The 60,948-nt window shown below is 37.5% G+C and overlaps 3 protein-coding genes and 3 pseudogenes across 3 annotated transcripts; 2 read left to right on the top strand and 4 right to left on the bottom strand.

The window, feature by feature from the left end:
• Positions 1 to 6,667: 6,667 nt before the first annotated feature.
• On the bottom strand, positions 6,668 to 7,735 carry LOC116126981 (putative UDP-glucose glucosyltransferase). Its single transcript, XM_031412648.1, has 2 exons — positions 7,509 to 7,735; positions 6,668 to 7,034 (listed from the first exon to the last, which is right to left on the bottom strand). The coding sequence occupies exons 1-2, from the start codon at positions 7,733 to 7,735 to the stop codon at positions 6,668 to 6,670; spliced, it is 594 nt and encodes a 197-aa protein (XP_031268508.1).
• Positions 7,736 to 9,059: 1,324 nt separating this feature from the next.
• LOC116127033 lies at positions 9,060 to 10,779 on the bottom strand (annotated as a pseudogene).
• An 18,567-nt stretch (positions 10,780 to 29,346) lies between these two features.
• Positions 29,347 to 30,452, bottom strand: LOC116126980 (UDP-glycosyltransferase 83A1-like). The gene is made up of 2 exons (XM_031412646.1): positions 29,822 to 30,452; positions 29,347 to 29,714 (listed from the first exon to the last, which is right to left on the bottom strand). Exons 1-2 carry the CDS (start codon positions 30,333 to 30,335, stop codon positions 29,347 to 29,349), a joined length of 882 nt encoding a protein of 293 aa, XP_031268506.1. The 5' UTR covers positions 30,336 to 30,452.
• A 3,363-nt stretch (positions 30,453 to 33,815) lies between these two features.
• LOC116126979 lies at positions 33,816 to 34,737 on the bottom strand. Its single transcript, XM_031412645.1, has 2 exons — positions 34,237 to 34,737; positions 33,816 to 34,088 (listed from the first exon to the last, which is right to left on the bottom strand). The coding sequence occupies exons 1-2, from the start codon at positions 34,735 to 34,737 to the stop codon at positions 33,816 to 33,818; spliced, it is 774 nt and encodes a 257-aa protein (XP_031268505.1).
• A 106-nt stretch (positions 34,738 to 34,843) lies between these two features.
• LOC116126932 lies at positions 34,844 to 38,518 on the top strand (annotated as a pseudogene).
• Positions 38,519 to 58,136: 19,618 nt separating this feature from the next.
• Positions 58,137 to 60,948, top strand: part of LOC116126978 — a 6,614-nt pseudogene continuing 3,802 nt past the window's right edge.

Here is a 60,948-nt window from a genome sequence, read left to right as displayed (position 1 = left end):
AGTCGAATCATGGTGCTTGGCAGTTTTCAAGGTCCTTCAAATGTTATCATTGGCTCTAGTCAACAGACGCAGACTACTGATCTTTCTTCTCTAGAACATCAGTCATCGCAGCAAACAAGTTCTTCTATGCCTCAACAACACTACTATTAGTCTCAATCACGAAATTTTTCTCAGCCATCAGTTGTGAACACTAATGCACAATTTCCTTCAGCCTCTAATGCAGCAGTACCAAACACTCTGAATGTCGGGAATTTTCAAGCTTCTCAGGCTATGATTGCTAATCTACTACACTTGTGGATCCTAATTGGTACATTGACAGTGACGCCACCAATCATGTCACCTCAAATCTTCAGCGACTTAACATCATTCAGCCTTCAGGTCTAGATACATTGACTGTTGGAAATGGTAACACCTTACCTATAGTGCATATGGTTCATTAAATTGCGTACAACTGCTTCTTCAAAATTTTTGCTGTACAGACAAGTACTTCATGTGCCTGAAATTACCAAAAAATTGATTTGTGTATCTAAATTGCTTGAAGATAATTTGTTCTCATAGAATTTATTGATGACACTTATTTGATAAGGACAAGGATATGGGGAATCATTACTCAATGGAGTCTTAGAGGTGGCTTATTCAGCTGCAATTGTCAAGCCAACGTGTACCTGTTTTGTAGCATTTTGTATCTGTGGTCGTTTAGTAGTTTTGACGCTGTCAAAGCTTTTCCATGAAACCTGGCAAATAAAATGGATATTGGCACCAAAGTTGGACATCTAAAATATAAGGGTAATTTAATTTTATAGGGGTGTTTGGAAGATATGTCAAAATTTTAGGGATTAATGAAATTTTTTGAAATATTTTTTAAATAAATAAAAATTTTAGAGGCGAATTTAAACTTTTAGAAAAATTTTTATAAATATTAAAATTTAAGTAATAAATGTCACTTATAATAAAATTATGATTGATGTCATCTATCCAACTTGATTGGACGATTGACCCGTGCTCCATCCGAATTTTAAAACAATGATGATGGTTGACTATTCTTGCTCAATTCCCATTCATCATTCAATTCAAAGCAATGTACATGCCTTTTGCCAACAAAAGGCAGGTACATTGCTTTTAAAATCAATGAGTGTACCTCAGAAATCGCATGACACAATTAGTCAAGGTGACATTTCTCATCTTGGTGGGCTAACACAGATCTTTCGCAGCCACATGAATATGAGACATTAATTACAAAACTTAGGCACAAGTTCAATGTTCCTCCAAATTCCCATATTTTTCGTTGAAGAAGAGTCGATTTATATAATACTTCAAGTTGTTAGGATCAAATCAATGAATATATTGGCGCGGTAAATCCACCATCGTGGCTCACACCATGTGTCTCAAGAATGCATTGTCACCAAGCCACATTTCACCCTGGTAGAGAGTAATTCACTTGCAAGTTTATCAAATATTACTTCCTTAGTAAGCATCAATTTGTGCTGATAGTGAGGCTACATGTCACCTCATGGGGGAGTTACTTCATGTGCAAGACTCCCTAGGCCGATGTCCCTTTCTGTAAGGGTTACTTCACCAGTAAGTCCACTAAAGCAGCAGTATATAAAAGGGTCTCTCACCCTAAAGAAGATTATGAACAGTCTATTTTCTGGCTATAGAAATTGTCTCATTTGGTTGAGGATTGAGATTGCTTGAACTTTAAAAGCACACACAAAAAAAAAAAAAAAAAAAAAAAAAAAAAAACAATAAAAATAATGGATATAGGATTTGTACTTGATCTGAACCATTTAAAAATCTTCAGCTCTTTGTATATTTATCACTTAGCATTATCCAACACTAAATTATCAGTTTATTACCAACCCTTGCGTAAAATCCCATAGATTATGTATTTCTCATTGGTGCGAAAAAATCGCATCAACCGAATATATATCATTTATGTATGTATTAGTTTACTATCTTTTCAACCTAACATTAATTTTTATTTAAAAAAAAAATACTCATACATTAGATGTATCATATTATCCATATATCAAGTGGATGAATATCATATATTATATTTCTTATTTTGCTTTGTTAATTTTAACTATATATGATATATTGATAACAAGAAAATATTATTTATTAAATGTATCACATCGTATATGTATCAGGTTTATGAATAATGACATTAGTGTTTATTTCTCTTTTTAATTCTAACAACCAATAATATTTGTAAACTTTAAAATAATTGCATAACATAATTATTGGTTTGACAGATAAACAATGAGTGCATTCATTGCATTTACATTGTGCTTTCTCCTTTTGATAACAAATTATAGATTTGGATCATAATACCCTTACCATAACTTCTTTCTTTCTTCCTTATATCGTTGTTGATATAGAAATCTGCCCAACAGAGAATGCCGATTGACCCTTTCGGAACCAGAATAGATGTGTGGTGATTTAATGAAATCAGCAATGAACAAAAAGAAAGAATCATAAATAAGAACACAAGACAATTTTAAAGGTTCGGCAAGTAGAACTTGAGCTTATGTCCATGATTCTTCTTGCTTTTGGACTAAATAACAGTGTAATTCCTAGGAAAATTTGCTTAGAACAATCTTCAGCCCTTTGAAAACAAGTTATGATGAGTTTTATGGCAACCATTATGATGAGTAAGATAAGATCAAATACGTAGAATTAGGAAGTTGTATGATCCTCGCTACTTAGTTGGAGTCTACGTCAATCTGAATATCTTCCTTCCAAATTGAGCCATCTAAATATCTTCTCTCCTAATAGGGATATCCTCTCCCGGTTAACTACCCAACAATAGCCCCAGTTTTTGGAGTGCATAATCACGCTTCAAAAACTCATGTCTTGATCTGGATGGTTGTCGCATTATAGGCTGCAGTCTCGAACTGAAGAACTTGAATTATGCTTGCCGCGATTTAAGGATCAAGAGATCTTGAACACGTGATCTCAAGCAAATGAGCGAGCTTGTGAGATTAATTAGAGAGCATAAAGAGCTTAATCTAAAAGCATAGAGAGCTCGATCAAGAGCACAAGAAGCTCGATCTAAAAGTGTGAGGAGTTCGATTACAAAGCGCAGAGAGCTTGATCTAAAAGCATAGTTCGATCAGAAAGCATAGAGAGCTTGATCTGAGAGCATACTCGATCAGAAAATGTGGGGGAGTTGTTCTGAGAGCATAGCTCGATTAGAAAGCGTGGAGAGTTGATTTGAGAGCATAGCTCGATTAGAAAGGTGGAGAGCTTGATTTGAGAGCATAACTCGATTAAAAGCATGGAGAGCTTGATCTGAGAGCAAACTCGATTAGAAAGAGTGGAGAGCTTGATTTGAGGCATAGCTCGACAGAAAGCGTGGAGAACTGATTGAGAGCATAGCTCGATCAGAAATCATGAAGAGGTTGATCTGAGAGCATAACTCGATCAAAAAGAGTGGAGAGCTTGATCTGGAGCATTGCTCGTCAGAAAGGTGGAGGGCTTGATCGAGCATTGCTCAATCAGAAAGCGTGGAGGGCTTGATCTAAGAGCATTGCTCAATCAGAAAGCGTGGAGGCTTGATTTAGAGTATAGCTCGATCAAAAAGCGGAAGAGCTTGATTTGAGAGCATAGCTCGATCAGAAAGCGTGAAGAGCTTGATTTGAGGCATAGCTCGATCAGAAGCATGGAGAGCTTGATCTAAGAGCATAGCTCGATCAGAAAGCATGAAGAATGTTCTAAGGCATAGCTCGATCAGAAAGCATGAAGAGTTTGATAGAGCAATGTTCAATTAGAAGCATGGAGAGCTAGAGAGTTAGCTTGAGAGCTTGATAGGTGGGAGCTCGAGAGCTAGCTGAGAGCCGATAGCTTAGGAGCTAGAGAGCTTGAGAGGTAGAGGCTAGCTTGAGAGCTCGATAGCTTGGGAGCTAGAGAGCTTGACAGCTCGATAACTTAAGAGATAGAGAGCTAGCTTAAGAGTTGAGAGCTCTTTCTAATTGAGAGATCTGAGCGCACGATCCGAGCGATTTGGCCACGATCTGAAGCTAAAGATCATAGTGATCTAAGCACGTGATCTGAGGGATCTGACTCTGATAGTTCTGATTTGGAACATGCTTTAGTATTTTGATGATAACTTGAGTGAAAATCTCGGATTTGGATGATTCTAGACCATCGGAAAGCTAACTCAAAGAGCTACATTCTTGTGTTACCATTAGCCAGATTCAGACTTTATCCTACTCAGATTTTCACATTTGACGACGTGATTTAGATTAAGAAGCTGGGATTTGTGAAGAGTTGAGACTTGAGGAAAAAACATGGAGAGCTGCTATGAATCAAGCCTCCTACTAGCGCCAAAATGTTGATACAGAAATCTGCACCACTGAGAATTATGATTGACCCTGCTAGAACGGAATGGATGTGCGTTTATTTAATGAAAATCAACACGAACAAAAAAGAAAGAATCATAAATAAGAACACAAGACAATTTTAAAGTGGTTCGGCATAGAAGTTAGACATTACTTTTCAAAATTCAAGTAACTAAGTCTACGTCCACTGTTATCTCTACTTTTGAGAGCTTATAAAGAATCGTATAATTCTAGGAAAATTGTTAGAACAATTCCCAGCCCTTTGAAAACAAGTTATGATGAGTTTATAGCATCCAATTACATGATAGAGTTGAGATAAAAAATACATAGAATTATGAAGTTGCATGATCTTCCGATACTTAGTTTGAGTCTAAGTCAATCTGAATATCTTCCTTCCAAATTGAGTCATTCTAAATATCTTCTCCCTAATAGAGAATTATCATTCCGAATGACTGCACAATAATCGTATTAAATGGCTTAACTAAGCTCAAGAATAAAACTTATAATAAAACTAGATTTTTTATTCGTTTTGAAGTAATTAATGAGAAGAGCTAGAGAAGGAAGAGAAGAAAGAAGTTATGCTAACAGTATTATGTCCCAAAATCTTAAAACAGATCTTATCAACCAATGTAAAAACATCCCCTGATAGATATGCATGGAGCAAGTTCAAGGGTGACTAAAGGACGACACGGCAATGGAAATTAAATAGAGACGTATGAGAGATTGAGAGTTTAATTCTTCATACTTTTCCAAAAAGGGTCTTGAAAATCCAACTTGGATTTAACCTTCTTCAATCATTATGGTCTTATTCATGTGGATCCCAGTTTCAAAACCTAGTTTTCAAAGCTACTTTGAAATTGGGTTAATGATATAGCTATCCTATCAAATACGCATAAACCTAGCATAATCCACACTAATGTTAGGGAACAAGAATAATATAGCCAAAAAATTTGTGGATTTCAGTCTATGAATTTGGAAATTGTTTCCAACCAAAATGAGTAAATTAAAGATGGGGGGTCTTTGTTTGATCCGGAATTTATGAGCTTTACTTTACACTAAAATAGTAGATAACTTCGACAGCAAAACACGCAAAATAATGCAATTCCTAATCCTTGAAAGCAACAAAAGTACATGGTAATCTCTCGATCCATTTGCATAATTAAGTAGAATCTCTATATTGAAAGTTAACTCAAGCATTCTAATGTGCAAAAACAAAGAACACAGAGGTTTATTTTTTTTATTTGAGTATAAAAATCCAAGCTAGGCAAGCAGAAAATGATATATGCTAAAAAGAAAACAAGAAAATTCAACATACAAACTAAGTGATGAGAAGACACGACAGATATAACAAAATAGAAAGTGATTTTTCAAAGATTTGTCAATATTCAAAATGGGCTGCAGAAAAAAATTATTATATTTTTAATATCTGTTGAATGCTTAGTCTTGAAAGACTTCTTCTACTTTTTCTCTGCAGAGCATAAAAAAGTTATGGTATAATGAAAAATATATGCATAAAATAACACAAGAAAGCCTAAACTGTAGCACTACACGTAGCACAAGTTGTTCTGAAAGGAAGTGGGGTTATTAATCATACAGGCATTGGAAGCTGGGTTCTTCTGTTTTAACTATAAATGATGCTTCTTCAAAGACTTCCTCGTCCTTATTCTACTCATTTCACAGACACAGAGAGAGAGAGAGAGAGAGAGAGAGAGAGAGAGGCACCGTACTGTGGTTTTCCGGGAGAAAGAGATGGGAGAGAGACTTTTCTTCTTTCTAAAGTTTGAATAATTAAGTAGAATCAAGGAGAACAGTTGAAAAAGTTTACAAACCATTAAGATCGATTGATCCAAATCAAGTAAAAGGGAATGATGAGCTTATTCCTCGCAATGCAAAAGACTATTACAAATTAAAAAACAATGACTTTGATTCTTCGAATAAATGATAAAAGGAAATACACGATGGAATTAAAACCCTGGTTGTGATGGCAGAGATTTCTAACAATGATCCATCATTTTATTTTCCAACAATGATCCATCATCACTTGTGGCCAGTTCCTATGCCTTGATCCATTCAATGAATTTGTTCAAACACTTGTTCGACTGACCACCTTCTTTAACAGTTTCTATGGCAGTTTCTTGAGTGCTAAAGCTCTTTCTTTAAATTTTTCATCACCAACCACTTGATCTATTTACTTTTAATTTTTCTCTGTAATGATTCCACTTTCGTCTCTTTTAAACCGCAATCTACCTCCAAGATCACAAATGTAGCTCTCATCGATGACTGGTCAGCAAAGTATGGCCAACATAAGAAAGGAAGCCCATTGCTTAAACCTTCCAGGTTGAATTCCAACCGCAATGGCTAACGAAGCAGGCAATGGAAGGGTGACTTAAAACCTTCTGTGCGGCGCCCAACCCACCATTTTCCCACGGTTGGCTACCTTTCTTCAAACCCATCTGGGAAGGCTTCATTGGCACCATCAGTAATGTTGGCCAACAACCCACAGGAATGGCTTGTGGAGGTTCAAGTCCTAGTGCCAGCTTTGGAATTGGATTGTGTAATAATGTGAAGCTGCCAAATGCAACATAAATGACTGAGTTAGGCTGTTGTTGATCAAGCCATTCCAAGCATGCTGAGTCTCTTGCCAGAAGTATCCTGTTGAATTTCCTTGTCGGTTGCTCGCCAAAAGAGGTCCTATGGAAGCATATTTGGACCAAGTTGAATGCCCAGGTTCAAGCCATAGTGAGTTGCCAATAAGGGTATCTGCAAATTTCACAGCTTCTGTGGGCTCCTAAATAGTCAAAAGTATTTTTGGGCTACGCCGCCACCAATGTTTGCCCAAAAAAGTTTGTACTGTTGATTTCAGGTATGTTGGGTGAAACTGAATCATTTGTTTCTTGAACGGAGTCCCTGGAAACAAATTTACACAACAAAGAGGTGATTCAGTGACTTTTAACTTGCAAAAAGTTTACAGAGGAAGATGGAAAGGGTAGAAAACGAGTTAGGCGTGTTACCATTACTGTCAATTATCCATCATCAATCATCTTTGGATATGTAAAAGAAAGCCAGAGTAGCGACTGATGCAGGCCAAAAGGCAGCCTTCTTAATTTTCATCTTCTCTGCAACTTCAAGAGCAAATCCAACCGTCCCATCAGCAATCACACAAACAAGCTTATCTTCTTCACTCTGTTGATCTCTTCAATGAGCTCCTCCAGCTTCCCGGCCTCACTCGGCATTGCTGCACATAGCTTCCCTATATCATTTCTATCTCCCCGGCTTCCAATCCATCTGGAATCGACACCAGACGGATTCCATCCCCTATAGAATTTTCCGGTAATGCGTTGATGACCCGGTTGTGAGATGATCTGTGTTGACAAATGTGACTCTGAAGCCATGCTTAACTAAGCATAATGAAAGCTCCAGGAAAGGAATTACATGGCCTTGTGCAGGAAAAGGAATAACAAGAATATGTGGAGGACTCATTTTAGTTTTCAGTTTCCTATATGTTCCTATGAACACAATTTGCTTTGTTTTATAATGATCAGCGTGACTTCCCCGGAAATCTCGGTGATATAAAAATGGTTTATTAAGTCAAATCTCTTTCTTTAGGCAATTATTTCAAGTTGGAGATAAGCGAAAATTCATTTTCCAAAGTGATGGGCTAACAAAAATCTTTTTGATCATATGCCAAGTTGGCCATTAATTACTAGCCTACAACTTTAATTGACCATCATAATTAAACATATCTTCTTCCAAACTAGTGATAAAGAATTACGTGATATTCTATTATTTGTATATTTTGAACATATTTCATATATCATGTTGTTATAATAAATTATGGTTAATTATCATGTTACACACATAACATCTCTTTTTTTCATGAAATTCTTGCTTAATGATATTATTAAAGGAGAGAGTACAAAAACACTGCATATGAAAATTTCATTCAATAAGATTAAATAATCTGGAACTGAGAAAAGGAGTAGGGTGGAGAAATTGCACAAGAACCACCAGTCTATCAAATTACAAGAAGTTCCTCCATAATTTCTTAGAAAAATAAAAAATAAAAATCACAGAGATGATCAAGTTTTTTGCTACCATCACCCCGGTATGGATTATGCAAGGATTTTGAGGATCCCTCAAAGAGATCTAACAAGAATTCTGTAGATCATCAGCACTGTATTAATGTGTGCATATCCGATTCTTTGTCTACTCCAAAGTGCGGTAAGCTTGGATCACACTTTGAGATGTTGAAATTCGTAATCTTCTCGAAGCTGAGCGTTTGGGATGAGCCATGTTGTTTGGGTGTTTTGCTAGCAATCGGTCTTCTTATTCACGTTTTTGGAGCGGCACTTTTAGGCATATCAACAACAAATGCTATGAGATTTATGATGCACATGGAAGAGGTTATCTTGCCTCCTCTTATCTCCAAGATAAAAGGTTTCTTTAGTTGGTCACATTTGTTGTCCTCCTAAATCTGTTCTATTTTGTTATCCAAATCATTAGTTGTTTCAGATACTCTGGTCAAGCTGATGGAGTACGGAGAAGATGATGATGACCTGGAGGAAACCGGCGAAGAATCCCTTACCACTGACTCCTCATTCAGTCTCAACTCAAAGAAAGTAGCTGTTAGAAAACCATTTTGGCCTTTATGACATATTCAGGTGGTGGATTATAAGGAGAGTACAGAAATACTGCATATGAAAAATTTTACTCATTCATATAAGATTAAATATTTTGGAACTGAGAAAAAGAGTGGAGATACCAAGTGGAAAAATTGCACAAGAACAACTAGTCTATCAATTACAAAAAGTTATTCCTCTATAATTTCTTAGAGAAAAAAAAAATCACAAAGATTGATATAGTTATATCGCTCCTATCACCTCCGGTATGGATTATGCAAGAATTTTAAGGATCCCTCAAAGAGATCTAACAAGTAATTCTGTAGATCTTCAGGAGTGTATTTCAGGTGTCTGAGACCTATCTGATACATGTGTCTGAGACGATACATGTGTCTACCCAAAAAACAGCGGTAAGCATGAACCACTTTTTGGGATATTGACATTCGTAAATCTTCTCGAAGCTGAGCATTTGGGATGAGCCATGTTGTTTGGGTTTTGTAAACCTTATCAAATGCAAGATTGAAGTTCCTGAACTGCTCATTGAGTTGGGTTCTCGAAGCACCTCCCCAAATAGAATTCCCCTCCTCCTTAAATAAAGCGAGGATTGAGCTCCAAGTAGCTCTTTCATAGCCCATTGCATGCTGTTGAAATTTCCAGTTGTGCTTTCGAATCCAGCTATCACCAAAAATGGGCCTAAGTTTTGAATTCTCAACCTTTTGAGCCATGTAATGTATATTGTTCATCAAAAAGAAGTGCTGCAATGAAATATCCTTGTATAGACTTGATTTATCATGAAGTTTGGATTCTAGAACTGAAGCAACTGATCGATATCGGAGAGCCATTGGTGAAGAATTGCATGAAAAACCTTCACTTGTGTCCTCCTCTTCCATATCCGTACTCATGTTAGATGATTGTGAACTAGAATCCTCTTTATCATTGTTCTTCAAAAGCAAATTCAGGGTATTACGGTAGTCAGTTAGATTCCTGATGTAATTACACAATATTGGTCAAGGTGAATTCCTCCCTGCCAATGGGCTAGTGATTTGCATGAAGAAATGGCATTCTCAAATTCCAGAAATGTGATCTCACCGAATCCCAATCTCCTCAAAACCTCATGATACTTGATTCTAACGAAGAAAAAACTTCATCAAAGTACATTCCATGTATATTGGAAGAAGATTGCTGTACCTCATACATGTCAAGAAGGTAAAATAACTTTTCTGGCTGGTGGGGGCCAATAGACAGCTCACCAAAATTCAGAAGCTGCAACATTGAAGCCTTCGAAGCCTCACAAAGCATGATAAATTAATTGATCCAAACACCCCAAATATTTGCACGCTGAGCATATTTCACGCAAGATAGATGCGCACAAAGATCTTCATAGCCCAAACCCATCTTTGATCTTGGAATTCAAGTTAGCCCATTTCATCTTAGGCACATCCTCAATAATCAGTTTCTCCAGTTCAAGAAGAAGAGACATTCATCCAAGGCATCTCCGGGCATGAAGCCTGGCAACATTCATGATCATAATAAGATGAACATAAATTGGCAATGCAACTGAGATCAGTAATCACATTTGGTTTGACCAAATCAACTGTGAAATCCTCGAGTCTGCTGTGTGTCTGACATGATACCAAAAGAAACACTGAGCTATCATCTACAGCATCATCTTCACTGAACGAAAAGACTGGTTCTGGCTCAAAAGGTTGCCGTTTTGCAGAGCAAGTGTCTGAATTCTTTCTCAAGTCTGCCATAGCTATTTGAAGAACATTATGCGTCTTCGTAACAGCTCCTTCCCTTCTTCATCTTTCTTCGAACATAAAAACCCTAATCTAATCAATTTTCGAAGTTCACAGCAGCATTCAGATAATCAAACCTTCATTATCCTGAGTCCCAAATCAAGATGATTTCCTCCCGACCAATAATTTTCCTGAAACAACATTAAGCTGTTCTTTAATCTCACTGACTCCCTCCACCTTCTCATCATCAATGTTGCCATGGTGGACAATTGGGAACCAAGCTTGCACCATTTTCTTCATATCCTTCGTGTGGTTTTCATTTGACCCTAAGCCCTGAAAAGTGTTTCGCTGCAATCAAGTTTTCTTATTCTTCCATTTCCGGAATAATGTCTGACAGTCCCCATAGCCATGGCCTTCTTCCCTTTTGCTCTTGCCCACCTTAAATTTAACAAACAGAAAAACAATGATAATTTAAGCAAAAATAGCTTCAAGACTTCCTCACAAATGAAATGAAACTACTAAAAAATTCATATAACCAACAAAGAAACTCAAACTAGCTAAATCAAAATCAGTAAAATAATTCCTTGCATGATCGGAACATATTCAACTAAAGATTAAACAAAGTCAACACAAAACTTGCACAATGACAGAAAAACAAGAACACAAATGACATATTAAAACAACCTTATCAATAAAAAACGAACAGAAACTTGAAATCAACTTCAGTCCCATCTTTAGAACCCACTAATATCAGAAAATATCCACAAAGCAGAAATTGATCATCAATCAATCCAAAACTAAAATACATGAATGCATGAAACTAGAAATGGGATTTCAAAGTTTTAACAGTAACAATAACCAGAAGAAGCAAAAGACAAACAGAAGAAGATCAGCAACAAGTTTAAGCCAGATCTAAGTAACAATAACAACTAATCAGATTAAGAATACAAAGTCCAAGATGGAAAATAGTATATATAATATTAAAATAAAAAGGAGACTTTGTACGGAGAGTACTAATGAAACTGACCAGTTTTCCCGGATGCTTTGAAGATAATTAATCGTTTTAAGCTGTTAGCTTTCTCTCGGTTAAGCTTAGCTTCTTCTTTCTCTCTCTTTCTCTTTGTGGTGTTTGAGTGTCTTCGTTTAAGTTTCTGTGAAACTTCTTCCTTCCTCTGTTCTTAGTCTTTGTTTATTGATTTGGCCTTTGATACACTTGGGGTTGGGGAGGCCTCGTGGCTTTGACCATTTTCCTATACTTACCGTGATAACTTTTCTTGATTCTACATGGGTGTTGACGAGATTTTGATTTGGTACTATTTATAGGGGAGAATACACGTAATTAGACTTATAAATAATAACCCAACAAATGATTCCATAATATCAATCGTTGCATCAAGTACAGTGACTTTGTAACCAATAGAATCAGGATGTAAAGAATAATACATGGGGATCAATAGTTTAACTGTTTAAGGGGTTAGTATATGAAGTTAACTCAATAATCACATTTTTTTCTTAAAATGTATAGGATTTGGTTGAGGTGTCCGACCAGGTAAATCAGGGATCCAACGATAAATCATGGGATCCAACGATAAAGTGAACCAAAAAGGTTGTGCATAACTACCGGGTGAGTTTTAATAGTTTAGTTAAAAAATGTTAGGCCATGTTAGGTTGGTAGTTTAGTGCATTCCAATTATTTTTAATATTAATTAAATAATGTGATTTTATGACTAAATTTGTCCTTAAATAAATACATTACATTTTTACAAATTAAGATTAGTAAAGATGAATTTGATAAATACTTCGAATGACCGAATGATTTGATAGAAACATTTTGATAAGCTTGAGTCCTTCTTCAGTTGCAGATAGTCAATGAAATTTTTACCAGATCAATAGTTCTAAGGTCCAAAGAATTAATTGAGATGCGCAAAAACTGAAAAGAAAAATAAAAAGGAATAGAATAGTTCTTTTAAATATGGAGTTGTTCATGTGAGTGTGCCATTTGCTACATTCTTAGGTGCATCCAGTTTTATATTGTTCTCGCAATTATCGCCCCAGCTTCTGGACATGGATTCAAAATTCAGACTTTAATTATTAAAAGGTGGGGGACAAATTGAGTCAAAACAAATCGTTCGTGTTTTCCATACCAAATTGTTTGAATAAAGTGATGAGATCATTTCAATGGTTTCCACTATAATTATTTCATTCAAAGAAATGGATCATTCCAATTCTTAATTTTCCTATTACACAAAACAAACTCTTTTTTCCTCTCTTCTCTCTCTATACGAATTAACTTAATTAATTTCTTTGTTCATAACAATAACATCAATTCAATACAAAGACTTAGAATTAATTTTTTTTTCATTTTTCTTGTTGTCCTCTTCATCAAGACTTGGAAGAGGTTCACCTCTCAAAATGATTTGAATAGCCGCCAGAGCAGCCCTTGGCTTGAAGAGTGGCACCTCATGACCTGCCTCTCTCACCGTTGCAAATGTTAGCCCTTCATAAACTTCTGTCCATTCTCCCAACTTATCACCCAAAAAATAAAGAAAAAGGAAAACGACCCATTAACATACATTATAAAATATTTTGTTATGTATATATATCATCAAATTTGTCTTTAAAAACAGTTACAGTAGATTTTTAGGTGAATTTACTTCTGTCAAATAATGGAGACCCTTATATTGAGAATTACAAAAGTCAAGGGGCGTGCATGGTTTGACCCTTGAATTCAAACAATTTATATTCAATTTTGAAATACTCTGTAAAGGCCTAGAAATATGTACTAATTTACTTGGGAAAAATCAAATGTTGCTTAAGCTTTAAAACAAGTATGTAAAATTGCCCTCATGTGAAAAATCAAATCAGTTGATATTGTTATTAAGATAAGTTTTCAATTAATATGCGAAAATGGGTAAGTATGGCTTTGTTTTAAAATCGGACTGGACCAGTGGGACTCGACAGCTTCTCTGGTCCAGTTCAGTCTTAGGGGGGTTTCATATATTTAAATTTAAGGGTTAATTTGCAATTTATAAGGGTGTTGGGAGGATATGTCAAAATTTGGGATTAATTAATATTTTTTTTGGAGCATTTTTAAATAAATAAAAATTTAGGGACTATTTAAAATTTTAAGAGAATTTGTAAATTAAAATTAAACGATTAATATGTAATTTTAAAAAATAATTGTAATATATTAAAATTTAAGGATTAATATGTAATTTTTAAAAAATAAAATTATTATTGATATCATCAATCCAATTGGACGGTTGACTATGCTTGCTCAGTTCCCCTTCCATCATTCAATTAAAAGGCAGGTACATTGCTTTTAAAATTCAACCAGTAATCAGCATTACACAGCTAGTCAGGCGACATTTTACAGCTTGGAGGGCTGAATAGAGACTAATTACAAAACTTAGCTACAAATTCAACGTTCCTCCAAATACCCCATCATTTTTCGTTGAAGAAAAGTGATTTAACATGATTTTCGAGTACTTGAAAGTCAAGTTTTAGAGTTGACTTGTGACTATGCTTACTCAGCATTCCATTTACGTTTAATAAAGCATAATGATTTTTATTTTGAAGAATTATTATATAAATAAAAAATATTTTTATTATTTTAAATATAAAAAACATAATTTTTATTTAAATTAATAGACTCTTTAAATGAATGAATATCTTTATTTTTAAAAAATAAACTTAATGAGAGAAAGAATTAATGAATAAAATTATAAAAATTGTAGTTTATTAATTAAATTAGAATAAAAAGTAAAATTTGACTCTCTAAAATGGAGAGTCAAACTTCTCTTAATTTATATTTAAAGATAATGAATCTGTTGGACTCTTGTTTTTATGGATAAACTTTTATAATAAAGAGTTTGAGTCATATAAAGAGATGTTAGAAGTCGTTTATGGTCCGCTTTAAGCTTAATATAAAAGAGTGCTGTACTTGAAAGCGTTAATAATAAAAAGTTTCCTCAATTTGAGGTTTATTCCACCTGGTATTAGAGCATTTTGACAAACGTCTTCAGTCATGGAAAAATTTTCATCATTTTCCACCTTCCAAACAATGATGAGAAAATTTCTTCTGTTTTTAAGAATTCTGCAAATTTACAATTGATAAATTCGTTTTTATAACTCCTCCACGAATTAACTTAACCATTCTCGTCCTCTTTCTATTAAACTGATTCGTGACGATTATTATATTGTAGTTCTCTTGTTCTCTCTACAACTCACAACCATGAACTTAAGTAGTTCGTACTTGGTTTAATATAATGTCTAGATCCATTTGTGATAGTGAAGATCTCGAAGTCAGAAAAAGTATTAGATGATTCTATCAAAAACCTAATCTCTGATATGTCGATTGGAACAAAACAAAGAATTCGTTGTTCAGCTGGCTATGGCTTCTATCTCAGAGCTAAAGTATAGAATTTCTCGATGTCAGACTTCATCTGAAATTGGATTACTCTGCAAAATTTCATCAGAATAGTTGCAAAGTAATACACGTCATTTTAAACATCAATTATAAAATATAAGGAAGGATCATTGTCAATTAGTAACTTTTATTGATGAGATAAGCGGTAGATTTGTCTTATATGGATTAGATTTTGAAGTATTATAGAATCTAACATCTCGAATGGTGTCAATTCTTTACGGTTGATTTGCATTCTGAAAATTCGGTACAATGCTGCTGTAAAGTAAATCCAGTATCTCAAAAACACACTCTCCTCAAGCTCATCTAATTGCTGCGAATAAGTTTGGATTATTCCTGGCACTCAATTAATTGAAATGTGAATAGAGGTGGCTATCAGAATGTTTCTAGAGGAAGAGATAAGGAGGACGTTCAAATAATAACGAAGGGAAAATAATTTGTTGATTGTGAAGAAAAGTCAGATCATGGTGCTTGGCAGCGCTATCACGGATATGATATAAGTTTCATTGGCTCTAGTCACAGACGCAGACTACTGATTTTTCTTCTCTAGAACATCAGTCATCGCAGCCTTCAAGGTCTAGATACATTGACTGTTGGAAAGGTAACAGCCTTACCTATAGTGCATATTGGTTCTATTAAATTGCGTACAACTGCTTCTTCAAAATTTTTGCTGTTACGACAAGTACTTCATGTGCCTGAAATTACCAAAAAATTGATTGTGTATAAATTGCTTGAAGATAATTTTGTTCTCATAGAATTATTTGATGACACTTTTTGGATAGGGGGAACTATATCAATGGGAGGACTTAGAGGTGGCTTATATCAGCTGCAATTGTCAAGCCAACGTGTACCTGCTTTTGTAGCATTTTGTAATCCTGTGGTCTGTTTAGTAGTTTTGACGCTGTCAAAGCTTTTCCCATGAAACCTGGCAAATAAAATGGATATTGGCACCAAAGTTGGACATCTAAATTATAAGGGTTAATTTATAATTTTATAGGGGTGTTTGGAGGATATGTCAAAATTTTAGGGATTAATGAAATTTTTTTGAAATATTTTTGAAATAAATAAAAATTTTAGAGGCGAATTTAAACTTTTTAAGAAAATTTTTATAATATATTAAAATTTAAGTAATTAATATGTCACTTTTTAAAAATAAAATTATGATTGATGTCATCTATCCAACTTGATTGGACCGATTGACCCGTGCTTCCATCCGAATTTTAAAACAATGATGTATGGTTGACTATTCTTGCTCAATTCCCCATTCCATCATTCAATTCAAAGCAATGTACATGCCTTTTGCCAACAAAAGGCAGGTACATTGCTTTTAAAATTCAATGAGTGTACCTCAGTAATAAGCATAGACACAATTAGTCAAGGTGACATTTCTACATCTTGGTGGGCTAACACAGATCTTTCCGCAGCCACATGAATATGAGACATTAATTACAAAACTTAGGCACAAGTTCAATGTTCCTCCAAATATCCCCATCATTTTTCGTTGAAGAAGAGTCGATCTTTATATAAATACTTCAAGTTGTTAGGCATCAAATCAATGAATATATTGTGCACAGTAAATCCACCATCGTGGCTCCACGCCATGTGTCTCAAGAATGCATTGTCACCAAGCCACATTTCACCCTGGTAGAGAGCTAATTCACTTGCAAGTTTATCAAATATTACTTCATTAGTAAGCATCAATTTGTGCTGATAGTGAGGCTACATGTCACCTCATGGGGGAGTTACTTCATGTACAAGACTACCCTAGGCCGCATGTCCCTTTCTGTAAGGGTTACTTCACCAGTAAGTCCACTAAAGCAGCAGTATATAAAAGGGTCTCTCACCCTAAAGAAATGATTTATTGAACAGTCTATTTTCTGGCTATAGAAATTGTCTCATTTGTGTTGAGGATTGAGATTGCTTGAACNCACCAACTAATCGACACGTGCGTAACGTTGATTGGTCAAGAGATACACGTGATTATGGATAGAATGTATAGTAAATGCAATGAGAGCTTTTTGAAGTGGTTCGGATGCTAAGATAGCAAGTCCTACGTCCACTGATTTGTATTAATATAGTGGGTCAGGTCGCAACAGCGGACTGACTTACAAATGATTAGGGGAAAGTAAATACAAAGTTATAAGAGAGAGAGAGAGAAAGCTAACTCAGAGTGTAAAATAGCCGAATCCCCTTAATGAAGGGGTCTTCCTCTTTTTATAGTGAGATGAGTGCAAGTAATCATTATTAAATCCATGGGTTGGTGTGAATGTCAGGATTAAATCCGGCTTTACGTCACATTGCCCACATTCCAAACTGATTTCACGCGATTTGGAGCAGGGAAATGGACACGTGGGAGCTCCATAGCGTTTGGCAGGCCTGACGTGTGCTTACCATTCTGACGGGAGCAGGTCACACCTCATCACGTGATTTCCTACGTCAGCCCTTGATTTTCCAGGCGTAACAGAAGTCCCCTAGTTTTTAAGGTTTGAGGATCGAACCTTGGAAACTAAACCATGCCGTAATTGGAGGTCTTGATAATTTCGACCTGAATGGAAGAAGCTCGGGACAGGGCCTTTTGCGAACACGACCTTGCACAAGCCTCGCCAAAACGACCTGACAATCATCACCCAAGCGACTTGGCTTTATTGGGCGCTCCTTATTGCTTTAGAGATGAGGATTAAATGAGGTCGTCTCTGCGCTGACAGGCGCTCTGCGTGTGTCAGGCGTCTGCCAGGCGCATTAAATGCGTTGTGTGCTGACTCGGCGTTGTTTTGACAGAGCATTAATTGCACGACATACTCGAAACGACAACCCTCATCACAACATTGAATGCGACGTAGGGCGCATTTAATGCGGAGAGAGAGAAGTGCGTCGTTTCGATTCCGAGGGGTGGTAACCGTCGATTCATAGTCCATATAAAAGCCGAACTTTTTCAGATGATGCCACCAAAACCCTTTTTGCCCCGAGTGAAAGATCTTTGCAAACCGAAAGTTCTTCTTTTCCAATTGGCATCTCTCTGATATCCGAAACAAGAACCGTCCTCGGTCATGCACCCCAGAAGGTAAGGTCTCTCTTTTTCTCTTTATTTTGGGGGTGCAACGGTGTTGGGTCTCCTGGTGTTTCATTAGAGACGTGACACCGGAATCGGGTTTGAGCCGTGAATGGCGGCTCGAGTTACTGTTAGGGTTTAGGGACTTTGTTCCACGCCGTCGTGCTGGGCAACATGCGATGGCTAAAATGACCTTCTGTTTGTCGGTGTTGCAAACTGTGGAATGAAACCTTCAACGTCCAGACCCGAGGAAGGAGCTGGTTCGTCTTCGCGGGATGTTCCCGTGGACGCATCCCTCGATGTCTTCTCGGTTCTCACCCGAGAAGTGTTCGAGAGGATAAAAAGACAGTTTGACGTCCGAGCAGAGGTGTTCCTCGACGCCACCCGGTCGTCGTGACATCCTTCCGATGGCCTAGCCGCGATCTCCGAAGAGATCTTCAAGGGTGGAGGGATGATTCCTTTCCACCCGTTTATTAGGTCAGTCCTGGATCACTTCGGGATCGCACCAATGTAGTTGATGCCAAACGCGTATGTCATCGCCGTCGCGATGTACATCGCGTGCCGCGAGAGTGGCTTGGGCGAGCTAACGGCAGCAGAGCTCGGTGTCGCATATTTTCTTAAAAAAAGTAAGGACAAGGACTCCTATTACTTGTCCCGACGACCTACCATCGCCGAAGGGATACACAGCTATCCCAGCAACGCGGTGGCCTATGAGACGAAGTTCTTCTTTTTCTGCTACGACGGCCACTGCCGCTTTCAAAAACCAAGTAGGTTCTTCTTCGCTAGGTTCATTGGCTGTAGGCTTCCTTTATTCTAACGACCTGTATTCTTTTGCAGTTAACAAGATGACCAGCCAAGACCTGCTCACCGACCCGGACAGGCTCGTGTCTTTTGGAGTCCTCCCCGAAGAAAGTCGAGACGCGAGGAAGCTCGTGACGACCGTGAACTTGCGAAAGTATGATTTTCTTAGTGAGAACGCGTCTTTAGAGTCCCCAGAATGTAAGTTACACTGATCCCCTTCTAGTCGTAGAACAATTTTTGTTTAGTTACTAACGTACTTGCATGCAGCGACCATGCCTCCGAAAGAGTCCGAGCAGCCCCGACGAACACCATTCAATTTCCCTCGATCGAGGAGAGAAAGGGCGGCCGAAGCTGCTCGCCCCACGGCGGTACAACCGGTGTGAACTGTCGCGCCTTCCCAGACTCGTCCTGAGCAAGAAACGACCAGAACAGAACAGGTCGCACAGCCACCACCTGCTCGCCTGAAGCGGAAGGCTCCAGCCCAGCGGTCGAAGAAGAAGAAGCAGATTCAGGCCGACGAGTCAGAGACCGAATCTGAGGAAGAACCACTAAGGTCGAGGCGGGACGTCAGAAGGAGGTCGGGCAAGGAACCCAAGGAAGAGACGGTGGCTGCCGACAAGGCGAAGGACACACCAATGCTGGACGCACTTGGGAGCCTGCCCGAATACCTGCAGCCGATGGTCTACTCTCTACTTGAGTGTGGGCTATCGGAGTCATATGATCAGTTCGCCGATTCGGGCGATGTCGACCTGATGACCACGTCGTTTTAGCATTTAAGTAAGGTAAATGAATTGTCCCTGTAAGAATGTCCGCCTTCTGAGTTCTAACTCTTTTTTGCTCGCAGGCTCTGCTCACCATGAGAATATCCCTAGAGAAAGCTCGGCTGGGGGCCGCGAAGGGGGAAAATGATCTGAAAGATGAGATCGCGAAGCTCAAACAGAGCCTGGACGACGTTGAGTCGGAAAGAGCGATGTCCGCTGAGGCAGCGAACAGATATCTGAACTAGAAGATGGCCACTATGCGGACAGTTGACTTCCAAAAAGCGAAGCTTGAGCGATGTGCGGAGAAAATAAAAGAGCTCCAGAGGACGACAGCTAGGCTCTCCAAGGAGATCGGAGAGAAGGACCAGGAGCTCCAGACGACCTTCATACGGGCTCAGCGAGTAGAACAAGAGAGGGAGGCCTCTGAAAATGAAAAGCTAGCTCTCGAGGACGAACTCTAGGAGAGTCAGGGAAAAATTGCTTCCTTGACCGAAGAAATGAGGATCCAGTCTGAGGAGATTGAGGATAAGGCCGCCGACTGGGCGATCGGGTCCATTTATGCGCTGCGACCAAAGAACCCAGATCTGGATATGCCCGACCTCCCACAGGGCTGGCAAGAGACCTTGCAGATCTTGGCGAGGGAAGATGATCAAGCAGCAACAGCCGCCTGAGGATCCGACCAGGTAGAGGGTTCGGGTCTTGCTTCGAAGGATCCCCCCACCGATCAGGCATAGCGCAATGAGACCGCCCCCATTGGAATTAATAGGGTCTTGATAATTTTTTTTGTAAATAAATGAGAATACATTTGGCTTTCAATTGCTGTTCGCTTTACCATACATGAGTGCAATTTACAATTCAGTTTGTTTACATAGGCAATATTACACGCGAATCGTTACAAGTGAGCAGAATAAATGCGAACTGTTGCAAGCGAACATAATGATACTTTACAATAAAAAGGGAACTAACAAAATCAAACTAATTTATAACGAGGGTTGAGTTCGGGATTACTGATAGTATGGTCGGAGGTGCTTGGCATTCCAAGCTCGGGGTACTTTGGAACCGTTCAACCTTTTGAGATGGTAAGTCCCCGGTCTGATCACTTTGTCGACCCGGTACAGACCTTCCCAGTTAGGTCCTAGTACCCTCGCACTTGGCTCCCTGGTTCCAAGGAGAACTTCTTTTAGCACAAGGTCTCCGACCTGGAAGTCTCTTCGCTTGACCTTTGAATCGAAGAACCTCTTTGCACATTGCTGGTAGGCTGCTATCCTTAGCGAAGCCTTGGTGCGGTGCTCTTCGAAAAGATCCAGACTTGCCCTTATAAGTGCTTCGTTTTCAACCTCATCGTACAAGTCTCTCCGAAGAGAACCAGTTCCCACCTCCACAGGAATCATTGCTTCGCAGCTATAGGCTAGCGAAAAGAGCATCTCTGAGGTGGAGGTTCTTGGAGTTGTCATGTATGCCCATAAGACTTCGGGGAGATCGTCAGCCCAATTTCCCTTGGCTGCCCCAAGTTTGGCCTTTAGAGTGTGCTTGATGGTCTTGTTGACAACTTCAACTTGGCCATTTACTTGCGGTCTGGCGACTGAGGCTAATTTTTTATGAATGCCCAGCTCGTAGCAGAAGTGCTTGAACTCCTCGTTGTCGAATTGCTTTCCATTATCCGAAATGAGGGTGTGAGGAATTCCGTAGTGACACACTATGTTCTTGAAAATGAAGTCTTTCAGCTTTCTGGTCGTGATCGCGGCTAGCGGTTCAGCTTCCACCCATTTTATGAAGTAATCTACCACGACCATGGCATACTTAACTCCTCATTTTCTGACCGGCATGGGACCGATATGGTCGATCCCCCACATAGAAAATGGCCATGGGCTAGACATCGTTACCAGCTCGTGAGAGGGGGCTCACGGAATATTCGCGAACCGCTGACACTTATCACACCTCTTGACAAAATTGTGGGTATCTTCTTGGATTTGGGGCCAATAATACCCGTGGCGAACAATCTTGTTTGCGAGAGATCGTGCGGCGGTGTGATTACCGCATATCCCTTCATGGATTTCTCTCATGATATAATCTGTCTCTTCGCTGGTTACACATCGGAGGAGAGGGGCACTGAATCCCCTCCTGTACAGCTGATCCCCGATGAGTGTGTAGCGAACAGATCTTGTTCACAGGACCCGTGCCTCGACCTTGTCATCGGGCAAGATGCCATCCTTGAGATATCTGTAAATGGGCGTCATCCAGGAGTTTGATTGCGTTACACTCACGGCCTGTTCGGTTGAACTGATGCTCGGGGTCTCGATGAACCAAACAGGAATGCTATCAGGTGCCTCAGAGTCCAACGATGAGGCTATCTTTGCCAAGGCGTCCGCCACAGAGTTGCTACCCCTGGAGATCTGGGTGATCGTGAAATGCTTGAACTGCTCGAGCGTGGCCTTAGCGTTTTTTAGGTAACGGATCATGTTCTCTTCCTTGGCTTGGTATTCTCCTAGGATTTGGTTGACGACCAGCATAGAGTCGCTGTGGACACTGATTGCAGTTGCGCCCATTTCTCTGGCCAACCGTAATTCGGCGAGCAGAGCTTAGTACTCAGCCTCGTTGTTGGTCGCCTTGAATCCGAACCGCAGGATGCCATGAATGCGAGACCCTTCGGGACTCAAGAGGAGGAGACCTACTCCTGCCCTTTTTCTAGTTGATGATCCGTCGACATAGAGGTTCCAGGTCGATAGGTTCTGAATGGTCTCTTGGATCACTTCACTGGGCTGTTGGTCTGACTCATTTGGGAGATAGGAGAATTCTGAAATGAAGTCAGCAACAGCTTGCCCTTTGATGGTCGACCTGGGCTTGTACTTCAGGTCAAACTGACTTAATTCCATTGCCCATTTAAGCAGTTTACCCGAGGCTTCCGGCTTCTAGAGGACTTGCCTGAGGGGATAATTAGTCATTACATGGATCGTATGGGCGTGGAAGTAAGGTTGCAGCTTTCTGGAAGCGATCAGCAGAGCATAGGCTAATCGTTCCATTTCAGGATACCGTATCTCGGCATCCGACAAGCATTTGCTCGAGTAGTAGATAGGCCATTGGACTTTTTTCTCTTCTCGAACTAGGGCTGCACTAACCGCGGACTGTGAGACGGACAGGTACAGGGGCAAAATCTCTTGCGGGAGAGGCTTAAAGAGGAGAGGTGGCTTCCCAATGTGTTCTTTTATACTTTGGAACGCCTGTTCGCATTCGGGAGTCCATTCGAACTTCTTATTGGCCTTTAGAACATTGAAAAATGGCAAGCAACGATCTGTTAGCCTCGATATGAAGCGACTTAGTGCTGCTATTCGCCCATTTAGGCTCATGACCTGCTTTTTGTTGGTCGGGCTTTCCATATCGAGCAGAGCTTGAATCTTCTCGGGGTTTATTTCTATCCCTCGCTGATTAACCATGTACCCCAGGAACTTTCCTGATGATACCCCGAATGAACACTTGAGAGGATTCAGCTTCATTCCGTAGAACCGGAGGATGTCAAACATCTCAGCGAGATGTTCAATGTGTTCTAAGGTGACCTGGGATTTGACCAGCATGTCGTCCACATAGACCTCCATTGTTCTTTCGATCTGGTCGGAGAACATTCGGTTAACCAGCCGCTGGTAGGTTGCGCCAGCATTCTTGAGGCCGAAAGACATAACTTTGTAACAATACAGTCCCTGGTTTGTAATGAAGGATGTGTGCTCCTCGTCTGGGCCATACATAGGGATCTGATTGTATCCCGAGTATGCATCCATGAAACTGAGCAGCTCATGCCCTAAGGTGGCATCCACGAGCTGGTCGATTCTTGGCAGAGGGAAGTTGTCTTTCGGGCAGGCCTTGTTAAGGTCGCTAAAATCAATGCAGGTTCGCCACTTTCTGTTTGGCTTCTTTACCAGGACCGGGTTGGCAACGCACGTCAAGTAGAGTGCCTCTCGGATGGACCCATTTCGTAACAGGTTTTCCACCTCTGATTTTAATGCAGCATACCGCTTCGGATCCATTGCTCTTCTTTTTTTGACGAACTAGCTTGGCCTCGCTGTCGACATTTAACGCATGGCAAATAACGTCCGGGCTGATCCCAACCATATCTGCATGCGACCAGGCAAACACATCGACATTTTCCCTGAGGAAACCTGTCAGTTTGTTAGCGAGCTGAGGATTGAGATTTTTACCGACTCTTAACACCCTGTTCGGCTCTTTTTGGTCGACCATCACTTCAGTCAGGTCCTCAACTGGCCCACTGGTGGGGCAGTCTTGAATGCGAGGGTCTAGGTTGTCCTCGGTCAGGCCAGGTCGTGGGTCGATCCTGCTGATCGCCATGGCCTGGCGGGGTGCATTTCGCGGAATGCCTTTTCCTTTGTGCGCCATTTAGACTGCTTTTACATAGCAATCACGCGATGCGCGCTGAGACCCGCTGACTTCCCCGATCCCCGTCGGGGTGGGAAACTTCATCTTCAGATGGTAAATTGATGTGACCGCCTTGAACTGTCTTAGTAGAAGTCGCCCAAGGATCCTATTGAAGGTTGACAGGCAGTCTACCACTAAGAATTCAATCATCCTGGTCACTTCGTCAAAATCGCCCAGCGTGACTGGGAGTGAGATTGTTCCTTTGGGGAGTAGATGGTCTCTTGTGAATCCGTATAGCGGGAACGAGGCAGGCTTCAGGTCGGCCTCGTCCAGATTCATCATTTCGAAGGTGGATGCGAACAGGATGTTCACAGCACTCCCGTTATCCACCAGCATTCTCTGGGTGTTATAGCGCCCTATCAGGGGAGTGATTATAAGGGCGTCGTCGTGGGGATGGTGTAACCTGGCCGCATCCTGCTCGGAGAAGGAAATCTCTTCCTCCTGGCGAACCTTTTGTGGTCGCTGATCCGCACTCATCACTCTAATGGGGTCGTGATATGCTTCATGAGCATACCTTTCTTGGGCACCTCGTGAATTTCTAGCGAAGTGCAGTCCCCCGAAAATCAAGTTGAGACCGAGCACCCCTTTCTGATCGCGACGCTTCTTACTTGGCTCTTCCTGATCTTTCTCTTTCGGGGGAGCAGAGTCATCGATGTATTCCTTGAAGTGCCCCTTCTGGATAAGTTCTTCGATCGCTTGTTTCAGGGCTCGGCACTCGTCAGTATGGTGCCCATTGTCCCGATGATAGTGACAGTACTTTTTGTTATTTCTGGCTGTCACAGGGGTTTTCATGGGTTCGGGTTCTCTGAGCAGACTGGCCTCTTCGGATTTATCAAGAATGGCAGATAAGAGGCGTTCAGTAGAGTATATTGGGGTCTGTCGCGGTCGTGACGAGGAACGGGGGCATAGGACTTTTTGTGCTTGTAGCGGGATTTCTTCTCTTTTCGCTGATCGTTAATGTCTCCTTTGCGATCAACTCTTCTACTTTCTCCCCGACCAAACATACTACCCGAAGATCCGTGATTGCGACGTCGTAGTGCCGCCAATAAATTTTCTATGCGGAGATACTTTTCCGCGAGGTTATAGAATCTGGTGAGGGAAACATCGTCCTCAGCCTGTAATTCTTTCCACAGGTCGGTTTGCAGGCGAACTTCGACTATTATGAGTGTTCAGATTGACTCTTCGGGGGCGTGAGCCACCTTGTTGAGTTCCCTGTAGAAACGGTCGATATAAGATTGTAGGGACTCGTCCCTTTCTTGCCTTATGTTGCTGAGATAGCTCAAAGGCATCGAGAACTTCCGATTTGCTTGGAAATACCGTAGGAACGTCATGCTCATCTGAGGCCATGAACTGATCGTTCCCGCTGGGAGCGACCTTAACCACCGCTTGGCATGAGAAGTTAGAGTCACGGCCAAGCAACGACATTTTGCAAGATCCAAAACCTGGTGGAGCTCCATCAGGTCATTGAACTCATACAAATGATCCTGCGGGTCATGGTTCCCATCGAACGGCCGCATGTCGGACATTCTGAAACCTAGTGGGAATGGAGCAGCTAACACTTCGGGAGAGAAGGGGGATGCAAAGGCGACCTGGGTCTGCTCGTTTTGCTGCTCTCTCAGCCTGTCCAAAGCTTGCTGCAGCTCCTCAATTTGCGGTAACGGAGCCAGTTGGGGATTGCTTTCACCCATGCGAGTCCGACCCTTGCGATTACGGTTCAGGAGAGTCCGGAGGTCGGACTCCTTTTCGCCTCGGCCAGCATTTTCGGCCGCTCTCGACACATGCTGGCTAGAGGCGTGTGAAGGCGATGGATGGTGCGGGGTATTTTCACGACCCTCGCGGTGGTACGAACTGCCCCGCGAGGTGTAAAAACCATCCTCACGATAGCAATCAGGATCGTTCTGCTGGCGGTGATAAGAATCGCCCCGCCTAGCACTTTTGTTTGGGTTCACCTGCGACGTGGCATGGGACAGCTCGGGATTTATTTTTTTGCCAAGTCTCAGCTTTGCCGGCACCCTGCTCGGGGCACGGTTTGTGTTCGCTAGCCCTTTGGAGCCTATAGGCTTGCTTTTTGCCACTTGTTTATCCTTACGTCTACGCACTGCAGTGCTCGCAGCACGGGCTATTTCCCTTTGCCGCGCTTTCGCGTGACCTGCAGGCGTTTTTGGCGGTTGCACCGCCCCAACTATTCTAGATGGCACGCCTTGGTCCAGACGGTCCAACCTTTGGTTGACCGTCTAGAGAGTATTGTCGAACCTCTCCAGGTAGCTTCTGATGGTGGGGTCAAGCTGCGAAGCTGCTGGGATATCCACCGCAGCAATTTGTGGGGCTGGAAGTATTCTGGAAGAGGTATCCCCTTGGGTCAGGGGAACTCCCTCAGCGCACTGGTTGGCTTGTTCAGGTTCAGATTGGCAGGCCATTTGTTGCTGTAGGACCAGTAGGTTAGAGATTCTCCTGATGAAGGATGAACACTAAATCTGGTCTCTCCTTCTAGTGCCAAACTGTTGATGCGTGATTTTTGGCACCACACATGCGTAACGTTGATTGGTCAAGAGATACACATGATTATGGATAGAATGTATAGTAAATGCAATGAGAGCTTTCTGAAGTGGTTCGGATGCTAAGGTAGCAAGTCCTACGTCCACTGATTTGTATTAATATAGTGGGTCAGGTCGCAACAGCGGACTGACTTACAAATGATTGGAGGAAATTAAATACAAAGTTATAAGAGAGAGAGAAAAATCTAATTCAGAGTGTAAAATAGCCGAATCCCCTTAATGAAGGGGTCTTCCTCTTTTTATAGTGAGATGAGTGCAAGTAATCATCATTAAATCCATGGGTTGATGTGAATGTCAGGATTAAAACCGGCTTTACATCACATTGCCCACCTTCTAAACTGATTTCACGCGATTTGGAGTAGGGAAATGGACACGTGGGAGTTCCATATCATTTGGCAGGCCTGACGTGTGCTTACCGTTCTGACGGGAGCAGGTCACACCCCATCACGTGATTTTTCATGTCAACCCTTGATTTCCTAGGCGTAACAAGTAATTACAATAATATTAATAATAAAAAAGGAGACTTTGTAGGGAGAGTACAAATGAAACTGACCAGTTTTCCCAGATGCTTTTGAAGATAATTAATCGTTTTTAAGCTGTTAGCTTTCTCTCTCGGTTATAGCTTAGCTTCTTCTTTCTCTCTCTTTCTCTTTGTGCGTGCTTGAGTGTCTTCGTTTAAGTTTCTGTGAAACTTCTCTCCTTCCTCTGTTCTTAGTCTTTGTTTATTGATTATGGCCTTTTGATACACTTGGGGTTGGGGAGGCCTCGTGGCTTTGACTAGGGGTGTTCAAAAGCGGTTAACCGAACCGGTTAACCGCTTTTTTGAACCGAACCAGTTTTTCGGTTCGGGAAAATTCTCGAACCGAAACTGAACCGGTTTAGAGGAAAAACCGGTTTTTCGGTTAACTGAAAAACCTGTTAATTGCTTTTTTTAAAGCGGTTAACCGGTTTTGAACCGGTTTTCCCTTTTTTTTATAAAACTTATTTTTTTTATTTTTTCCTAAATTAAATTGTAAATATAAATAATACATATCCAAATAAAAATTAGACATTCATATATATCCATTGACCACTACTAACGATACATTAAAAATATTATTATTTTTTATTTAATATATAATATATAATATTATTATTTTTTATTTAATATATAATTTTTATTTTTATTTTTATTTAATATATATATATATTTTGTAAAACCGGTTCAAAAAACCGGTTTCGGTTAACCGCTTTTTATTTTTTCCCAAACCGTTAACCGAATCGAAAATTCGATTTTTTGAATTTTTCAAACCGTAACCGAACCGTTTTTTTGGTTAACCGGTTTTTCGGTTCGGTTATCGGTTCGGTTCAGTTTTTGCATTTTTTTGAACACCCCTAGCTTTGACCATTTTCCTCTACGCGCATAAATACAAAGAAAGTCACCATTTACCGTGATAACTTTTTCTTGATTTCTACATGGGTGTTGACTGAGATTTTGATTCTGGTACTATTTTATAGGGGAGAATACACTCTGTAATTAGACGTTAATAAATAATAACTCCACAAATGATCCCATAATATCAATTAGTAATACTACACTTACAAAAAAATTTTACAAAGATCACTTACAAATAAATTTTACAAAGATCTCTGTATAAAATAATGTGATAAAATATAAATAAAAAAATAAATTTAATAAGTTTGACTTTTTGTTTCACTCTTCCATTCCTTTTTTTCCATCTCACTTTGTGCGAAAATCTTTATAAGATTTATTTGTAAGTGTAATATTACTTTGCATAAAGTACAATGACTTTGTAACCAATAGAATCAGTACAATGACTTTCTAACCAATAGAATCAGGATGTTAAAGAATAATACATCCTCCTTATTCTATTTCCTTTAACAACTTTTGTTCATTGATAATTTATAATTAAATTATACTATACCTGTATACCAACCATTGCTAAACATATTATACTCAATAGTTTAAGGGGTTAGATATATGACGTTAACTTAGTAATCACATTTTTTTAAATGTATAGGATTTATTCGAGGTGTCTGAGCCAGCAATCCATCACTATCGCGGCCCCAGGTAAATCATGGGATCCAACGGTAAAGGTAAACCAAAGAGGTTATGCATACTACCCACGCGTGAGTTTTTAAAAGTTTAATTAAAACATGTTAGGCAATGCCGTATTATGCTAGACTTAGTAGTTTAGTGCATTCCAATTATTTTTAATATTAAGTCAAATAATGTGATTTTATGACTAAATTTGTCCTTTAAATAAATACTTTACATTTTTAGAAATTAAGATTAGTAAAGATGAATCTGAATAAACTATCTCTGGATGACTGAGTCATTCAATAGGGACACATTAGTGAGTTTAAGTCCTTCTTCAGTTGTTAATAGGGATAATCATTGGAGCTTTTATAAGACTAATAGTTCTAAGGTTTCAAGGAATTAGTTAAGGTGTACGAAAGCTAACCCGACACCTCCGATCATTAAAAAAAAAAAAAAAAAAAAAAAAAAAAGAAGGAATATGAATAGTTGATATTTTAAATATGGACTTTGTTTGGTTGATCATGACTTGCTCATGTGAGTTGCCATTGGCCACACTTCTAGTTGCATCCACTTTCATATTGTAGTCTCAATTATCTCCCCCAGTTTCTGCCAAATGCAACATAAATGACTGAGTTAGGCTGTTGTTGATCAAGCCATTCCAAGCATGCTGTGTCTTCTTGCCAGAAGTATCCTGTTGAATTTCCTTGTCGGTTACTCGCCAAAAGAGGTCCTATTGGAAGCATATTTGGAACCAAGTTGAATGCTCCAGGTTCAAAGCCATAGGTTGAGTTGCCAATAAGGGTATCTGCAACTTTCACAGCTTCTTTGGTCTTCCATAAATAGTCAAAGAGTATCTTTTGGGCTACACCGCCACCAATGTTTGCCCAAATAAAGTTTGTACTGTTGATTTCAGGCATGTTGGGTGCAAACTGAATCATTTGTTTCTTGAACGGAGTCCCTGGAAACAAATTGTACACAACAAAGACGGTGATTCAGTGACTTTTAACTTGCAAAAAGTTTACAGAGGAAGATGGAAAAGGGTAAAAACGAGTTAGAGCGTGTTACCATTACTGTCAATGATTCCATCATCAATCATCTTTGGAATATTGTAAAAGAAAGCCAGAGTAGCGACTGATGCGGGCCAAAAGGCAGCCTTCTTAATTTTCATCTTCTCTGCAACTTCAAGAGCAAATCCAACACTCCCATCAACAATCACAAAAACAAGCTTATCTTCTTCCACTCTGTTGATCTCTTCAATGAACTCCTCCAGCTTCCCCGGCATCACCTTCGGCATTGCTGCACATAGCTTCCCTATATCATTTCTATCCTCCCCGGCTTCCATTCCATCTGGAATCGACACCAGACGGATTCCATCCCCAATAGAATTTTCCGGTAATGCGTTGATGACCCGGTTGTGAGTATGATCTGTGTTGACAAATGTGACTCTGAAGCCATGCTTAACTAAGCATAATGAAAGCTCCAGTAAAGGAATTACATGGCTTTGTGCAGGAAAAGGAATAACTAGAATATGTGGAGGACTCATTTTAGTTTTCAGTTTCCTGTATGTTCCTATGGACATCTAAAACTCACCAAGTTATGTTATGTTAATTGTATGTTCCCAGCTTATATAATTCAAAATCCTAGCATCTAAAACTCACCAAGTTATGTTAATTGGATGTGTATATGGAGGATTTTCAAAATTTGAGCGACCCAGAGATCGAGATTATTTCTATGGAAGTGGAAGACTTTGAATGCTGACTTCTACAAGTGGAGTAATGGACTGAGTTTTCTATGCTAGTCTGCTAGCTAATGTCTTACCTGTATGTAAATCAGTAGTGGTCACTAGTTGAGATAAAGGCCCTGGAATTTAAGTGGTCGACATAAGTTCAAATAGACCCTGGCATAAAAAGTAGTGATCTCTGTACTAGAACCTCAGCTAATAGTGACGAACCTACAACTGGAAGCACTCTTCATTTGTATGTTTGAAAGAACGGTCAATTAGTGAAAGAAGAAATTAATTAGCGTTTATTGGAGTAATCAAACAAAAATAGAATATACATTCCACTATCAACTTGTGTGGGATCATCAAAAAGCAGATGGTGATTGATGTTTGTCAAAGATAAAGGCCAATATATATCTCGAGGGGGTGACCTAAAGATAAAGATCAAAGGGAACCTTTTTTTTTTCCATTGTCAGTTTGTTGGAATACGGTGAGACTTGAGAGGGAGACTAAACGAGTATTAAAGTGATTAATACCTTACTTCCATTAATTGGTTGATCATTGAAAGATCGAACCATTTATTATCCACTATTATTTTGGATAAAATGAAGAGTTATGGAAGAATCATTTTACAGGAAATAGTTGAGAAATACCCCCAAGGCTATCATTTGACCCTCACTTCTATTGTGTATGACCTTTTGCTGATCCTGATCATCAAACCTCTTGCGTTTATACAGGATATATAGTCAATAAACACAAAATCATTATGTACTTTAATTTAATTTTAATAATTATTGTGTACTATCATAAATATTCTCGTAAGTTCTTAATTTTTATTATGAAGAGGTCAGTGGTAATTTTATTAATCTTAGGCATGAATTGAAACTGGATTGTGGAGAACCGCTACTTGACACAACATATCTTATACCAAGTGTTAAAGTCATTAACAACACTGTTGTCTATATCAGTTTCAACGCTATACCTACCATTGAAAAAGAGAGATACCTTGTTTATAATTGAATCTAGAACTAGAAGGAGGCCCAACAACATCAGAATTGATCATCCATCGCCCAAATGGATGATCAATTCTGATGTTGTTGGGCCTATTTTAGACCATATTTATTATCCTTAAATATATTTTGTTAGTTATCTAATTTAATTTAATTATATGTTTATTTTTGTTTTTGGTGAATAAATTTGGAAGCATGGAGAAAAGTCATTTAATTCAAGTCTTTAATATCCAAGGAGAGATTAAAGCCCAAAGAGCAGAAGAACAAAGGAATAAAATAAAGGGGGTAATAGTAATTTTACTTAGCTTTATAAGCGACCACAGCGTGAAAGTAAGTTTAATTAATGGTGTGGGCCGTAGGGCTGGAAAAAAAAAAAAAAAAAACCAAACCGAAGGCTAAACCGAAAAATCGAATTTTTCCACCCTTAGTGTGGCCCAAGTTGTTATATGGATGGAATATGGAATTGCTTCCTAAGCCTTTTTTTTTTTTTTTTTTCCCGGGGTTATTGGGGTCGGCTTACGGATATCTCAATTAATTTTTTGAGACTTTGGAATTATTGACCAGGTAAGAGTTGTAGTAGCTATCCCTATTAGCAACTGATGAGAGACTCAAACTCAAGACCTCTTATGTAATACACTCAAAAGTCTCTATCAAATCACTCGACTATCTAAAGGTAGTTTACTAAGCTAAATTTACTTAGAAGCCAAGTTTTATAAAGGAAAAGACTCAAGAATAAAAAATTAGCTGCCAAAATATCTGAAGCAAGATGTATGACATAGTCTGTTCAACATTTTGAGTTTAATTCAATGCGGATGATTACTAGTTATCTTCTTTTTGCAATTTAGCATTTTGTGTTTACGCCTTCTGTTCGAGCATGTATACTTATCTTATCTCCGTCCCTTCCATAAAAGTCGTGATATCAGGAGTCCATAAAAGGTGTCATCTTATGCCGAGATTTTCTTATTAATGTTTCGAGTCTTTCAACTTATCTTCTAGAAACCTTGAATGTTTCTAAGCTGGATTATACATGTATTTTTCCTTTCAATCAATAATTGTTGGACTAAACAACCACTAGATGACTTGAAGATAAAAGAGCAAATAATGATTTAACATGGTCTTCCAAACTCGAGTCTTCTTGATGGTCAAAAAGCAAGAGGAGGATCTAACACAGTCTTTCGAGTTTGAGTCCCTACGATTGTAAATAGGGGTGGCCACTAGAGCTTTGTTTATCTCGTTAACAGTTTTATGTCTCGAGAGATTAGTTGAGGTGTACACAAGTTAGCCCAAACAGTAAAAAAAAAAAAAAAAAAAAAAAAAAAAAAAAAAAAAAAAAAAAAAATTATTGTACTAGTTTACTTGGGAAAAATCAAATGTTGCTCAAGCTTTAAAACAAGTGTGTAAAATTGCCCTTATGTGAAAAATCAAATCAGTTGATATTGTTATTAAGATAAGTTTTCAATTAATATGTGGAAACGGGTAATGTATGACTCTGTTTTAAAAACCGAACCGGACCGATTGGGACCAGACAACTTCTCTAGTCCGGTTCAGGTCTTAGGGGGGTTTTATAATATTTCAAACTTATAAAGGTTAATTTGTAATTCTATAGGGGTGTTTGGGAGATATGTCAAAATTTTAGGGATTAATTAATAATTTTTTTTGGAGCATTTTTTAAATAAATAAAAATTTTAGGGACTAATTAAACTTTTTAGGAGAATTTTTGTAATATATTAAAATTTAAGCGATTTATATATAATTTTTTAAAAAATAAAAATATTACTGATGTCATTGATTTAATCCGATTGGATTGGTTGACCCTTGTCCAGGTTTTAAAACAATGATGTATGGCTGACTATGCTTGCTCAATTCCCCATTCCATCATTCAATTCAAAGCAATGTACCTGCCTTTTGCCAATAAAAGGCAGGTACATTGCTTTTAAAATTCAACCANCCCAACCATTTTCACATGCATCATCTCCTTTCCCTCATCATCTAATATAGTGCAGGTTTTATTTTCAAAATGCAGAATGTAATTTCTTTCAAGCAATTGTCCTATACTAAGCAGATTTTGGTTGATTTCAGGAACAAATAACACATTGTAAATGATCTTTGTACCTGTTATGGTCTGCACAACCACATCTCCTCTGCCTTTAACTTTCACAAGTTCACCATTTCCCACCTTTACACTTGACTGGTATGCTTGATCCAACTACACAAAATTCTTCAGATCAAGCGTCATGTGGTTTGTACATCCACTATCAATCAGCCAAGTTCCAGCATTGAACTGAACAACATAGCAGGATGCCACAAAAAGCTGCTCAGATTCAGAATTCTATTGCAAATCTTTAGCAGTCTGTGCTTGCTGTGCAGGTTGCTGTTGTTTGTTTTTGCAGACCTTTTCAATGTGGCCTAGCTGCTTGCATGCATTGCATTGAACATTTGGTCTGAACCAGCACTTGTACTCAGCATGGTTCTTCTGCTTGCAGTGGGAACATGGTGCAAAAACCTTGAAACCTGCTGGTTTGTTCCACTGCTTGTTTGCTCTCTCCTTTCCTCTTTTCTCTCCTCCAAACTTCTTGTTTTCTCCCTGAGTTGGCTTGATTTTCTGCTGGACAAACAATACAGCTTCACTACTATCTTCTTGCCTCAATTTTATTCTTTGCTCTTGGGCTTGAAGAGCATGAACAAGTTCGGTTAAGGTGATTTGAGACAAGTCTTTGGAATCCTCCAAAGAAGAAATCTTTGATTCAAACCTCGGGTAGGCTTACTAACACCTTTTCAACAATTCTTTTATCACTTATCTCTTCCCCTAACAACCTTATCTTGTTAACCACATTCATTAATCTATCTACATACTCTTTAACAACTTCAGCCTCTTGCATTTTCAATGTCTCAAACTCTCTCCTTAGGTTCAAGACTTGCATGTTTCTAGTTTGGGTGCTTCCTCCAAATTCTTCCTTAAGCTTGTCCCAAGCTTCCTTTGCTGTCTCACAAGCCATTATCCTTGTGAAAACTTGATCGGTGACTGCAGCATGTAAATGGGACAAGGCTCTTGAAGCTTTTGCAGTCTCCTCTTCATGGAGTCTTATCTGGTTCAGGGTTGAGTTTGGTCCCAACTGTGGTGGCTGTTTCTCTTCATCTACATACTGCCATAAACTCTGACCTCTCAAGTATGCCTTCATCTTAACAACCCACATATGGTACTGTTCCCCATTGAAGGTTGGAGGCAAGAGTGAGGCTGAACTTGTTGCCATGAAGTCTATCTTCGGTGAGATAAGGACTGACAGAGAGTGTGCAAAGATGGAGGTTTTGCAGGCTCCTTAAGATCAAGATGGAGCTCTGATACCACTTGTTGGTTTTATGAGCATGAATGTGGTCTTACGGGAGAGAAAAGGGTGATAAACAAGAAGGGAAAAGAGCTGAAATATTGCATTACATTAAACTGAAAAATTACAGCAAACATATATACATGACAGACACTATTGCATCTAACCATAAAACATATTTTAGTCCAAAATGGCATCCTAACCACACAAACTTAGCAACTCTAATTACATCACATTAATTTGATACAAAGTTGACAACCTAAATACATGCTGAACTCACCAAAATACATCACTTCAACATGCCTACAGAACAGCTACGTGAACTGCTCCAGACCAGATTTTCAAACTTCAGCCTTTTACTTTTGCCGCCAGAACAGCTCCAGTTTAATCCAAAATAACGCTTCAAGCAAAATATCACTTCTTTGAACAAGCTTCATCCCCTTTAATATCCTCACCCTATATTTATCCCCCTCTCTTTCCTGTATCTATCTCTATCTCTATCTCTATCTCCTAGTTATAGCTATCCCTCTAATTCTACATGTATAAATACTCCCTTAATATATTATTGTTTGAAATAATTCATATTCTTTTGTTAATGGGAACATCTCTAAGGTTGGATGGCTAAAGAGCCTGTGGATAACAATGGGAACTTTTTTCAGAGATCGATCATGTTNGCTTAACTTGTAAAAGACTTGCAACATGATTTTCGAGCTTACTCAGCATTCCATTTAGGTTTAATAATGGTGAGCTGTCCAAGTTGTTTTTGCTCCGCTATAAGCTTGATATAAGAGAATGCCTTCTTTAGTAAAAGAATTTCAAACTTCATAATTATTTAATTTATCTTAAAATTGAATATTTTAATTAATTTTCCTCAATAATAGTGCTGGTACAGTATTTGAAAGTGTTCAGTTAATAAAAATTTCCCTCAATTTGAAGTTTATTCCACCTGGCATTAGACCATTTTGACAAACGTCTTCTAGTCATGAAAAATTTTCATTCATTTTCTCACCTTCCAAACACTGATGAGAAAATTTCTTCCGTTTTTAAGAACTCTGCAAATTTTGCAATCTGATAAATTCGTTTTTATAACTCTTCCACAAATTAACATAACTATTCTCATTCCTCTTTCTATAAAACTGAATTATGACAATTATCGATATTGTAGTTCTCTTGTTCTCTCTACAACTCGCAACCATGAACTTGAGTCTTTCTTACTTGGTTTAATGGAATGTCCAGATCCATTTGTGATAGTGAAGATCTCGAAGTCAGAAAAAGTATTAGATGATTCTATCAAAAACCTAATCCTGACTATGTCAATTGGAACAAAACAAAGAATAGCTATATTTCTAGATGTTCAGCTGGCTATTGGCTTTTATCTCAGAGCTAAAGTATAGCTATATTTCTCGATGTCAGACTTCGTGTGAAATTTGGATTACTCTACGACAATTTCATCAGAATAGTTGTAAAGTCAATACACGTCATTTTAAACATCAATTACAAGCTATGAAGAAAAGATCATTGTCAATTAGTGAATTTTTATTTCTAAACATCAATTACAAGCTATGAAGAAAGGATCATTGTCAATTAGTGAACTTTTATTTCTGATGATAAACTATTAGATTTTATCTTAGATGGATTAGATTTTGAATATGTTATTATGAATCTAACATCTCGAATGGTGTCAATTTCTTTACTGTTGATTTTGCATTCTGGAAATTCGGTACAATTTGCTGCTGTATCCCATTATCTCAAATACACTCTCCTCAGCTCATCTAATTGCTGCGAATAAGTTTGGATTATCGTCTTATTTATATCCGTGATTTGGTTATATGCTTTGTAACGTGCTAGGCTTCTTAGTTATTCCAGCTCATTCAAGGATTCTTTAAAGTTTCTGACAAATATTTGGCAACTTTCTCTGGTGAAGATGCTTATACCATGGGTGAAGCCAAGGAGGAAGCTGTGCGCACAATTATAGAATTTGTAAAGGCACCTGACATGTTTCAGGTAAATATGAAGGGCTCACTGAATTCCTAAGATGAGTGGCCTGATAATTTCTTCACAATATAAACTGCATTAAATTAAACTTTTCATGATCATGGACTAAATGTAGTTAGCAATTTGAGCATTTTGCATCCAACTGATCCTGTAATTTGTTCATTTTGAGGGCATCTATTTGTTCTTGCAATTTGCATGAATATATGCAGTTTCTTCATTTATTGTTTGCCTTTGCTATGTAACTAATCTTTCTGTTGTATTGCATTGCTATTTATTAGACATGCCTGCATAGGCCATTAGAGAAGGATGCTAAATATGCATTGGTATACAGCTTCTGAAGATCTTTCTGACGCAGAGACTGGATATCTATTTGGAATTTCAAACTGCAATTCTACTTTACTGAAAAGCTATGGTAATAATTTCTTTGTTGTCCTGTCATTTTCTATAATTGGATATTAATGAGCTACAGTGTCTCCAAAATTAAATAAAAAATAGTATGCTCTTCATGGTGTAGGTCTTGTTCGTGAAGACTGTATAAACAAGATGTTTGATGTCATTGGTGGATCTTGTTCTAGTGGATCTGGCCAAATTCGTTATGCCCTTATCAGGGATACCCTAAGGTAATCTTGCTTGCCTTTGTTTCTATGGATTTGCTGTAGTTTCTTTGTTGCTTATATTTGGCATGTTTTTTATTGCAGATCAGTGAAGATGAGGTGGAATGTGGGTGGTTAAGGCAATAACTGCCAAATTGATGGACTGCAAAATGGACCAATGAATCAAGTTGTGATTGTGAGGTAAATTGTCCTGTTCTGTATCCCCTCTCTCACTCTACACAAATATACATGCATACATACCATTGATTCATTTTAATTTGCAACTACTAATTTCAGTAATATCCAGCAATTACTACAGCTAATATCCTTTGTTTTGGTTGTAACTTTCATTTGATCTGCAGCCGCTGTACTGAGCGTGTCTTTTCACAGCACCAGTGGCAAACTCTTAGAACAAAGCTTGCAACTTGGAGGGTAAGAATCCCCACCAGTAATGCTAATGTTTTAACCTTTTTTCGTTCAGTTTCTGCGTACCCTCTATGTTTCTATTGTTGAGAGAAAAAATGATAATTTATAAATATGTTGCCTCATATTTTGGACTTGAATTTTAAATGTTTGAAATAGAAATTTGACTTGTCATTTACTTTTATATTAATTCAAAGCTGTCATGTTGACAACTAATGTTGTATTTCACTGGACTTATTTTACCAAGTTGGTTTTCTTTCCTGAGTCAGTATTCAATAGAATTGATAGGAAAATCTCTAAAATGTTTCTATATTTTTATGTGGGGTCCCCTCTTAGGCCTCTGGTCATCTCTCTGATCACAAGTACTTAGCTTGCAGGTCTTGTTTCGAGAGATGGGAAAGGCGAAGAAACCCACTTGCAGGTGAGGATATCCAGATGAGTGGGACCCGGTTGGCGGGACCAAGGCCCAAAGGGACCCCACATTTATGTTTTATTTCACTAAGTGGTTGTTTTAATTTTTATTTTCAAAAATTAAGTTGTTTCCTTCTTTTGTTGTCGTTTCCAGGGTAATATTGCAAACGTAATCAGCACTATTCAACGAACAAGGTACCTGAAGAAGCGTCACAAGGAGTGCAAGGTTTAATGACTCGCTAGGCTGCTTTTTTATGTCGGATTTTTGATGGCCCCTGTTATTTAGAGTTAGGTCAGACTATCATGTGCGGCTGAAGTATCATACTGAAATTTATATTATTGAACATTATTTGTGTATTGGAAATTTTTGACAGAATGAGTCAATCATATTTTGTTTATCATGCCTACCTTCTGGTTATGTTGTTTAAACTGCAGAACCTGATATGGGTCCAAATTTTCATCTCTTTTTTGGCTCCATTTGCGTACTTTTATAATCTTCTGTTCTGTTATTATTTAATGAAACAAGAGGCTCGAGCTTGTTCAAAATCATCATTCAACTATTCAAGGCCATGAGAAGATATTCACCTTAACTTAACACGATAGTCATCAAACAGTTTTACATCAATTGCACATGTCCATTCAGGTTCTGATAAGCAATTTGATTGGGTTTTATGGGTTTGTGTTTAGGCTGAATGGTTAGAAATAAAAAAAAGAAATCATTCCAAAGTGTACCTTCAATCTTCAACATGGCGATTAAACATGATTACCACCAAAAGCCGTCATAATAAGAAAGCGCAAGAAACACCGGAACAGGGAACCACCAAACAAAACCACCGAATATTGCTCATAATGATGTTTTACGTGAGTGAACAAAACTCAAGTTAGCTTTGTTGGTTTTATGAGCATGAATTGGTCTTACGAGAGAAAAGGGTGATAAACAAGAAGGGAAAGAGAGCTGAAATATTGCATTACATTAAACTGAAAATTACAGCAGACATATATACATGACAGACACTATTGCACCTAACCATAAAACATATTTTAGTCCAAAATGGCATCCTACCACACAAACTAGCAACTCTGATATACATCACGTTAATTTGATACAAAGTTGACAACCTAAATACATGCTGAACTCACCAAAATACATCACTTCAGCATGCCTACAGAACAACTACGTGAACTGCTCCAGACCAGATTTTCAAACTTCAGCCTTTTACTTTTGCGCGCCAGAACAGCTCCAGTTTAATCCAAATAACGCTTCAAGCAAATATCACTTCTTTGAACACTCTTCCTTGATATTTTTGCTTGAGACACCAAGTTTCCGCTTCATGTCTTCAAACTTGGACCTACATAGGGACTGTAAATATGTCAGCCAATTGCATTTCCCCTCTGCAGTATGTCAATCTGTTTCTTCGATGGCTCACCTCTCTCACTGCATGAAACTTATTTTTATGTGCTTAGTTCGACCGTGCATGACTGGATTTTTAGCCATAGCAACAGCCGATTGATTATCACAGAAAATTTCAGTAGGCTCAACCGTTTTTACCTCCATATCAGCTAGCAAATTTCTCAACCAAATAGCTTGATTACTGCAGTTGCAGTTATATATATTCAGCCTCTGTAGTGGATTGTGCCACTATTTCTTGCTCTTGAAGACCAACAAATGCAACCATAATTCAGTAGGATACATACCTTGATGTGCTTCACATATCATCACAGGAACCTCCCCAATCACTGCTGCATACCCTATCAGTTTGAAATTTTCAAGATTCCTTGAACCAGATTCCATGATCTACAGTCCTCTAATGATCATCGCACCCTCTTGGCTGCTCTAAGATGCTCCTCACTTGGTTTGCTCATGAATCTTGATAGGAGACTAATTGAAAACATCAGCTCAGGCCTTGTTGCAGTCAAGTACAATAAGCTCCCAATCATTCTCCTATACCTGTCTCATCTACCGGGGCTGCCTATCATCTTTGCATAGCCTTTGATTTTCACCAAAGGTGTGGCAATTGACTTGCATTCATCCATTCCAAATTTCTTAAGCATCTCATTTGCATATCTCCTTTGACAAATGAAAATGCCATCTTGAGATTGATGATTTCCATTCCAAGGAAGTAAGCCATCATTCCCAATCATTCATCTCAACTCTTTGTGCATTGCTTTCTTGAACTCTCAACTTGATTCCATGTTTCCAGTCACCAACAAATCACCACATACAAGGAAACCATAATCACATCTTCATTGTTCCTTTTTACATATAAAGTATGCTCATTGGGGCTTCTTGCATAACCAAGACTGACTAGGTAGTCTTGATTCTGCTGTACCAAGCTCTTGGAGCTTGTTTCAGGCCATACAGGCCTTTCTCATAAGTACACCTGTTCTTCTTTCCCCTTGACTTCATATCCATCAGGTTGTTCAACAAAGATCTCCTCATCCAACAACCATTCAGAAAGCTGACTTAACATCCATTTGATACCCTTTCCACTTGAATTGGCTGCCAAAGCTAGACCAATCTGATTGTATCATGTCTTGCAACCGGGCAATGTATCTTGGAAATTCACACTATGTTGCTGTGCAACCCTTTCACACTAACCTGGCTTTGTGCTTCAAACTGAACCTCAGGATTCAGTTTTTTCTTGAAGATCCACTTTACTTGGATCACTTTCCTCCCGGTAGGCCTTTCCACAAGTTCCCATGTTCCATTCTTTTCTACATGGACAACCTCCTGCTAGCAATCTCCATTCCTTAGACTTAGTTGCCTCATGTGTAGATGTTGGTTCAAGCAATGCAACATTGCATCTGCCATAATCTCAGCAAGAGGTCTGGTTCTCCTGACTGGAAAATCTTCTTCTGTTTCAAAATCTGCCCCATCAGTTTGTTCTCTTTGCTGTGGCTGTGGATCTACTTGAATTTTCTTCTCTTCCCAATTCCACACTGACCTCTCATCAACCTTTACACCCTTGAAACACACCCTTCTTGACTCTAGAATGAAGATCCTGTAACCTTGGATTGGAGGCTGTAACCTACCAGAATTCCAGCCCTTGCTTGTCATCCAATTTTGACCTTTTGATGCTGGTATGAGTACATAGCATATACTCCCAAATACTCTTAGATGCCCACTTGAGGCTTAACTCCATACCATGCTTCAAATGGAGTTTGACCCTTTAAAGCTTTGTTTGGAAGCCTATTCAGCAAATACACACTTGTATTGACAATTCAGCCCATAATTCCTTTGGCAATTCCTTCTCAGTTGCAACACCTGGACATCTCGATTACTGTCCTATTCTTTCTCTCACTCACTCCATTGTTGGGGAATGTAGGGACAACTAAACTGATGCCATATTCCAGCCTCCTCACAGTTGATTCAAACTCATTTGAGGTGTATTCACCTCCATTGTCACTTCTCACAGCTTTGATCTTTACCCCAGCTTGGTTTTCAACTTCAGCTTTGAACCTCCTAAACACAGCAGCCACTTCTCCTTTTGCTTTAGGAAGTACACCCAAGTCATTCTTGAATGATCATCAATGAACAAGATGAAGAATCTGGATCCATTCAGGGATGTGGTCTGCATGGTCCACACACATCATGTGCACCAATTGGAGCTTTGCAGTAGCTCTCCAGGTCTGATTTGTAGGAAAGGTTGGTCTGCTAAGCTTTCCTATTTGGCATGCTCTACAAGACTCTCTTTCTCTTCTATTTCGGGTAATTGTGTACCATCCCTTTAAGCTTCATTAGCTTAAGTCCAGCAAATGTAATGGCCATATCTTTTAGCCATAAATTTGTATCATCTGAGGTTACTGTCATAGCATGAAACTCTGGTTTTTGGAGTCAACCGGGAAGCTTTTCCCAACCATTTTCACATGCATCATCTCCTTTCCCTCATCATCTATATAGTGCAGGTTTTATTTTCAAAATGCAGAATGTAATTTCTTTCAAGCAATTGTCCATACTGCGTATTTTGGTTGTTTCAGAACATAATCCATTGTAATGATCTTTACCTGTTATCTGCACACAACTCTCCTCTGCCTTTAACTTTCACAAGTTCACCATTTCCCACCTTACACTTGACGGGTAGCTGATCCAACTACACAAATTCTTCAGATCAAGCGTCATGTGGTTGTACATCCACTATCAATCAGCCAAGTTCCAGCATTGACTGAACAAACTAGCAGGATGCCACAAAAAGCTGCTCAGATTCAGAATTCTATTGCAAATCTTTAGCAGTCTGTGCTTGCGGTGCGTTGCTGTTGTTTGTTTTTGCAGACCTTTTCAATGTGGCCTAGCTGCTTGCATGCATTGCATTGAACATTGGTCTGAACCAGCACTTGTACTCAGCATGGTCTTCTGCTTGCAGTGGGAACATGGTGCAAAAACCTTGAAACCTGCTGGTTTGTTCCACTGCTTGTTTGCTCTCTCCTTTCCTCTTTTCTCTCCTCCAAACTTCTTGTTTTCTCCCTGAGTTGGCTTGCTTTTCTGCTGGACAAACATGCAGCTTCACTACTGTCTTCTTGCCTCAATTTTATTCTTTGCTCTTGGGCTTGAAGAGCATGAACAAGTTCGGTTAAGGTGATTTGAGACAAGTCTTTGAATCCTCCAAAGAAGAAATCTTTGATTCAAACCTCGGTAGGCTTACTACCACCTTTTCAACAATTCTTTTATCACTTATCTCTTCCCCTAACAACCTTATCTTGTTAACCACATCATTAATCTATCTACATACTCTTTAACCCTTCAGCCTCTTGCATTTTCATGTCTCAAACTCTCTCCTTAGGCAAGACTTGCTGTTTCTGTTTGGGTGCTTCCTCCAAATTCTTCCTTAAGCTTGTCCCAAGCTTCCTTTGCTGTCTCAAGCCATTATCCTTGTAAACTTGATCGGTGACTGCAGCATGTAAATGGGACAGGGCTCTTGAAGCTTTTGCAGTCTCCTCTTCATGGAGTCTTATCTGGTTCAGGGTTGAGTTTGGTCCCAACTGTGGTGGCTGTTTCTCTTCTTCATCACATACTGCCATAAACTCTGACCTCTCAAGTATCCTTCATCTTAACAACCCACATATGGTACTGTTCCCCATTGAAGGTTGGAGGCAGAGTGAGCTGAACTTGTTGCCATGAAGTCTATCTTCGTGAGATAAGGACTGACAGAGAGTGGTGCAAAGATGGAGGTTTGGCAGGCTCCTTAAGATCAAGATGGAGCTCTGATACCACTTGTTGGTTTTATGAGCATGAATGTGTTCTTACGGAGAGAAAGGGTGATAAACAAGAGGGAAAAGAGCTGAAATATTGCATTACATTAAACTGAAAAATTACAGCAAACATATATACATGACAGACACTATTGCATCTAACCATAAAACATATTTTAGTCCAAATGGCATCCTAACCACACAAACTTAGCACTCTAATTACATCACATATTTTGATACAAAGTTGACACCCTAAATACATGCTGAACTCACCAAATACATCACTTCAACATGCCTACAGAACAGCTACGTGAACTGCTCCAGACCAGATTTCACAACTTCACCTTTTACTTTTGCCGCCAGAACAGCTCCAGTTTAATCCAAAATAACGCTTCAAGCAAAATATCACTTCTTTGAACAAGCTTCATCCCTTTAATATCCTCACCCTATATTTATCCCCTCTCTTTCCTGTATCTATCTCTATCTCTATCTCTATCTCCTAGTTATAGCTATCCCTCTAATTCTACATGTATAAATACTCCCTTAATATATTATTGTTTGAAATAATCATATTCTTTGTTAATGGGAACATCTCTAAGGTTGGATGGTAAAGAGCCTGTGGATAACAATGGAACTTTTTTCAGAGATCGATCATGTTAATTTGTTGGTTTTACGATAAGCGTTTGTCCAATTCGTATCATTCTAGTTGACAGAGTAGGTAGATCATTATTGTGACATTATCCCGTACTGTGTGCAAATTGGGGTGATTGATTTGAACAGAAAATTTACTTTTAAGAGCATTTTTTTTTTTAATCAAATAATTGCTAGGTAATTCTTCCAAAAATACTGTTAGATAGAAATTTTTTATTGGCGAAAATAATCAAATATGAAACTTGCATGTTCTATGCATTAATTGAGCCATACCAACCCAGATATTGTATTCTCAAGTCTTTATGTTTTTTATCTCCCTCTGCTATCAGAAGACACGAGAAGAGATAGAATCAAATGGGAGCGACTTGGATCTCACTAGCAACTTGTTGGTGATGACAATGTCTAGTTTTTCAGCATCAGTAGTGGAGCTCACCAACATGACTGCTCCAACACCACCTCTCAACTGCATTTCAATGACGGCGCCTCCATGATGCAGCACGACCAAGACATGGAATTCTTAATGGATTCCCCATCAGTAGCAGCTTAGCTATTACATTCAAAACTTGGATAAAGAGCTCAGGAGATCGTAAAGGTCAGGTTGTTGACTGTGGTCGAAGAAAGCCATACATCAGCTGCCTTCCCAACCCACCCCCCCTTCAAAGATTCAAGAACATTGTGGCTGCGTAACGAGACCGTAATCGTCTCTGTAATAGTCCTGCATCATCAAGTGCCTGCCATATTTGTTTCTCTCCGTTGCTTGGTGGGTTTTTTTTTTTTTTTTTTTTTTTTTTTTTTTTTTTTTTTTTGTGATTATTATAAACATTAAGTATGTATTTGGCTCAGGAAATGTTGTATTACTGGGAATGTTATATTAATGAAAATATAGATAACCTTTAAAATTTCTAGGAATGTTAAGAGAAATGTATTTAGTTAGATTGGAATAAATTGATAGGTATGTTGTATTAATATGTTTGGTTGGAAGGATAAATTGGTGGGTATGTTATGAAGATTACTAAATTACCCTCATTTAAAAAAATTAATATATTATTATTATTTTGTTATTTTTGAATCATTTCTTTTAATCCCTTATATTTGAAATTTTGTTAAAATATCCTAGCTATATAAAACTTTAATTTGTAACAAAATCACCCTCATCCACCTCAAGCCACTACTGATAGCCAGCCACCACTGTCGGACGTTGCTAAAAGTCGTCAGAATGGCACATAACCAGCTAGATCTGGCTAGCCATGCGTCGAAAAATGCCATATCTGGCAATGAAATGGCCTTACTAGTGTACGACTGGCCAGATCCAATCGATTGTGCGCCATTCCGTTGCCAGCTAATGATTGCCAATGGCTAGCATGGTGGGTAGATCCGCCCACCATATTGGGTAATTTTTTCAAAGTCACGAGTATTTATGTTCTAAAAATTTTGTATATAAGGATAAAATAGTTTATGAATATATTTGGAAATTAATTTCAAGGAAGAGTATTTTTGTCCAAAAATTTTATTAATAAGGGGTAAAATTGAAACAAAAATAAGATTGCTAAGTAATATTAAAATATTAAAAAAAATAGATGTAATCAGATTACCTTATATATTATCAACAGTAATTACTATTGGTTTTAAAAGATTATCGGAATATTCTATTACTTGACAACCAAACGTGGTAGTCTAAGTAATATAAGATAGCATTATCTCAATAATCCCCGGTTACCTCCAATCAAACACATTCTAAGTATTTACAAAGTAACTATATGTGGTTTAATTTGAACCGTACAAGAAAGTTATATATGGTTGGGTTTGTTGAATCCAGTAATTGTTTCTTAACATGTCATTATTCTTGTATTATCATGTTATTCAAACTCATTTATTATGTCTTTATTAACGTAATATTTTTTTAATATTTATTCATCTATTTATTTTACATCACATAATTTGATATACAAGAATTTGTGTACAAACTTTATATACATATTACTATATAAAGAGCTCCATAATGTTATAATCCAACCTAATATGCTTAATTAAGATATGGCATCTTAAAACTATAATTTCAACAAGCAGGTTGGTAAATGGTGACAAATAATGATCCAAAAACATGTGACTCTATCTGTCCCGTGAAAACTATTGAAGTTGAATTGAAATTAAATAATCGAGCAAAGTCGGTAATCTATTTATAATTAAACAAGAGTATGATATTGATATTGATTAGTAGGTCTTTAAGTTATTGAAAAATATTGAATTTTGATGGATCAATTTTGAAGAAGAGACAATACATCATTGTAAGTGGTTGGAATGGAGGAACTGTGCTTGCATGAAGATTTAAGTTTAAGAAAGAGTGTTTATTTAATTATTTTATTGATTTGTAAATCAAAATATCAACAAACCCATTTTGGATTGTCAAATGTTATCAGAATAAGAACTGTTCAAAATAAATTATCCCGTGAGATTGGTGTGGTTGCAGTAAATGAACTGGGGCCGGGGTTGGGAGACACGAGTGAATGCATCTGTGGTGAAATTTAGTGAGAATTTGTACCCGAAGAATCGAATGAAGCTGCAGGGATTACAGGTGTGTTTGATACAAAAAACTCATATGCCCTCATTTCATTAAACTCCCTCAAAGTAAGGGCAAATGATCTCCTTCGAATATCTGTATACATTTGTAAAGAGTTTCAAGTCTTTGAGTTTTTCAAAGATGCAATGCAACCTTTTATCTTTATTCACTAATGATATTAATTAGAAAGTTGGTAGCATCATTCTCTTTCTCTTAATATTAAGAGAAAGAGAATGATATTAAGAGAAACTTAATCAACCACAGGCGCATCCACGATTCCGGGTGACGTACAATTTATGATAACAACGTTCAAGTATTTTAGACTTGTGAGGATCAGGAACGCATGGTGTGTAGCTTTTACCTCTCCCGCAATCAACTACTGGACGAGAAGCTTGAGAAGATGCTCCTATGTTGATACTTGGCGTTACGATTTCCGAGTCAAACAAGAACTCAACGTTTTCGTGGTCTGCAATCAGGCAATCTTGAACGGAGCCATTACAATCCTGGAAAGTAGTGCTGGTGGAATTGCTCTAGATTGATTTGCGTTGGAGAGTATCATAACTAGGATCACTGAACAGAGGCATCCCATCAAATATTTCGCCATGTTAATCAATCTACTTGCTGATCTCGATCTCTCTACTTCAGTGAAATTTTCTAGCCGAGTGGTATGTGAAGTCTTGTTAGGCTATATATAGAGAGGAGGGGGAGAAAAACAAATATAGGACTAATGATTTATGAACTGCATGTTATAATTTGTATAAAAAAATTCATATTATAAAAAATCAATGTATTAAATATAGGATAAGTCTGTGGAAAGTATATTTGAATTTATATTACCTTTTAAAATTGAACATGGTGTGGTCCTGTGACTCCTGTCTGGCTTGGTGGTTGATCATATTTATGAAGACCAATTATTAAACTTTGGGGAAATATTTTTGCAGTCCAAAATTTTAACTTGGACTATTCAGAAAAAAAAAATTTTATATTTTTTGTTTAACATAAAATAAATAGGCATCTGTCCGTTGGATGAGCCCATATAATTATAATTAATTAAGCTATTAAAACCATCTAATTACATACCATATAAGCTATTGAAAATTTCAGCTAAGCTTTCAAAGAAACAATGGGAATCAATTTGCAGAGGAGTCTATCATCTCTTGCAACCCAACTGTTAGTAATGTTGATATTATCAATCTCAGTAGAGCTACTTCTTCGAGCTGCAATGGCTCCATGCACGACTGTCTAATCGGTGGAAGTGGAGACGATGAATTTGAGGTCTTGATGGATTCTCACGGCAACAAATTAAATGCTTCTTAAACCGGCAGATACTTCATTTGTTCTTGTAACTCTGTCAAGGGAAAGGACTTTTCTAAAGCGAGAGAAAGCTTCATCTCTACCTGGTGAAAACAGTGAAAATGATTTATTAATTATTTGTTTTCAGATTAACCAAATTTATAAGATCGCACTTGATATTTGTCATGAAATATATATACATATATCGCATTGGGCATCCTAATGAAAAGATTTATATTTTTTTCATATCAGTGCGAGTCGTTTTATATATGGTTATTGAAGTCCTCTATTAATTAATAATGATATTAAGAAAATATCATTTATCATATTATATTGCAATTACGTTGAAATTTACTATTAAAATTTCACACTTGATAAATGTAATCCCAAGTTAATCATAATAACAAGAAGTAGATAGTAAACTTGATAAATGCTAGTTTGCTACCAAATATGCCTTTACAAATGCTAGTCTGCTACGTAGGGTTTTTAAAAGAACCGATTTGAACCGGAGCCGACGGGTACAAGGAGTTTGGTTCCGGTTCCTACCCGGAATCAGCCGTCAACGAGTAGGTTCCGACTTCAAATTTTTGGAACCGTCATTGTGCGGTTTTGGTTTTGGTTTGTTCAGTCAGAAACCAGAATCGGAACTGGGAACCGAGACTAATATGAAATAAAATTAAAGAGTGGGGGGGTTAATGAAAACTTTTGTGGAAAAAGTAATGTGATCAATATATTTATATTTATATTTCATAACATTTAAAGTAAGTTGGTTTGACTTTTGAGAATCTACCTTTACAAAGTAATAGAGTTTGTAATTTATAATTTTATTTTTGTTAATAAGTGTCGCGTTGGGGGGGGGGGGTATTTGTAAGTTTTTAAGGGTTTTTTTGCTATTTTAAAAAATTTTGGGGGGCAATTGAATTTTATAGGGTACCCGAACCGGAGCCATCATTTTCGGTTTTGATTCCCAGTTTCATGGAATCGTCAGTTCTGGTTCTAGTTTTGGTTCCTTAAAAAAATGCAGGATACCCAAAACCGAACACCCATACTGCTACTTATCATTTTAAGTTTCCACTAATAATTTTAATAAATATTGAATATGAGTTTTTATTTCTCGTTAACTTTTCCCTTTACAAATTTAGAATTAATCAATCAGGCATTACGAAAACAGTTGGAATACATTAGACTATCAAGTCTAGCACCATCTAGCATGTTTTAATTAGATTATCAAATCATACTATTGAATGCTAGACTCGATCTAGACTATCGACTCTAACATAATATAACAGTATATTAGTAATAGAACATGTATTGTTTCATTAAGAGTATTATTGGAAGAGTAATGCTACAGCTACCGACGAGAGTGCACCGAATGACGTGGCAAAATCTTGACCGTTGATTAATATTAAGTTAAAATTAATCAACTGTCAGGATTTTATCACGTCATTCGGTGCATAAATTTGGTGCACAACCGTCGGTGACTGTATTATTTTCCTTATTGGAAAGTCATTGGATTTTATAGCGAGGTTAATTTTTGCTTTAAATAAAACTTGCACATTTTGGGAAATTGTGATTATTAAGTTGGTTATATATGTCCAAACTCTTTTATTATTTTAAGAGAAATCATCTAATTGCGTTATAACTTGGATCTTTTTTTTATGCTCATGCAAATCTAATAAGAATTTTGATATTTTCTAGACTATTTTTTGTTCATTCTTTTACTGAAAATTAAAACACAAAAGAAGCAACCCAAGATGCTACATGTATGTATACTTGTAACCAGAATATATAATTACAACATATATCTGAACTAATTAAATTTGATAAAATTAATGCATTGAGATAGATTTTTTCGTACAATCAATTCATCTGTTAAGAGTTTATTATTATGAGATATATTAACCCATTTATCTCCTTTAAGAGGTATAGTATTAAAATCAAAGCTATAGTTTGTATTGTTAATGGACATATATACTAGCTAGGGAAACAATATCGATCGATCGTCCTTCCCAGTAACTTCATTTGTTGACTATCACGGAAGTTATTACAAATGAGAATAAATTAGTAAAGGATTATTCTATTACAATATTCAAGAATTTTCATCCATAAATATCCGGAGAATAAGTTCCTGTGATACAACCAAAGAGTAAAGACAAAAAGGAAGAAAAGATTTTTCTAAATCACATTGGTTCTTATGTGTGTGTATAATATATATATACAATAATGCAATCCTTACTCACTTCTTAACCACCTTACTCACCTTTGTAAATATAAAATATAGTAAGAGTACTATAAACATAGCACGGGTATCATATATAATTTTAACAAAGGTGAGTAAGGTGGTTAGTAAGTTCGTGAGTAAGGATAACATTATATATATATATATATTCAACCAAAAGATTAAAGACAAAAAGGAAGAAAAGATTTTTCTAAATCACATTGGTTCTTATATATATATATATATATATATTACAAAGAGCAAAATGAGGTTCTATGTCTCTGAGTTTGAGTCCCCTTAAGTACTATTAAAGATAGTTATTAGAGTTTTTATTTGGTCAACAGCTCTAAAGTCCTAAAAAATTAGTTAAAGTACACGTAAGCTGATTTGGATAATTTTGATGATTAAAAAAATAGGTTGAAATACTTAATTTAAGAATGAAAAATATGAATTAAAAGAACCGCACCTCAAGACATAGAAACGGCTCAAGAATCTGATAAGGTTGAGAAAGATCAGAGCCTCAAACTCAAAGAGGCTATGAGCTAGTCTATAGTTTGGCAAAATTAGACTTTGACGTGAGGCAAGTTGGGGAACAAAGTATGATATTTCTGTAGAAGACTTTGAATGCTGCCAACGACTTCTACAAGTAGGGTATGGACTGAGTCAGAATCCATGGTGTTCAGTTCACATTGTTTTGACCAGTTGAGATAAAAGTCCTGATTAGTAAGAATAAAAACATACCTATACAATTTTAGAAAATGATAGAGTTATCGAAAAATTTATACCGAATTTGAGCACCGAATAACATGATAAAATCCTAACCATTGATTAATATTAACTGATAATAAATCAACGGTCAGGATTTAGCCACGTCATTCGGTATACATCTATCGGTAACTGTAGCATTACTCTACAATTTTTAGAAAGGTTTTTGATAATTGCTGAAGGTGTTTTTAATACTTTATTAATGGAGTTATTATAAACAATCTCATACGGGGAAAATAAAATACCCTTGTTTAATATTATATTTGTTTCACTATTTTATCAAGAGGTACATTTTTTCAATGCTCATGCATGCATAGGTAAATAAAATTTAAATTTTCTGTTTTTGTTATTTAGATATATATTTACCCAAAAAAAAAAAAAAATTTTTTTTTTTAATTTTCAAACCAATCTTTGTTAAAGATTCTTAACAAAACATAAAATAAAAAAGAAGCAGCCCCAAACTGGTACGTCATTATCTATATTTGGATCAAACTACATATTCCCATCCGAGGTTTAGAAAAATTCCACGTTGATACGCTTCATTGCATTTATTCCAGATTCCCATCATTAAAGTAATACCGTTTTTTTTTTATTTTAACAAATTTTCAACTTTTCATCATAACGAGATACACATTAGCATGCTAAAGTATACTTACGCTTTCTTTGGTAGAAGATGGACTCATGTTAGCAAAAACGGCTCACATTAGCAACGCCCAAGCCGACGATTTTTGGCCTTTTCTGACTGATCTTGAATCTAAAATCACTTCCGAAAACAACATTGGACTCCTCACAGCCTATTCTACAAAACTCATATCTTCAATTACCGACCTCACTTACTATTTCTGACCACCTCAACAATCACTAATGGTATTAATTTAAAGGTGACAATCTAAAATAAATACAACTATGGGTATCAACTTAATTTTTCGCTAAACCTTGGGTGGGAATACGTCATTTACTCTAGATATTTGTCCTCTCCTTTAGATTACCAGAATATGTGGTATAGAATTTTAGTGGTTTACAATTACCATATTACCCCAAAAAAAATAAAAAAATAAAAAAAAAAATAAAATTTAAGTGGTTGATCTCTAAACGAGAAGCCAAGCGAATTGTTGATTTTAAAATAACTTTTTTTAAATTTTCTTCTCTTACGCCAACATATTTTACTTCAAAATTTCTATATTTTTTTTTTCAGCTTCAAAGTTGATGTTTTTATTATCATCANTATATCTGAATTAATTAAATTTGATAAAATTAATGCATTGAGATAGATTTTTTCGTACAATCAATTCATCTGTTAAGAGTTTATTATTATGAGATATATTAATCCATTTATCTCCTTTAAGAGGGATAGTATTAAAATCAAAGCTATAGTTTGTATTGTTAATGGACATATATACTAGTTAGGGAAACAATATCGATCGATCATCCTTCCCAGTAACTTCATTTGTTGACTATCACGGAAGTTATTACAAATGAGAATAAATTAGTAAAGGATTATTCTATTACAAATATTCAAGAATTTTCATCCATAAATATCCGGAGAATAAGTTCATGTGATACAACCAAAGAGTAAAGACAAAAAGGAAGAAAAGATTTTTCTAAATCACATTGGTTCTTATGTGTGTGTATAATATATATATATAATAATGCTATCCTTACTCACGAACTTATTAACTATCTTACTCACCTTTGTAAATGTAAAACATAGTAAGAGTACCATAAGTATAGCACGGATACCATATGTAATTTTAACAAAGGTGAGTAAGGTGGTTAGTAAGTTCGTAAGTTAAGATAACATTATATATATATTACAAAGTGCAAAATGAGGTTCTATGTCTCTGAGTTGGAGTCCCCTTAAGTACTATTAAAGATAGTCATTAGAGTTTTTATTTGGTCAACAGCTCTAAAGTCCTAAGAAATTAGTTAAAGTACACGTAAGCTGATTTGGATATTTTTGGTGATTAAAAAAAAAAAAAAATACTACTAACAGAAGTTAAAGGTTGAAATACTTAATTTAAGAATGAAAAATATGAATTAAAAGAACCGCACCTCAAGACATAGAAACGACTCAAGAATCTGATAAGGTTGAGAAAGATCAGAGCCTCAAACTCAAAGAGGCTATGAGCTAGTCTATAGTTTGGCAAAATTAGACTTTTGACGTGAGGCAAGTTGGGGAAGAAAGTATGATATTTCTGTAGAAGACTTTGAATGCTGCCAACGACTTCTACAAGTAGGGTATGGACTGAGTCAGAATCCATGGTGTTCACATTGTTTTGACCAGTTGAGATAAAAGTCCTGATTAGTAAGAATAAAAACATACTTATACAATTTTGGAAAATGATAGAATTATTGAAAAGTTTACACCGAATTTGAGTATCGAATGACATGATAAAATTCTGACCGTTAATTAATATTAATTAATAATAAATCAACGGTCAGGACTTAGCCACGTCATTTAGTGCACATCCGTCGGTAACTGTAACATTACTCTATAATTTTTAGGAAGGTTTTTGATAATTGCTGAAGGTGTTTTTAATACTTTATTAATGGAGTTATTATAAACAATCTCATACGGGGAAAATAAAATATCCTTGTTTAATATTATATTTGTTTCATTATTTTATCAAGAGGTACATTTTTTCGATGCTCATGCATGCATAGGTAAATAAAATTTAAATTTTCTGTTTTTGTTATTTAGATATATATTTAGTTATTTACCAAAAAAAATTTTTTTTTTTATATTTTCAAACCAATCTTTGTTAAAGATTCTTAACGAAACATAAAATAAAAAAGAAGTAGCCCCAAACTGGTACGATATTATCTATATTTGGATCAAACTATATATTTCCATCCGAGGTTTAGCAAAATTTCAAGTTGATACCTTTTATTGCATTTATTCTAGATTCCCATCACTAAAGTAATACCATTTTTTTTTTTATTTTAACAGATTTTTAACTTTTCACTATAACGAGATACACATTAGCATGCTAAAGTATACTTACGTTTTCTTTGGTAGAAGATGGACTCATGTTAGCAAAAACGGCTCACGTTAGCAACGCCCAAGCCGATGATTTTTGGCTTTTTTTGACCGAACTTGAATTTAAAATCACTTCTGAGACCACCATTGGACTCCTCACAGCCTCTTCTACAAAACCCATGTCTTCACTTACCGATCTCACTTACTATTTTTGACCACCTCCAACGATCACTAATGATATAGTTTAAAGGTGGCAATCTAGATAAATACAACTATGGGTATCAACTTAATTTTTCGCTAAACCTTGGGTGGGAATATGTCATTTACTCTAGATATTTGTCCTCTCCTTTAGATTACCAGAATATGTGTCTAGAATTTAGTGGTTTACAATTTACCAGATTCTCCCCGCCCCCGCCCCCCCCCCCCCCCCCCCCCCCCCCCACCCCCCCCCCAAAAAAAAAAAAAAAAAAAAAAAAAAAAAAATTAAGTGTTGATCTCTAAACGAGAAGCCAAGCGAATTGTTGATTTTAAAATAACCTTTTTTCAATTTTCTTCTTTACGCCAACATATTTTACTTCAAAATTTATATATTTTTTTTCAGCTTCAAAGTTGATGTTTTTTTATCATCAAACTCCTTAATCAAATATTTTAGTTAAACTGGTTTCACTATCCTTGTATTTACTTTTTTTTTTTTTTTTCGTTTTAAGCCAAAATATTATTAGTTTGATTTTAATATTAATATTTCTTTATTTTGAATTACTTGGAAAAAATTTGGAAATATTGATTTTGATATAATTTAGTTTATATTTGTCAACCTATTACCTGCATTATTTAGACTAATAAAATTTAAAAGTTATTTACGCAATATAAAATTTAATATCAAAGGGGCATATTGTCAAAATGATAATTTTAAAATATTTTTAGATTTTATCTACAAAAAACAAACAACTTTACACTTGTAATCAGACGATAAAGGCCAAAAAAAAAAAAAAAAAAAAAAAAAAAGAGTATTCAAATTTAGTTAAAAAAACTAAAAAAACAAACACCACCTAGGTCTTTGCTTGTTTGTTTCCCCCTAAAGATGTGGACGAAATAAATCTTTCCGCCTAAAGATCCAGCCAAACCATCGTTGGCGCTGTGGGAAGTTGTCGAAAGTCACCTGGAGTTACTGTGAGCAGTCCACCGTGACCGGGAGGCCTCGATATGGCCGTTTCAGACCATATGATGGCTGAAAAGGCCATATCGAGAGTAGATCTGGCGGAAATGGCTAGATCTATTCTGGCCATTTCTGACATAGATTGATGGGTCTGGCGTTTCACGGTAAGCTGCTCACGGCGACTTCGGTGGTGGTTTGCAGTGACGGCAGGGTGGTGGGGGTGAGTTTGTATAAATTAAAATTTATATAAGCAGGGGTGTTTAGCTAAATTTGAAATATTGGAGGTTAAAAAATTGTTTAAAAATAAAAAATAAAAAATATTATATTAATATTTAAAAGAGGACAATTTACTAATTTAAATAATATACTCACCAATTTACTTCTCCTAACTAAACATATAAATATAAATATATCATTTTATTCTAATTAACCAAACATATTTTCTTAAAGATTCCCATTAATCTTCAAGGTAATATAAATTTTAATAATCTAATATTCTCTGAATTAAACAACCCTAGTGGTTCGTAAAGATAAAGGCCCATTTTCAGCCATTCGGTCGGCTGATTCCTTTCGAAAGAGTTGAAAGTTGCCATAAATTAATCTTTAAAAGATTTAGAAATCTTGGAAGAAATTGAACAACTTTTGTCGGCCATGCATGACAGAGCCTATTTGTATCAGTGCCAGTTTGTCTTACTAAATTCACTGAAATTAAGAGTATAAACGAATGATAAGAATTATAATTGACCATTAATAGTTTAAACAATTTTATTCATTATCTTTTGTCTTAAACGAAAAACTAAAGAATACCCTTAATGAATTAGTTATAGTTGATTAATATATCATTAAAGATGATAATCTTATTCAAAAGCGATCAGCTCATGAGTGATTGATCATATATTTTATATCTAATGGACAACAATAATTTATTTTTTAACATCATATTACATCTGGGAATAAATAAATACAATTCAATAACTGAATCATAACATTTTTATATAGATATTCCATAAATGCTGTCCAAGAAAATACTTATAATTGATTTGTGTTGGGATATTATCATTATCTAAGTGTGAACCTAACTTAATCAATATGCATGTGAGACTCATAAGTGTACCGCAAGAGGTATTAAAGCCTCCAGTGAGGTTGATGTGGTTGAGTAATTGAATTTGTCGTACCAATCTCTATGCATGGGTGTTCGGATCAGTTTGTACGCATTTTATTAATCAATCTAAAACTTTAGAACTATTGATCGGATAAGAGCTCCAGTGACTATCCATATTAGTAGTTGTGAAGACTTAACTCAAGAAAATCATGTTAAATCATTTTCTTACTCTTTACTATAAAGAGAATTCAAACTTGAAAGACCATGTTAGACATTCTCTACTCTTTTACCATTAATCCTCCCAATGTGGTTGATTCAATAAATTGAATGAAGATTGGCTTAATTAACAAAAATCCCAAAAACATATAATACAAGGAACATTAATGAACTATCAGAAAGTGGTAGCATCTTTATTAAACTATATTACATATATCCACCTGCAGTACTCATGGCTAATGCTTGATCAATCAGGAATGCATGAACAAAAGAGAAAGAAAGAGATTAGACAATATATAATACATTAAAACTTTAATAAACTTAATTGGCGAAACCACAAACTAGGCGCATCCTCGATTCCTCTTGATGTACAATCTACCACAACGTTCAACTATTTTAGAATTTCGTGGATCAGGTAGGCACGATGTATAGCTTCTTCCTCTCCCTCTCCCGCAATTCACTGCTGGACGATTAGCTATTAAGATACTTCTGCTTCAAAACTCGAATCTATTTCCGATTCAAACAAGAGCACAACGTTTTCGTCTTCCGCAATAGGGCAATCTTGCATGGAATCATTACAATACTGGAAGGTGCTGGTGTTGGAGCTGTTGCGCCTCTCGGGCCAAGCACTAGCTGTAGACTGATTTGCATTGAAGAGTATCATAACTAGGATCGCCAAAGAGAGACCCGCCATCAAATTTTTCGCCATGTCATCGTCTCCTGATGTCTGTCTCTCTAGTTGAGTGAAATTATCAAGCTGAGTACCTGGTATATGAAGTTCTTGTGAGGCTCAAGTGTGGCTATATAGACAGTGAGAGGGAAAAATAAAGTTTAAAAAGAGAGTAAAACGTATTACCTAAATTAAATTGAAACGTGTTAATAGTTTGTGGGTGTTACTTGATTTTATTGCGAAATGAATGGAGTAGAAACTTTCACTAGGGTGAATAGATACGTAAATAGTTGCCGTGCCTTATAGGGTCCGATGGCAAAAGAAAATAGCAATATTTATTGTTCCATATGTACACCATAATGTAAAAGGTGATGGTGATGTATCGCCATGTTGAAAGACCAATTATTAAAACTTTTATTTGTTTATTATCAGTAATTTATCATATATTAATATCAACTAACCATTTGATTTGTTAATACCATTTTCGATGGAACAATCCTTAAATAATCACCTTCAAGAAATCAAACTCGTCCAAATACTTATAAAGCAGTTTGATGTATAGAAAAAAAAAAAAAAACCTCAATTGCAACTTCCCAAAAATTCTTTCTTAAAGCTAAGTAAATTCCAACCTGGACTTGTTACATTGAAGCAAATATACGATGGATTCTTTCAATCATAGTAAAAAAAAACGATACATGATAAATTTGAGATAGTTTAGTGGTAAAACAATTTAATGATATATGATTACAGTCTTAGATTGAATCCCTTTTAACTCTTAATATTTTAATAGTGGTCACAATTGTAAAATGTTGTGTCTGTCACTGCAGGATTAGTAGAGATCAAGATGGTGGGAAGTTGTGATGGTCATTTACGAGAATTAGTCAAGGTCATACGATTTTTATAGGGACTAAAAAAAAAATCTGCAATCGGTCAACGTCAAAAAAAAAAAAAAAAAAAAAAAAAAAAAAGGGGTTTCTGAGCCAACGTCAAAGACTTACTAGTCTTTCATGATTTCACGGTTATCCCGTGTGTTTGAACTTTGAAGTGCAACAAGCTCTTACAATATTTAATCTGCAGAAGTTTTTGCTCCAGATTTTTCCATAACACGCAATGGAAAACACTTGTAGCCCTCATCTCTATACCAAAATCCGACCAACTCTTGCACTATCTACTTCTCCTATAGCCAGTTCCTTGTCTCCGCCGTTGCCGGTGACTCAACGTTTACATACACTCCAGCAGAGAACATATTTCTTGTTGTGGCTCCCTGACAAATCGGTTTCTCAAGATGGCCGAAAACTTGACTGGAGATATCAACTCTGAATATTTTTCCTCGCTCCAAGCCCAAAACAAACAATCAATATTCTCTGACTCACCTCAACAACCGGAAGAAGTTTAGAGAAATTCTATGGAAAACCAGACTCTCTTATGCGCCATTCACCTACATATTCAACATCACGCCCGGTCAAAAGTTCATACGCTTGTATTTCTTCGCTACTTCGTATCCGAACTTTGATAGCTCTGAAGATTTCTTCTCTGTACAAGCCAATTCCTTTACCTCTTAAAAACTTTAGTGCTTCATTAACAGCTGCTGCTGATCCTGACGGCCAAGATACCGTTTCAAAAGATACTGCATTAAGTCGAAGAAGATGGGTTAACATAAACTTCACTCCCAGTCCAGACCACAAACAAGCATATGCTTTTATCAACGGGATTGAAATAGTATCCATGCCCCCTAATCTTTATTTACGGAGACAGAGGTATAAATGGACCATTCAAATTTCTTGCCAGGAGATGAATCCGTTCAGTATTGAAACCGCAATGCCCTTGAGACCGTATACAGAATAAATGTCGCCGGGAAACAAATCACGCCCATAGAAGACACCGGTATGTATCGAAACTGGATTGTGGACGACCGCTACTTGAGAGATGCTAGAACAGGTGTTAAAGTCGACAACCTTACTATTAGTCCCAGTTCGACGCGATACCGAATTACACCGCTCCAGTTGCAGTCTATCAAACGGCCATGTCCATGGGGAAGGACGAGAATGTTAACCAGAATTATAGACTCACTTGGGAGTTTTCCCGTGGATTCCGGGTTTACGTATTTTGTCAGGCTTCATTTTTGCGAGGTTCAGATAGAGATAACAGATAATAGTCGTAGAAGGTTTGAAATCTACATAGCTAATCAAACTGCCGAGACTCGAGCGACATATTTGAATGGAGCCGTGGAAATGGTATTCCTGTATACAGTCAGTACGCTGTTATGATAGCAGCAAAAGGAGATGAAAAGAAGCAGAACCTCTCTACGCACTGCCACCAGCGCCATATGGATGAAAATTATTCTGATGCCATCTTGAATGGCCTTGAAATCTTCAAAGTGGACAGCTTCAAAAATCTCGCAGGACCTAATCTGACCTGATCCCCTCACTTTCGGTTCCAGAGACAAACCCGCAATCAACAAAACCGAAGAACAAAAGTACAACGATAATAGCCATCGTTGCTGGTGTTGCATCCGGCTTGGTTGTACTTTCTCTTTTTTATTGCTAATATTCCGGCGAGCAAGGCCAGTCAATGACTGGGGTTCCAGCACTGCTGGGACTCATTCTGGGCCCCATTTTCTACTTTACGACCAAGTCAACCAAGTCCCGTGGCTTATCTCTACCGTCCGATCTTTGTACCCGCTTTTCACTATCCGAGATCAAAGCGGCGACAAACAACTTCGATGATGCATTCATTATTGGCGTGGAGGGTTTGGTAATGTGTATAAGGGCTACATTAATGATGGGTCCACACCTGTGCAATCAAACGGCTGAATCCGGGTCACAACAGGGGGCCCTGGAATTCAATGCCGAGATCGATTTGCTCTCCCGGCTTAGGCACCTTCACTTGGTGTCTCTCATTGGCTATTGCAACGATCATGGAGAGATGATCCCGTGTATGATTACATGTCTCGTGGGACCCTACGTGATCATCTCTATAACAGTGATAATCCTCTCTTCCGTGGAATCAACGACTCGAGATTTGTATTGGTGCAGCAAGGGGGCTACATTATTTCACACGGGCGCGAAGCACGTCATCATTCACCGTGACGTGAAGACAACAAATATTTTGTTGGATGAGCAATGGGTCGCCAAGGTTTCCGATTTTGGGTTATCAAGATTGGGACCCACGACCATGTCACACACACCCGTCAGCACAGTGTGTGAAGGGTAGTTTTGGGTATTAGATCCCGAGTATTATAGACTTCAGCATTTGACTGAGAAATCTGACGTGTACTCATTTGGTGTGTGTTATTGGAAGTTTGTGTGCGAGGGCGCCTATACTTCGAACCGTGGATAAGAAGCAAGTGAGTTTAGCCGTTTGGGCGCGACGTTACTGCAGTGAGACGGTTCATGAGATTATGATCCGTTTTGAAGGGTAAAATAGCGCCGGAGTGCGTGAAGAAATTTGCAGAGGTGGCAATGAGTTGCCTGGATGATAAGGAATAAGAGGCCATCGATGAGTGACGTGGTGTGGGGTCTTGAGTTTGCATTGCAATTACAGGAGACGGCAGAGAGCATGAGAAGTTTTGGGATGATAAGGAGGATAGAAAGAAGGGCGAGGTTGATGATGAGGAGATGTGTTTAATGAAATATGAATCAGATGTTGATAGCGGGAGTTTGTTCAGTAGCATTGGAGACATGTGTTCGATTCGAGAGAGCGCTAGTACGGTGACACTATCAACCAGTGGATGATCAAAGCTTTTTACTAAAAGTTTGGTAGTAGACACGTTTCAGGAGCTGTCTTCTCCGAGATCATGAACCCACAAGGGCGATAAGTTAGATTGAAAGTCTCTTCGTCTTGTGTTGATAAATAGATGTTATATTTTCACTAGTGTGTTATTTTTCCTCTGGAAATTTAGACTTAATCACAATAAGGCTTG

The sequence above is a fragment of the Pistacia vera genome, unplaced genomic scaffold, assembly GCF_008641045.1.
Source record: "Pistacia vera cultivar Batoury unplaced genomic scaffold, PisVer_v2 Contig188, whole genome shotgun sequence".
In the NCBI taxonomy this organism is placed as follows: Eukaryota; Viridiplantae; Streptophyta; class Magnoliopsida; order Sapindales; family Anacardiaceae; genus Pistacia; species Pistacia vera.
The sequence above is the reverse complement of the archived record's forward strand: the minus strand, read 5'-3'. Positions and strand labels throughout refer to the sequence as shown.

Coding starts and splice junctions, on each gene's coding strand:
- LOC116126981 (XM_031412648.1), bottom strand. CDS start 7,735: ATGGCTTCAGAGTCACATTTGTCAACACAGATCATCTCACAACCGGGT. Junction 7,035..7,508: donor AGAGTGAAGAAGATAAGCTT/GTTTGTGTGATT, acceptor ATGCTTCCATAG/GACCTCTTTTGGCGAGCAAC.
- LOC116126980 (XM_031412646.1), bottom strand. CDS start 30,335: ATGTCCATAGGAACATACAGGAAACTGAAAACTAAAATGAGTCCTCCA. Junction 29,715..29,821: donor TGGAATCATTGACAGTAATG/GTAACACGCTCT, acceptor ATTTGTTTCCAG/GGACTCCGTTCAAGAAACAA.
- LOC116126979 (XM_031412645.1), bottom strand. CDS start 34,737: ATGGCAACAAGTTCAGCCTCACTCTTGCCTCCAACCTTCAATGGGGAA. Junction 34,089..34,236: donor TGTTAGTAAGCCTACCCGAG/GTTTGAATCAAA, acceptor TTTGTCCAGCAG/AAAATCAAGCCAACTCAGGG.